This window comes from Amia ocellicauda, chromosome 11, assembly GCF_036373705.1.
Source record: "Amia ocellicauda isolate fAmiCal2 chromosome 11, fAmiCal2.hap1, whole genome shotgun sequence".
NCBI classification, from domain to species: domain Eukaryota; kingdom Metazoa; phylum Chordata; class Actinopteri; order Amiiformes; family Amiidae; genus Amia; species Amia ocellicauda.
In genome coordinates, this window is record NC_089860.1 from 14,655,122 (window position 1) to 14,713,004 (window position 57,883).

A 57,883-nucleotide genomic window follows, 5' to 3' on the forward strand; every position below is an offset into this window, starting at 1 on the left:
CCCTGCTTAAAATAAATAGGTTCCTAGTATTCAAGGTGCATGGGCCTTGGAATGTCTCCCTTTTCTCAATGCCTTGTTTATTGTTCTGCTATGTATTTGTGCTTACAACTACACTTACAGCACAGTTTATAACAACTGTTGAACACCTTGCATGTTTGCTGTTAGTTTGATCCTGATCCTTTTTAATCATGGCTCAAAGGATGTGATAATTGGCTATTGATTTAATTAATGTTTAAAGTATTCAATATGAATAAAATTGTTACACAATATCAAATCACAAATCTGAAGTATTTATTTATGAAATTGATTACAGGAGAAAATTAAACTTAAAACGAAAACAAAAAAACATCCACCACCAAATAAAAAATTGGAAATAATAAAAACGGTCCTAAAAAAACAAAACAAAAAACACTTATATAGGTTTTCTACTGGGACGATCTCAAGAGCTCTTCTGGATTTTCCATTTTAATAATCATCTATTGACTGTGTAGCCTCCCCAAATAGTTACACACACAAGAGGATTATGCCAAAGGTCACAGTAATACAAAGATACAGCACATGCAAAAGTAGTACGGCCTTCAGAAAACAAGGTTTAAAACTGTAGCTTTACTCAAGAATGAAACTGAATACTTTGCTTTCTAGTGTGATGAATTCTTGCATGGATTTTTAAAATATGATTTTACAGGCAGAATTCAGGATCAGGTTAAAATGACATTTTAATTTTGAAAAATAGATCTTTGTTCTTCAAACTCTCACTGAGAAGAACTGGCTCTCTCCTTTTCCAGGTGTTTCTGAAACAAAAAGCAAAGACACGGATACATTAATAGGTTCAGATACAAGAAAATGTATGACAATCCATCACATTGTTAAAACTGATTACGAGCCTCGTCTCTTCTTTCATGTTCACAGCCCTGTTTTAACAGCCACACACATGACCCTAGAACTGTGATGCATTGGAAATATAATGTTTTTTGAGGTTAACCAGTATATGATTCTATCAAAAGATGCACACAGTCAGATATGAAGAGATGACCGCCTGCTGGAATTGACACGTGTAGCAAAGACAAGTTCAACTAGACACTTCCAAAGATCTTAAAGCACTTGAACTGCAGGGGAAACACCAGAACCGTTCCCTTCCAGTGCAACTCCACCAAAGCCAGGGTTTTGAAGGTTAGTTTATTCCCCGAGTCTCAGACACACAAATAACTACCACCTTGATGCAAGTTACCTTCAGTTTCTGGTAATGAGTCAGGCTGCTGCAGTGAGCCTTTTTAGCTGTCTCTTCGTTGGAGTAGAACAGGAAGCAGACCCTGCAGTAATAACCCATCTTCACGTACTCCACGCCTGCAATGGAAGCAGAATACTCTAGAGTTAAACATTATATTAACAGAATTGTGAAGTGGTTTGTGTTCTCTTATCAGACCTGTCTGGAGGGGTAACCACAGCCCTAAGAAAGCTCAGGTTCTTCCGGTCACTGCAGGAAACTCCTCTTCAGCGTATCGCTACATCCTGTTCTTCAGTGGAATATTACTTCATTTAGAGAGAAGTTTGTGCAGTATTTATTACTTAACAGACTTAAGGGTCAATTAAGAAATTGAAAGTTCAGTTGGAAAAAAAGCCAGCAGAGTAGGGGCTCCTACAGTACCAGGGTTGGGAACTTCTAGACCATGAAAATCTAGACTACATTCTTTAGTGCTCAGCCTTGCAACTAACCCAGAAATATTGCCATCAACTTGAAATGTTCATCTCGGTCTCTTACCCACGGGGTTGTCGGGCTGGTACGGCCCTAGAGTGAAGGGTGCCTGCTCGGGCTTCTTCTCAGGCTGGGGTTTGGTCTTGGGGCTCTCTTCTTTCACACAGACTACATCACTGACTCCATTAGAGGAGACTGCTTCAGTTCCTTCACTACTACTGGGTTCCTGAAAGACACAAATATCACGCTTTCTGTAATTCACTCGGGGTTCACAGTCATCGACTCGGGGACTATTCTGAAACCCGGTCAGTGTGTATGGAAACAACGCACTGGACTGCGCACCTCTGCAGGGACACTCTTCTGGACTGCTGAAGTGTCAGGGGATTCGCTGGTCTTCTCCTTCTCAGGGTCGTCGCTCTGCACGGCCGCTGCCTGTCCCGGCTCGCTGCTCTTCAACGCCGACTCCCCCTGCTGCTCTTTGCTGTCCGTCTCCTCCGGGGAGCTATTCTCCTCTCGGACACAGAGTTTTTTCAACGAGGGCTGCTCGTCCTCCTTGCTCTTGCCTGCAGACGGCGAGTCCTCGGAGACGTCGTCCTCACTCTTGGTACTCTCCGTCCGCCCTCTTTTCGGCTTCCTCTCTTCTTCGGGTTCAGGAGGAGGGGGTTTACGCCTGTGACAAGACAGCCATCATTGGAGGAGCAAATCTCAAGCAATGCAAAACACACATCGTACTTTTACGAGAGCAAGAAGGTTAGAAAGTTCTTTGTTCCATCTGTGTTTCATAAAATGATACTGCCTGGAGGGGAGGCAACCAGCAGGCCTGGGCCTTAAGCCGTGTACCTTTATTTTCTCCTATAACAATCTGCCATCTTGTTTTCAAGTTCTTGTTTTTCTCTCCTCTGTGCCTGATGGTTTATTTTGTTTGTCCATTTATTTGTACAGCACTCTGTGGCTCCCCTGCAAAGGGTGCTATACTAAATCAAGTGACTGATTGATAATATCTTAAAAGGGTCAAATTATGCTAAAAAAAAATCAAGGCAACTATACTGAAGACATTCAAAATAAAGAGACACTGAACCTATGAGATGCGGATACCACATACTGAATATTCAAAATAAATTAGAATGACTCGGATAAAAAGGAGGATTTGATACATTTTCACCACGAAGTGTGATATTTATGGAAAAGCAACATGAGTTGAAGAAAGATTATTTATAGAACAGAGAGAAAAGAAAAACTGAAAACAAAATCATACCTACCCCTGTTTAAGCACTTTATACTTCTTGCTAACGTAAACTGTCAACCATTTGCCTCTGAATTTAGGTGGGTTCTCTTTGTAGGCTTTGGCCATTTTCTCTGCGTCTTCAGAATATTCCATTTCAATAAAGCACTGAGAGGAAAAAGGAAAAAAATTATAAAGCTGAAGACATTAAAATGACATACATGAGATGACCAACATACAGTTGCAGGGTTTCCCACAGCTATACTCAGGTGGGTGAAATATCAGTGCCGCCTGGTCAAAGAAATATGTATACATCCTCCCCCGTTCTCTACCACATCCACCCCTCCACTCTCGGGCCAGCCCAGCCCACGTTCTTTTCTTGTTTTTTTCTGGGGGAAACTCTGCAGTAGGTCATCGGCCTCAATCTGCATTTAAGTTCGGCACAGTTAACAAGCTGGCAGTGGGTTCATACCTCATTGCGATATCGATTGAGGAAATAACGCCTCACTCGTCCGTAAGGCTGAGCAATTTTTAAGAGCGAGGCATCTGTGTACCTGCAGAATGGAATCTGGCCAACATAGATGACTCTCCCACTCGCTTTAGCCCGAAACTAAGTTTGAAACAAAACACAAAGGATTTCATGAAGAACATATACATAATTGAGGTCATAGCTGACCCATATCCACCAATATTACGATGAGGATTACATTTCCCAGACATACCTGAATAGTCTTGTAGGTTTGCGACAGGTGGATATTCACAGGTTTGCCACAAACTGTCGCAGTCACATTGGTATTGTAGAAATCAACCATGGCTTTTGCTTCCTCATGTGTCGCAAGCTCCAAAAATGCCTATATTTCATAGGGGAACGGAAAAACATTAGCACCTGCTGCAAAGGGGAACACCCCCCAGCAAAGCGCATTAACAGGAATAAACACAATCACAACCACAATAACGCACATCAAGCAATCACTCGTTACCTCATGCCTTGTGTCCAGCACCAGGTGTTGAACCACTTTCCCAAAAGGCTTGGCAAGGGTCAGGATTTCCTCCAGAAAATTGTAACCTCTTTTAAAGCCCACGACATTAACTACCTTTCTTCCCTGAAAAGAGAAATCGTGAAATAATTTCATTCCACGTGCGATGAATCATTCAGAAGTCTGGGGTGCATTTTCTCAAAGCAGCTGCTATATTTTACAAAAGTATACTAACTTTAAAAGTATTTCCCCAATACAGAAAATAAACGAGCTGTTAAATCTACGGTTTTAAAAAGGTAGGAAAAACAAAAAAAGTGTACACACCAGGGCTTCTCTCTTGGAATCTCCTAGAAAAGAAAGAGGAACAAAATGAAATTCAATGGGGTGAACGTCTGATATGCTTGGGAAAACCTGTTTAGACTGAACCCCGAGGGAACGGCAGCCTGCTGATCTTGCACACTGGGTTACTTACTCGAAGACGAACCGCTCAGCTCCGATTCCGGTACAAGTTGTGAGATTTCAGATGAATCCTCCTCTGGCAACTCGTCTAAAGTAACAAAATCCTCCATATTTTCAGGGAAATCCTCCTCCAGCATCGCCTCCTGTAAATACAAATATACACTAGCTCTGAGTGTCTGGCCGATTCGAATTTGGGACAATTTTATTAAACCTTTTAAGAATGCACCTAATCACACAGTAAGAGGATCCAATCAATAAAAATGCTCACCTCATCCTCCTCTCCCTCTCCTTCTCCTTCTTCTCCTCCTCCTCTTCTGTCTTCTCCTCCTTCTTCTTCTTCTTCTTCTTCTTCGTCTTTGACCTCTGGCTCCTCCATTGGCCCCTCGGCGCTCTCACTGGGCTCTTCTGCAGCCTGTGGGCTCTGTATGGGATTCTCCAAGGGCTCTCCTTTAATCTCAACCCCTGGAGATTGCTTCGTTTCTTCCAGCGTTTCTTCGGCTGCACTGTCCTGGACCGGTTCTTCCTCTGCTGATGCCTCCTCTCCTTTCACACCTGCACTCCCGACATCCAACTCCATTCCCTCCTCTTGGGGCTTGGATTTCAACTCGGGGTCAACCAGTGGCTCCGGGTCGTCCTCTCTTCCATCATCTGCTTCCTCCACCAAAACCCCTTCTCCGTTGCTTCCCCCCTCCATCTCGCCAGAACCCTCCTCTCCGGAGTCTTCCTCCAGTGCAGTTTTACCTTTTTCCACAGCAGCCTCCTCCTGCTTCGCATCTCTGGAGGCCTTGTCCTTCGTGGTGGTTTGGGACTTTCTAGACAGGCCTCCTACATTGGTGCTGCTGGCGCTGCTTCTCTCTGATTTTCCTGAAGAAGCCTTGTTGTTCACTCTGAAATACAAGTTTCAAGTCATAAGCAATACAGCAAAGTTATTTCTTTGAGCTATTTTCATCATGGTAAGTACCTATAAAGTATAATAATTGATAGCTTTTAAACTGATATGGACATACACCGATATGGGTTTAGATTGGGAAATGTATACATCCACACATAAGTGCTGGTTCTTTACTTTCATCTCTTTAAACCTGAGGGCTTGGACTCACGTTAAATTCCTGTATTTTGTGCAGATGTTTAATCTGACAGTTCGGCCTTTGAAGTGTAGTGGATTTATAGTGTAGTACTTCACCATCATCTTGGCATCATCAGCATTTTTCATCTGCACAAACGCCTAAGGAAAAGAAAAACAAGAGCACACCGAGAATAAGGGAAACTGGACATGAATAATGATATACATTTCAATTGATTAATTTGAAGTTTCAGGTACCTGCTCATTTAAAAATAAGTACTTCTCCACTTCCCCAAAGCGATACGCGGCAGACAACAATTCTGACTTCTTCCCTTTAGGCAGGTTGGAGAAATAGATCACTGGACTATCTTTGCCTTTCCCAGCTCGTCGTTTCTGCTGCAGAAACAGGACAAAAAATATATATATATAAACATTAACCTCTTGACCATGCAAACTTTAAACATGCATTACAAGCATAAGGTAGAAAAGAGAATTATTTGTATCAATTGGCAATTACTTAAAGGGGAGATCCACTTTCAATTTTGTGTTCAATACAATATACAGAACTCACTTTTTAAATTGTACGTATTTCTGCGAATATGAAATGCAAGAAAATGAAAATCGGCACACTCCAACACCACCACCTAGCTCACCAGGTCAGGAAGAGTTCGTAGTCAAAGTAAGAATTATGAAATCTTCTGACCATAATCAATTTTAACCACGAAAGCTTCTTACCTCGTTCATGACCATTTCTGATGACAAATGGAAATTGATTATTTTTCCGTGAAATGTGGCTGGCTTATGTTGGTAGAAATTCACCAAAGACATCGCCTCCTCATGTGTCATCATCTCCAAGAAAGCCTAAAACAGACCATTTCAGTTACTTCTAATGTTGTGCTACTTACACAATGCACTTACAAATTGATAAATCATGTTTAAATAAAGAAAACCAAGCATAAAGGAATCTAATTTAATAACAAACTGATACAAAACTGGAACATTTACCTTATTCTGTAGCATCAGATGCTGACACACTGTGCCAAATGGCTGGGCCATCATTATAAGATTGTTCATGGAAACGGCATTTCTCTCAAATTTAGCAGCAATCACTCTGGTATCCGTCTGCTGCTGAGAGGAATCAAATTACCTTTCAGATCGTTCATTAAAATGTAAAAGTCCAGTGACCACTACATAGTAAAAGACTGGGTACTGCCCACATTCATTAATATACATTTTGAATACAGGCTTATTATATGATCTGTTTAGATTCAGCATGTTACCCGACTTAAGAAAAGCAAAGATGGTAGTATATAACACATAAATAAATCAAAAAGTCAAAAGATGTAATTTGCAGATAAGATTATAAAGTATTTACTGTAAAGAATACAAATTTCAATTTTAACTTGCCTCTTGCATTTAAAAAAAATACAACACAGAAATACAGAATAAGCTAAAAACAAAGAAAATCATTACCTTTGGTTTCACAGAAAGAGATGTATCAACCTGGTGTGAAATACCACCACCTTTATATATATATATAAAAAAAAAAGGAATTTAGTTAATCAAAAACAACAAAAAGTCAGACTGCTGATCTAAAACATATACCCTTTCTAAATGCACTGTTACCTGATCCCCAGCTGGAGCCCATCCCTCCTCTCTGAAGCCCCGGAACGAGGGGCACAGGACCCAGAATGCCATCGGCTCGATTGGTTGTCTCCAGTAAGAGGGAATCTGGCCTACAGGACAGAACCAACACAAATCAATCACAACACAATTTCAATCATGAGCAAGTCAGCTTTAGTCACATGTAAATATAGGAGCATCTATTGACTTTTGTCAATATTTTTGTACAAATTTGCTTAAAAATAATCCCTTCACGAGTGCACAGTACTCACACTCTGTTGCGTCGACCTTGTGGATCCCAATCCGGATACCTGTCAATACAGAGAGTCATTATATGAATTAGCTTCCTGTATGGAATGGACCATTAAAGAGAGGAAAGAGGTAGACAAAAAACAAAAGAACGTACATCTTGAGCAGCTGCCTGCGACTCTCTGCATGACGCAATCCATTGATGTGCTGAGTCCATTCCTGCAAGACAAGTCAAACATGCACACAAATAAAATAAAGCCTCATTACAGGGTTATGACATTCTTAAAAAGCTTAATTTGCTGTGCTTTTCACATAGAGAAGTAAAAAAACATTTCAAATTCCCAACGCAGTTATAAGTATGATGCAAAACTTTGAATTCATTCATAAAATTCCAGACTATTAATATTTACACTGTATAGAATAAATTATACTTTGCATCATGTTGTTTGTGATGCTATGTAAAATGTTTACCATAATGTTTATACCACCATTTTTATACATTCAAGAATTAAGTACCCTTGTGCGTTAAGAAATACCTCCTGAAGTTCAGAGAAGCCATGGCAGATATCAATGCAGGCCCATGCACTTCAGGGCAGATGTGGGTCATTTAGCAATAGGTTGACAAAATGCACATTAAATAAGATTCTCATTGAAGAACCAAGCAAATAATTGTCATTTGTCAATTTTCTGTTTGGGTTTGGTATGCAAATATGAATGTATGAATTACAGTAGGGCAGTGTATGCATCTTGCATGTAAACGACATACTCACCATGTTTGAATGCACATCGAAATCACAAAGAGAGCACACGTGGGGAAACATTACGGGCATTTCTCCATGGAAATCCCGAACCTTGCCAGGTGAGGGAGAGCCCACCCTCTTCTGCATTAACAAACTCTCAGACGCCCGCGGAGGACCCATCCGCAGACTGTCTAAGCCGTAGTTATCGTGAGAAAGATCAGAATAGCGGCGATCTCTGCCACCCCCCTCGGAATAGTCTAATCTGTCGAAACCTCTGGACTGGCTCTCCTGCACCTGACCGTAACTATAGTCAACTCCTTGACTGCGGCCAGATGATTCCCCCAGTGAACTGGTCGGCCTAACGTGCCTCATGTCATCCCAGTCATCCCTGGAAGCTCTGTACGGGGGATCTGGTAAGAGAGGTGGAAAGTCTCTGGTCTCATTCACACGGCGATTGCCTTGCCCCTTTCTCGTCTTAAGCTGCATGATAAGATGGGGCAAAGTTTCCACACTGATGTTATCCTCGGGAATCTGGGCCAGTGCGTCCAGGTCTTTGGGCGAGAGACCCAGACTAACAAAGAGTTTCATGGCGTTGTCAATGTTTCCAGGATGCTGGGAGGGATAACAGTCTTGGCCTTTGTTGTCACCCCCTAAAGGGGACATCATGCTATTACAGGGCCTTGAAGTTGAAGGGTAGAAACTGCGGGAACGCTGCTCGCTCATGCTGAAATTCAGAGACTCTGCAGCAGCAAGGAGCCCTCGTCCTGCAGTAAAGCCTTTGTGAGCACTGTCAGATGGGTTCTTCTGGGACATTGCCAGACAAAGTATTGTATTGTAGCACAACAGTAAAATGCTCAAGATTGAAACAAAGCTATGGACTATGAAGTCTCCAGGGAAAAAGTCAAGTAAGTGGAAGTCAACTGAAAGTGTTAAAAAGTCTAAATGAACTTAGCAACAGGAGGACTCCTCTTCTGTGATGGTATCAAAATGCTCTGCAGAAACACAATCAGTAAGGATTAGAAGCTAGTATCTTTTTCTGCTGAAATGTGCTTTGAACACCAACATGAATATTAAAAAAAAAAAAAAAAAAGATCAACAGAGGGCATTTACCTCAGGTATGCAGTTGTTTTACAAACTAAACTGTAAAGCTGCAAAGATGTTGTGGTCACATGGTTTTACATAAGAAATCATTAGCAGACATATTCAAAGATTTCAGCTTTTAAACAAAAGCCATTTGCAACCAATGCCAAGAGCAATGATATCAATGTATGAGGAAAAAGTGGCAGCTGGCAGTGTTTTGCTTATAAGTGTCAAGGCTCATAAAGGAGGTTGATCTTGTACAATAAAGAATCAGCATTAAGCTTTATGTCCAGAATGAAAGACTAAGTGACATTCAGAATAAAACTGTGTTTAGCCAAGATAAGGGCACAGATAATTTGATGGCAATCCTTAACAAAGGCTGATACCCAGGTAGTAGACTTAAAACATTCCTCATGGATACTGCGAGCCAAGGAAAAGGGTATAAAAGAAAAAGAGGGCTTTACCAAAGAAATCTGACAAACAAAAATGGCAAAGATGTCCTTGTATAGTTTAGATTTTGTATTTATAGATAATATTTAATGTGCCCAAAAAGTGTAGCTAAATACAGCTTTTCCAGATCCCTGGATGGAATGGACCACAGAATGCCACAGTAAAAGGGACAAAGAAAGTGCAGACCAATAGGTTAAAGTGTAGGCAGTACTGGACATTTAAAGAGCACACCACCACTATTTAACTGAAGCTTAAAGTGCACCCCTAGAAGAAAGGTTGAGAGATTTGTCGTTTCTCCAGAAAAAAAAAAAAGTCTAATCCCTCGGTGGTTTGGCTAAAACCACCACCTAATTTATACTGCTCAAACAAAGGTATTTCTGATGGAGACTCAATGTAGAGACTCGCAGTAGATCATCTCACATGTATCCATTAGCCGAACGATACATTACATGTGCGAATACTGGTAAGAAATATGCAAGAAAGCGCAATTCTGAATCTTAAAATCAAACTGTACAAAAAACCCAGCATTAGAAATACACACATTGCTATTCTGTCTAACGCTGTAGAGTTCAATGGTGTACAAAATTCCCCAACAAGACAAAAAAGACCTTTGAACATCTGCATTCAGACAGAGTTAAGCACTCCCAAAATACTGACTTCACATTAGCGCCCTGGTTGCAAAGGAAGTGATAGCAAGAATTGATTGCCTACGAATATATATATATATATACACACACACACACACACACACATTTTAAATACGGATTCAAAATATTTAAAGAAATAGGCCTAAACAAAAAGCATGATCTACAGTATTTACACAGGTTCCATGAGCAAACTTACACCTAAAACGACCCTATTTGTTCTAGCAAGAAAGGTACGTAATGTACTGAAAACTGTTGTTTTCGAAGGCATGGCTAATCGATAACTATCACTAGATTAAGGATAGCACAATATCAGCACGACAGACTGCGCGGAAAAAGGCAACCAGGAAAATGAGTAGATGCCAGCACCAGCAATTGCAGTTCGTCGTAACGTGGGATACATTGTTTACGCTTTGCTGCCTATTAAAAAACATCGAAATGTATTTATAAAAATGTATCCATTAATAACGGAAGCACTCGTAAAGAGGAAATGCCTCAGAATTCGTATTTCTATGTGCAATAATGAGCTGTAAACGTTATTAATACATGAAAACGCCCCTCCCCCCAAAAAAAAACAGGCCTCGTCTCGGTTTCTCTTATACAGTCTTAGATTTTTAAAAAACAAACCAAATATATATTTAAACAAAGATTTCGTCTTTATATGCAACATTTCTACAGTAGTACCTTCGGAATATATATTTTCAGATGCAGTAAATACATTAAAAAATGCAATCTTACAGCTCTATTGTGCGAGATTTCCCTGCTACTCCTCTTCCTCCACCTTCGCTGCAACACGAACGAGGCAGACCACAGTGTCGAGCACAGAGCCTCATAGCTGCTGCCAGGCGTACTATCCGATAGTCGAGCGAGTGAACAAGGTCGATTCTTTTTTTTAAGGTTTATTTTATTTTGTGCAACGTTTAATTGTTGAAATGAATTAAACAAATTGTTATATATAATATATTTTATTGCACAGACTGTCAAAATACACAAAACAAGATAAACAACAACTAATTCTTATCATTATCATTATTAGTGGTCACAGCATTCTCCTTATTTTTGTGTTGTATTTCACCTTTGTATTATCTTTATTTCTGAGCTCTGCTTTACTCTGTAGGTGAACTTTAGAGAGCTGTTTAGACTATAACTACAGCAGGCCTAAAGGGACATCACAAAATAAAATCCATAATAATAAATGCATACGAAAAGTCAGTATGATTTTTTGAAAACATGAATATACATTTACTCTTCATGAATGTGATTATACTATGTGCTCAGCTAAACGTCTTCTGTATCCTGGGAAATTAAATAAGGCCTGCAAACACATATTTATACACCATCATATAAAATACAACATTGTGAGGGGGAAGCAATTAACAAATATCTGGGAGGGGGAAAACAGCTTAAGTGTTTATTATTGTTGTGTACATGTCCCAGCATATCAAGAAAGTTTAATGGATGTGTTATTGCCACACTTGAAGGCTGGATACACTGGCTCACTGAATGTTGTTTTAAATGTATACAAGTGAATCAAGGTGTCAGTTAAATAGAAGAAAGACACTGTCCCAGATTCATAATCCAGCTGAACTCTGATGCAAGTTGGGTCATTAATCTGAGCCACATTTGTACAAATGTTTTGATGCCAAGCTTTTATGTCTCCTTTAATGTAACTAATGCACCAGGACACACTGTTGTGTCCCAAGAAGGAAGGCAGAAGTTTCTTCCTGTCCAGGCTGCAGTAAGCGATGCCAAGCTTGAAGGATTCGCCGTTCACCCAGACGTCCCATGAGTGGGTTCCAGAGCTAAAGACATTGGAGCACAGGACCTGAGAGTCAAAGTTGAATCTCTCCTCGTGTGGAAGATAAGGCTGTCTGGAGTCTGACCAGCTCACAGTTTTCCCATCCTCTGAGATGATTAAGTTAGGGTGGGCGGAGTTCACGTCAAAATTCAGACTTCGACTATCTAAGGAAAGGGCAACAACAACCTGTTAATGTAATTATTATGTACAGTTCTTGTGTTTCAGTCAAGTCAAATATGTTTCAGCTGGGCTTTAAAAGTATTTCACTCTTTCTGTTTTGTTCAGCCAAGTCAAAAAATAGTTTTTTGGGTTGAAACAAAGCCAGTGTACGACTAAGTGAAAAAGACAACAACAATAACAAACCAGTTATTTATATTTCAGATTATACATTTATTCTTCACCCTTGAGAAACAGCAGATAGTTATGGGACAATTGAACTGTGTTCTGCATACAAAGTGATCCATATACACTGAATTATAGTGAAATGTATTTACTCATAATGTTCCATATAGCCGAATGGTATATCTGTGTCTCGTCTAGCCTGTCCTTCACAATTTTTAACACTTCTTCTTTGTCCAAGGATAAATCCGCAATATGTGCTTCCAGGAAATCTTTTGTCTTTGTATCCCTATTAAAGAAAGACACAATCAGTTCTTCTACCCAGAGGAAATAAATATGAAGTAACTATTTGTTCGTGCAGTTACTTTCCAAGATGTTATATACTTATATATAAACTGAAAGGGATGTGTATTACTGTTCACTTGTTTATTAAGACAGTGAAGAGGTTATGGTGTGTAACATTATTTCATTATTTCAGTACTTTCTTGTGTATTTGTCCAACCAATTTTCAACAAAAAAAAACGTTTAGACTATTTATCTATTCAGTTATATTGGACCATGCTTAAGATTCAGCTTACCAGTTGATTGAGTGATCGGTGGACTAAAGAAAAAGAAAGACAAAACAATAACAATTCTTTGGTCATACAGTTGCGAGAGAATGTGTTTAGAAAATGAACAGTCAAATTGTATTATTTGGATCATCTGTGAAAACCTTCCAGTAGATTTAGATATGGACACATGCAGATCATCTGAACTCATCAGGTTAAAATGTTTGCTTTGAGGGCTGTATATGCCAGTGCCAGTTCATTTAAAAGCGTGTAGGCAATTTACAAGCTCTAAAGCTCTCTAAAGCAAAAACAAAAGGGACTTGCCTGTACCTGAATAAGAGAGAAAGGGTCTCTGTTCATCATGTCCTGAATGTTGCTCTCTCTGAGCTTTTTGTTTTCTGCAGCTCTGTCAATCTGTTTGCACTGCTCTTTAACCCTGGCCAACACGCTGTTCCTCTTGGAGGTAATCTCCCTCAGCATGTACTGCTCATCCTCCTGCAGCCTCTTCTGGAGCTCTCTGAAGTTCTGTGATGTGAGCTTGGTTAGACTGTCAACATACACCTACAGGGGTCAAGCAGAGCTCAGAAATCACAGTTGTAATGGCATGGGTGCAATACAAAGAAATACAAAACTAAGGAAAAGGCAACTTTATTATTATGATTTATGTTTTATGCTTCTTCTTAGTAGCTACTTTAGAACAAGTTAAAAAGCTTTTTCTCCTGCTCTCTTAACTTAAGAAGCAGAAATGGGATACCTTGTTCTTTGTTTTAAATGAATCAATAAGGAATGCCATATTTGCCCAGCAACTGCTTTGTGTAAATACAAAAGGCCAGCTTCTTTTGGAATACAGAAAAACCATTGATAATGCTGTGCCATGTTGCCATGGTGAAAAGAGGAATTACTGGTTGGGAGAGCTAGTGAAAGACAGGCGGATAATAGGAGTGGTTTGAAATAACAATAGATTTTGATTTATTGCATGTCATTAATAGGCTACTCAGCATAAAACATTTACACTGAATATTACACGAACATATTGCCATGGAATAGGTGATCATCAATGAGCAAACAGTACTTTTACCTTAAACTCAGCCTCTGCTTTTTTCAGGTCTAGTTTCATAATGCTGAAGCTGAACAGCTCCTTGTGAAGACCTGCTATCTCATCTTTCAGTGCCTCCTGTACAAAAACAAGTAAAGCAATCTGTTTTAAATGTAAGACATTGTGAAGTGCGCTGTATAATAACACATGAAACAAAATTGAACTTCAGTCAGTAGTCTTCTTAACTTCAGGGTAACATGACAATATTGAGCAGAAGGTTAACCCATTACAGCTGATACCTGTATCTTCTGAAACCTTAAGAGGAAGAGCAAGGATACATTTAGATTCAGCAGACAGATGCAGTAGATTGATGGGCACTGTCAGGGGTAATGAATGAGCGATAATGACTTACACTGGCAGCTTCTTCCAGGGAAGCTACAGCATGATTCCTGTGGCACCCGAGGACACTGCAGGACACACAGACACAGCATTGGTCTTCCCTGCAGTAGAATTCCAGCGCCTTGCCGTGCTCAGCACACTTCCTGTTGGAGAAGGTGGTCAGCGGGTCAACCAGCCTGTGCTCCCTTGGGTTGAGCTTAGTGAGGTGAGCCTGCAGGTGGAAAGCACAGAAGGAGGTCTCACACTTTAGGCAAGTCTTGGAGGCCTGAGAGGAGCCGTCCGCACAGAAATCGCACGTGACGCCAGTGAGCAGAGCAGTACGATGAGACTTGTGAGCCCACAGCTTCTCCACAATGTTGCACAAGGTAAAGTTCTTCTCTAGGCTTGGCTGCCTTGGAAAGCTGGACCGGCACTGAGGGCAGTCATATATCTCCAAATGACCCTTGTTAGCCCAGTAATCTCGGATACATCTCCGGCAGAAAGTGTGCTGGCAAGGTAAAACAACAGGTTCTCTGTAAAGGCCCAGGCAGATTGCACAAGTCAGTTCCTCTTCAAGACACTTAGGCTCCATATTTGCTCCCCAACTGCAAATCACAGAAAAAGGGTTTTCTGAAAAAGACAAGCTAGAAGAACTGGAGTTAATCTTGCCACGCCTATGGGTGGTAGTGTGTTTAAATAGGTATTTCAGCTCATGTTCTTTGCTATTCATGTTCTGTTTGTTTGTCTTTCAATATCCAGATATTTAGTATTGTTTCCAAATCATAATGACACAAATGACAGGGTAGTATTTCACAGAATGGCTTCTGTTTTCACTATACTACACAATGTAACATCTTCATTCAAATTGAAATTTGATCTAAATCTGGTTATAGCCACCTCTGACGCATTTTAGGGTGGGATCTTCTCAGATGTCCAATAACATTTTCCTACTACAATACAGTATCTCAGGGACTCCCATTGTTCATTTATTTGTACTCTTACCACTGTGAGCCAGTTTTACAATACAAGGTTTACCTTTCCAAAACACTGCAGGCTTTAAACCCAGGGTCAGTATCATGATCATGTGGTGGGTCACATTTGGAGATTCAAGCATAAGGCTGTTTTGCCTTCTGTGAAATCAGTTTGTCTTCACTTTCACATTTCCTCATTTCACCACGCCATGAAAACCTAAGTATCACCTCTAAGGCAGTGATTTTGGGGGCTGGGTCAGAAATTACATTTGTGTAAATAAATCAACCTTATCTTGTCTTTTGTTCCAACTGAACTCTCACTGACTTAATTGAACCTTTAACTTTTTCTTACATTTGACTTCTTACATGGTGTAGCTGATAAAAATGTGGCTTCTTAATAAGATATGTTCCTTACAGAATTTTATACTCAAAACCCCTACTATTTAAAATAATAAAAAATTGAAAATATTAGTTAAATTAAGGGTTCAATTAAGTAACTGAGAGCTCAGTTGGAATAAAAAACAGCAGGGTAGGGGTCCTCCATTACCAGGATTGGGGACCACTGACCAAGATCTACAACACATATTAATACAACATTTTATTACACTGCTACACCCGCCAGGTATTTTTCAAAACTTCAAAGGTAGTCAAAGTCCCACACCATTTTTGTGTTGATTGATTCAACTGTTGTATAGGTCCTAATGTATATTGAATAAAAAAGCATATTTATATTTCACTTGCTATTGCAGGCTTGGAATTGCGGCTAATGGTCACATTAGTAGTCTTTAAAATGCATGACAGAAATAAACTAGATTTTTATTGACAAAAGAAGACTGTGTTTGGGTTACAAATACCACCAGGATTTGATTTGCAGGTGTGATCTCTTTAAGCTAACAATATCACAGCTATAAAATACTACTTGGATATGTGGCAGAAACCTTTCTTTAAATACTGAAAATACTGGCGCTCAGGTCTTTATCATAGTGATATCATACTGGATTGGCAATTCCATTCCATCTAATTACCATCATTGAATGTATTGCTTGTGACGACATGGATTGGACCTATCCTAATACCAGGGAGGTTCACTTGATACATTAAGCATCATTTGACTCAAAAGTTACCAAGTGACACTTACAAACATTAAAACTGTAGTTAAACTTCAAAAGCTTCAGATTTTGTTTACATTGAAGGCTGTATTATAAGTGGACTGAATCCATTAATCAGAATGTGTTTGGAGTTGAATTGGGCTAAGCGTTGAGAGTGAAATAAGCTAGCCTATACAAATAATAGTGTTGGTCCATCACTGTTCTTCACTGTTCTTCACAAGAGAGGAGAGAAAAGAGTTCCTGTAAAGATCCGAATACAAATACATTAACTAAAGCTCTGCATTATTTGTATTGATATTAACAACTCTACTACAAATGCATTTTGTACAGTGCCACGATGCCTTTTTTTTTTTCTCTCACCTGGCTGTTGACTTTTTCCTCCTCTCTGCATATAATGTCGTATATCCTACGCAGATGGGAGAAACACCTGTGTAGGCTCTGCAAAAGCCTCCCCTGTCCCGCTTCCCACAGCTGGACGAGTGAGTGGCTGTGGCGACAAGCATGCACCTCGCACAGCCCAAAACTGAGACGCAGGCTTTGCCAGTTGCCAAGGCCTCGCCCCAGTGGTCCTAAAGGCTGCAGGCTAGTTGATCCTGTTATCGATGGATTTAAAAGAAAAAAGGTGTACAATTTTTAGCGGGGCTGGGAGAAAATCTAGGGGAATTGAGGCGCTTAATGCAGAGTGTGAGTAAAGCAGGGTGTGAGTAAAGCAATAGTACCGTGTCCGGCGTGCAGGCGAGCCTCGAGCGGAGTAACGGCTTTATTGCAGCGGCTCCAGGGCGAGTGTAATGGTTACACATATATTAGTCAAGTCTTGAGGTAATTACTCACATATTTATATATATTTCCGATATGTTTGAATAGCTTAAGTAGGACTTTAAATATATTTGTTTACTATGTATTCCTCAGTTAATGGCTATGAACTGTATCAAATGTGTTTTAATATTCAGTTGTTCTTCGGGCGTATGCGTTTTCCCCGGCACACTTTATCTGAGAAGTGACTGGCTGTATAGTAATGACAGCATTTAATATAAACAGTATGCCTATATTAAATATGAAACAATGTATATGAAAAGTTTTTTTTTCGTATTATAAACATACACCTTTCCCTTCAGTGGCAGTTGATTGACATACACGTTGTATGTGAAGGAAAAGGCCTGTGTTTTTATGTGTAAGGGTTGATTCAAATATGGTCAACAGTTGTATTGCATTTGCCCCTAGACTGAGCAATGCAAGCCCGTACATTCAGACGCTGGCACAATTGCAGCTATTCCACTTCCCCAGACCCCTCCTGCAGAAATGAAAGACCCCAGGCCTGGCAGCAAGCCCCCCAGCCCGGCCCACGACGAGGGGCTCAGTAATGGACAACCCCGCGATGAAGATGATGATGATGACAACCCGTTCGCAGAGTACATGTGGATGGCCGATGAAGAGTTCAATTGCCAGGTTAGAATCGGCCATGCTTTCTGGGGCTCTGAAGTAAACAGTGATTCTTTAAGTTTGCCATCTGCTTACACTGTGGATATATTATATTATATTATATTATATTATATTATATTATATTATATTGTAAAAGGACGTCCAGCCTTCAGCTTCCAGTGTGTTATAGGCCAGGACCAAATCAAAACTTGGACCTGTAATTTACTGCATTGCAATTCGATTTATTTCAGAAACACTTCTAATACTGTACGAATGAATAATAATAATAATAATAATAATAATAATAATAATAATAAAGGTGACATTTGAACAATCTACAGGCAGTTGTGTAAGAGCCTGCTGGCGTTCGTGTAGCGCAGATTTCCGCAGTTCTGTGCGGGTCTGCGCGGCTCCACCAATGGGATCGCTGGGCTCCTGCAGCTCTGCGCCGAACTGCGGACATCTGCGCAGCAGGAACGGGCCCCTGCTCGCCCGGTGAGCTCATAAAAGGGGAGGCGCGGTGACAGTGTGCGCAGCAGTGTTGTACCAAAACAAAGAAGCGGAGCGGCCATTAGCCCTGGAAATAGCAGCCAGCCGTCGAGCGAGGTCCGGGCGTCCTGCAGCCAGTCCACCACAGCATTCATTTGCTCGTCTCGGCACGTCCCCGTCGTCGGTAGGGCCCGTTCGTCGCCCTTTGTGCGCGGCTCGGTGTGTGAGGCCAGCGGCGCGGAAGCGCTCCGCACTTGACAGGAGACTCAAGATGGCAGGGCGCGTCGGTCGAGCTGGACGTGTCCTGGGGGATGAGCCCCGTCCTGAGCGGTGCCAGCGGGTTTCATGTGCCCTGGTTCCGTCGGTGTGTGTGAAATGCGTGGCGAGACCCGCTTTTCTGTTTTCGGTCGTTGTTTTTACGTGACGTTTGGGGAAGGGGTGGTATTGTGTTGGTCCGCTGTAAACATCCGGGAATCCGTCTACGCCCTGCTCGTTTCTGACTTGTGTTTGAAGCACACAATTGTGTATTTCGCCAAGCACCCTCATTGACACCTGCTCGTCCACAGGCGCTCAGCGCTGTTGTCCTTGCGCGCCCAGTCACCTGTCACAGGTAGATGGCGGTGTGATCCGGTCTGCTAAATCCATTTGTTCCGGCCAGGGGGGTCTAAATGTGTGCTGAGTTAATGAGGTTGTCATGTCCATCACACATCTGCAGGAAGGTGCACTTGGCGTGTGTCTGTTTAAATCGTGTGCAGTAGCCCGTGCACTTTTTCGCTTCTAGTTGATCTTGATTGTTAGGTGTTCATAATGCAGTTCTATTGCCAATCGCTTTTCATGGGTCACCTGCAGCGCTTTGCTTTGATCTTTCTAAGCCTCTTTGAAATGCATTTCACTTGGGCATACATTTAGTACTTATTTCTGTGCACAGACATGTACGTTCAGATTAATCCTACCTACTCCTTTACGTAAGCCTACGTTTGTAGAGTTGTCTCTGTCCTGGCAGTATTATCTCCTGTGTTAATTCTTGGCAAAAGTGCATTTCTTGCTAGATTAGGGTATTTGCCTTAACTGCATTTCTACTATGCATGTGTAGTATCGCTGCCCATGATTTGAGACCAAGGCACAACCCAAGGGTTTTAATTTTTGCTCAGTCTCCCCTCTCCTTGCTAGAGTCTATAATCTGAGGGAACGTGCTCCCTTGACTTCACAATCCTGATATTTGAGCTTTTGATTCCAGTCTTCTGCATATTGATGTCGGTTCATGTTGGCCTTGTACTGCTTTTGGCAATGTTCTTCCCTTTCCTTGAATGGTTTGACCTTTTAATGTTCTTGTTTGGTAGGATGTGTGCGATTTATAAGTTTTGCCTTACAGCTATGTCCAAATACCATGAATAAACTACCATGAAAAAAACTCATATTCTGTAAAACTTTGCTATCTTAGGAATGCATTTTAACAATAATTGCTTACTTTTCATGCAGGGAATATTAACATAATGACAACCGCTTAAAAATGGCAGCACTTATTTAGATGCACTTGACCTGTCGTATGTTGTCTCTTCCACACTGACATTTATTGAGCATCCTCTTGAATAATTGTATGTCATAATGTAACTTTTCTAAATTCAACTGAAACCTAAACCCATGTCTGCTGAAGAGTAATCTGGTTTCTCTCATTTGAAAAGGCAGAAATGAAAGACCCCAGCCGCAGCAGCAATACTCCCAGCATAATCAGCGATGACATGATCATCAATGGACAATCCCATGATGAGGATAACCCATTTGCAGAGTACATGTGGATGGAGAATGAAGAGGAGTTTAATAGACAGGTTAGAGTTGGCGATGCTTTCTGGGGCTCCAGTGTAAACCAAACTTACATTGTGAATACCAGAACTGCAACCTGCCGATTTTAAATTTAATTTGGTGGCTGTCCATTTCCATTTCGAACACTTATTCAGCTGTGAAGACCTTGATTCGTGTTAGTCTTGGACTAATTATTGGACTGATTAAGTAATGTGCAGATTTGTATTCATATTGCAGTGCTTTCAGATAGAGGGGGGGAAATGTATATTCAAAGAATTTCAAACTTGTCCTTTTTAGTTGTTTTTTTCCTATTATTATTATTATTATTATTATTATTGTAAAAGGACTCAACCTTCAACTTCAGTGTGTTATACCAAATCAAAACTGACCTGCAATTTGGTACAGCATTGCAATTCAATTTTTAGAAACCCCTTTCTACTACTGTAGAAAATTATAAATTATTGTAAATACAAATAAGGGATGGGGATATAGGATTGTACTTATTTGTAAGTCAAAGTTCTCTTTGTCTAGCCCTGTGGTTCTCGCTCCTGTCCTGGAGTACTTCCTACCCTGTTGGTTTTTGTTCCAACCGTTGTCTGAATTACTTAATTTAACCCTTCATTGAACAATTTCCTTAATCAGAGCATTTTAATTTTTAACAGTAGGGGTTTTAAGTTAAGTATAAAATTGTATAAGGAAATTATATTAAGGAACCAACTTTTTATCAGTTACACAATATAAAATGTAGTCCGATGTAATTGGTTCAATTAAGTAATTGAGCGCTTTGTTGGAACAAAAGCCAGCAGGGTAGGCGGTACTCCAGGACAGTTTTGAGAACCACTGGTCTAGCCCACAGTCTGCAATTTGACTTTATTTTTTCAACCCACACATAGATTGAGGAGGAACTCTGGGAAGAGGAGTTTATTGAGCGTTGTTTTCAAGAGATGCTGGAAGAAGAAGAGGAACATGAGTGGTTCATTCCTGCCCGAGATCTTCCACAAACCATTAACCAGCTGCAGGACCAGCTCAATGGATTGGTCATCGGCGATGGTGGTGTTCGAGAAGAACTGGTGGTTAGTACACTTTGAGTTGTGTGCATTTATTCAAAGGACTACTTTCAGATTCCTACATTTCCTGAAATCATTTGCAACCATTTACAATGTGTTTAAACCGTATTCCAATCTCACGAGTTCATGGTTTACACTAGATCAAATGGTTGTTCATTTAATATAAACCTGGTCCTGTAATTTAACTTGGTTCAGTACCATTACATGTGCTTTTAAGGAGTGCATTACAGATTTGTTTTACAGTTTATACATCTTGCATGTAATTCTACTATGTGAAATTAATTTATTTCCCTTATGTTTCAGGTCAACAGTAATTTGAACCCCAATGCAAAAGAATTTGTACCTGGTGTTAAGTACTGAATCGAGGCCTCTTGGTGGACGTAGCACAACCTCCACACTGTGAAGCCAGTATTAGATTAATTGTGGAAGCTTCTTTGTCACTGTGTTACACTTAATGCATTGCCAAAGTTTTCAGTTAGTCTTGCATGCTTAGTGCTGGGACTGTTATATCAACGAAAGTGTTTATGAGCTGAAAGTTCAGTTTTTTTGTTTTTTATGGGGGGTGGGGGGTATGTTGAGACTGGAGTAAGAGGCACCGTTCAAACTAAATGGTGGTACTTGTACAAACAATGGGAAATTTGTTTCCCCTCTTATCTTGTTGTTGCCTTAATGTAAACCATTTCTCTGTAAACCCTTTTGTTAGTCTTGTGAAATTGCTTTGACTGCTGTAACATTTGAGATGTCCACTGTGTTTGTGAAGGCATCTCCTTAACATGCTCTGCCCCCATATATAATTCCAAATGATAATCACAAAAGCTGCAATAGAGTGGATTTGACTTTTTGTTATTTTTAATGTCTAGTTTTGGGATTCTTTAAAAGGGAAAGTAAAAACCTTCATGTTTTACAGAGGCTGGGATTACAAAAGTTATCTTTGTGACCATTGTAAGCTTTAAGGGAAACTCAGCTATTTCTTTACTGCCAGTTTGAGTATTTGGAGAATTTAAAAACAAATTGCTTGAGTGAATATCATACCTGAAGTAAGTTTTTCAATACCTTGAAAATCATTACTTGATGTTCATTCTGTGATATTTGCTTCTCACTATTTTGTGTATTATGCGTTTTTTGGTTTTTAATTTTTGAAGCAATAAGAGATGCATTTTAATTTTTTTTTTTTTTTTTTATATATTGTTTTGCTCTGTTTGAATGCAGTACCTAATGGTGGGGGGGGGTGGGAAATCGGGCTGTTTCTGCTAAAAAGGTGGAATTGGCATGACTTTCATAGTTTCTAGAAGTGGGAAAGGTGCAATGGAGACATTGTTGCATTAACTTGAGTGGTGCCTCTAACTTTATTTTTGCTCTTTATTTTTCTCAATTTTTAAATAAAACTGCTCAAAAAATATTAAGGATAAATCCGATTGAATCGTACATCTTGTATCCCTGGCTTTATTTTTTGAGCAGTTTATAGGAAACACTACATTGGGAAGTCTACAGCACAGCATTTTCATTTTTTAATCCTTTCTCTCCCTCTTCCCTCCCCACCCATCTATCAGAACGTGGTAGTTTACACTGCCACATATGTTGAATGTGAATAGTGTTTAAAAAAACAAAACGCAAGAAAAAAAAAAAAAAAGAAAATGAAAAATATTGTAAAAAAAAAAAAAAGCATTATATTTTTTCAAAAATATTTAAAAAAAGAATAAAATCTTAGTGGAATGTATTTTCTGTGTCTGTGTTTCATTGAAATCTTGTCCTGTATTCCTTGTGTAGATGTGCATTGATGTCTTGGACTATTTTAAAGTAATTTCCTTAAGTTTCCATTGCACGGTGCATTTACTAGATCTTTCTAAAGTGGTATATTTCCAATTTCCAGAAATGTGGTGATAATCATTTGGATTTCACTCTCCTACAACTTAAAGGAGATCGGCAACATACTACAAAGGAAACTGTCCCATTCCCATTGTATGATGCAATCCTCTTTTGAAAAGTGGATGTTTCTCTCTTCCTTCCCAGATATATTTTTAGTACATGATTTGATCCACAAATGATTGTAAAGCAAATGCAAATTCAGTTTGGTGAGCAGTAATCATGGTAAAATGGTGTCTTATGTTCAATAAACAAGAAAATAGCATTTAGTGCAGGTTAATGTAACACTGAAAAATCTAAATTAAAAGAAGTGGTTTTATATTTAAACCAGTAGGGGGAGGTATTGTAAAGCTGGTATTATCTCTTTTTGGTTTGTCTTTTGACTAAAATGGTTTGTGTTTTCACTGTCAAACAAAACCTATAAAACTTTGGCTACAATTTTCTTCAGTACACGTGTATATGAACTGTGTTCTACTGAAGTGTCTATATATATATATATATATATATATATATACATATATATATATACACACACTATTGAGTGATTAAACATTCCACTAGATTGAATTAACTGCATTGATTTCTATGAACTATCAGTGTTCAAATATTGATACTTTATAAATATAGTTTAAGGAACAATATTTAAATGATTTATCAAACACTCTCAACTATAACTAGTGTAAGCTGTGTTAACTGGCAGATCTAATCTGTGCTTTTCTTGGCAGCAGATGACTCTCCGGTTCAAGCAATACAGCAGAGGTTACATCATTTTCAGTTACAACTTGCATCCCCTAAAAGAACATTGATTACTTACAAATATTTATGGAAGGAGTGCATGACTGGTCAATTTACTACTAAGCCTAGTCTTCTGTAAGCTGTACTAGCACTGTTTGAAAGGGTGTAGTTGCAAAGGTTTGAATTTATTATCAATAGCACACACATTTTTTGAATAATTTCAGCTTCATTAACGGTACAACACGATTCCTATTTGAAAAAGGTGTGGATCATAAAATGAATGCCCAAGCTGCTAAAATAACAAATTACATTATTTCTCTTTTGGGATGTTTCTGAGAAAGATATACATAAAAATAATGATAATAGTGACTCTAAATATATAACCTACATTGATAAAGATGTATAAATATATATATATATATATATATGCACTCTACCCTTCTGGACAGTATAATTACCATGGACTATGTAGTAAATCTGTGTGTTTAAGCAGGAGGACACAATGATTCGACAGCCTCGGGAAATGGTAATGCCGGAGAGAGCATGAGATCCAGCAGTCGGGAATTGTGTCTGAAAAGGCTCCTAACGCATACACTTTGAAGCCCGGTTTAGTGGCTGTTCCTTTGACTGCGGTATAAAAGCAGTAGCAGGAGCATGCGATGGATCAGACTGCCTCCCCATTGTTGCCTCTGCAGGTCAGATACCCCCAGACTGAGGCCTGCATGCTGATGAGTCAGGCAGATGTCCGTGTCCTGCCCCGGTATTGAAGGAATTCTGCCGAGAGACAGGCACAGAGGTCCTTGGGGACTCTGTTTTGGTGTCACATTCTGACAGAGAAACACACATTCATATCATTAACCCTTATATTAAAAAAGCATGCAGATGTCACCGCAGACTCGTGAGTGCATGGCCCCTGTGTATTGGAGACATTTTCTGGATACGACCATACTTTTGGCCCTGACATGACTGGGATGCCCCTTCTCAGCTGGTGCCAGTCCATTGTTGCATATGTATATGTTTTCCTATTTATATATCGTTATGCTTAGCCCCTAATTTAGTTTATTCATACCCAACAGCTGTGTAAAATCAACTGCCTAGCTGAACCTGTATGCCACTGATCTCATTTCTGTGCAGGAGCCACGCAATTTCTCAACAGAGCTAAGCTAAAGGTCCTTCTGGTTTAATATCCAAAAAAATCAGGCTGTACACGGAGTAAAACATATAAGGCTATAAGGAAGGGGTTCACATGTTCTCCTCTTGCTGGTAATCTACCTCATAACCACAACTAGTGGGAAACAAGCATACACTTTCACTGAGTTTTGGCCATGTACTTTTAGGACCGTACATCATTCTTTAAGAGAGAATCTCCAGCCAAAGCTTAATGTCTACAACCCAAATTAAATTAAACCAGGCTCTTCACTAGCACCCCACTCGCTCTGATTACTAGAACCCTCAAAAAGCAAGTCTTAATTTCTTTTTCCCAGTTCCCCAGGTTACCATTCTCTGGGATAAGCTGTTCTCAAGAGTTCCTACGTGCTCCTATAAAGGGTTCAACAGTTTGATAAGTCAGCACAGCATAAAGTGCTCCATAGTACAATTCTCCTACACCTGCTTCTGGTCCCAAGGAAGGATGATTAGATCCATGGTCTAGTGCCAGGACAGAACCATACATTTTAGGGAGTACGGGTGTAGTTCCACTATTGTTGCTATATAATTGCAGTTGTATAGTCAGTTAGTACCCTTTCATTACTGGTGGTCCAGCTCTTTTTGTGGCGACACCTAATGCAAGTACTGTGCCATTGTTTCTCTGTTCCCCTTTTGTCCCGTCGCATTCTTTCAAATGGTTTTTATTTTGGTAAGGGATTGTTTAACACTGGAGTAGGGCTCTTGTTTTAATGTGAGGAATGATCAACATTTTCCAACCCTTTCTTTTCTCTGGGTGTTGAATTGTGTGGGTAAGTGGGTAATAATCTACTACAGCAAATTATTATAATAGTAATTATTTTTGTATTTGCTGATTTTAGAAATAAAATAACACTTTTCCCGAGCTGGCTCTTTCCAAAATGAAATGTGAATTGGATGCTCATCACTGATGGTAATTGTGGTCTAGAGCTTGATCTGTGTTGAAGGAATATATCAGTTGGCACAACGTGTGGCATTTGGTTATAAGAACAAAACTGAAAGCTTCACACAGAGGGGTACATAACAGAGCTATTGAATGCATGATGACTTTATGGTATTCAAGTCATTCAGGTTATGAATGACATGAAAATTATTCAAGCTTGAAAAGCATAAAGTCTGTATGAGAATTAATTTTAAAAAGAAATGTGCATCTCTCCTTAAAAGCGTTTTTTTATAAGAACTGACTCAGGATAAGTGTTGCATTGTCCTTTAGCAAGTTACCTTGTCATACATTAGACACTTCACAGCGTCTAAAGGTATTACCAAACCCCTTGAGGCACTGTTTATTTCGGTATAGGTTTTTCCATTTAGTTTCTAACTGCAAACTATTAGTATTTTTTCCAGCCCTGTCGCTTACACTCTACACTCTAGTAAAAATGGAAAACTTAAGCTCACCACAGCCACAGTGCACACAATGTAACACAATAATTGCATTAACCATCTATTAAAATATGAAACTCTTACTAGTACATAACAAAACTTGAAAATATGAACTGTTTAGATCAATATGTAGTACATTTTGCACAAGGTTCAATTCACACATTCCTGTGTTTTCAATATTTATTCTGATTACCTCTTTTAAATCCAAAGATTCCTCTTAAACCACTAATAAAGCTCAACAGGTGAGATGCAAACTATGGGCAGTCTTTAAAACAGATGGCAGATTTCATGAATGCACCAAGAAAATAATTTTACTACAAAGTAATTCCATGTTACTCATGTATTTACAATTTAACAACTCAACAGAGCTGCAGAGATGATTTTTGTTTTTAACCTTTCAACATTCACCCACACCATTACCTTACTCACCTATCAGAACAACAGGTGACATTTTATCTCATCTATAACTAGAAAGATATATTGAATTTAATTAAAAATCTATTTTGGAGTACACCATTCTTGCTTTACTGCATATTTTCCAACTGCAGTAAAATGAAAAGTGTTTAAGCTAATACCTCCATTTCTAATTCCTTAAAATCATTAAGAAGAACTTTTTTCCTTCATAGTTTCTATCCAAATCTGACAAATTTCAATTATCTCCTTTTTCAACCGTTGTTAACAGTGGCAATTACGGTCTTTAAGACTTTATAATCTTTTCAGAAAGCTGTGAAACGCATCTCCTCATTTCAGCTCTCAAAATCCTTCATTTTGGAAACAAAAACTGAACAAAATGCATTTCTGATCCCCTAAAACAAACCCTCACACTCACTCCTTCGCTCCCCCCACCTCCCCCCCTGCTTTTAACCCATAGCTTTCAGATGCTAAACAAGTGGACATATGGGGAGGAGGTCTTTCTCCTGCCCTCCTAAAGATTCAGATTGTATGACAAATCACGTCCCAGCCCCCCTTCGCACACACTCACCTCTTCAGACAACAGCTTCATTAGAGTGAAAGAAGGAGTTTTTGCAGCCTCGTCGAGTCAAGCTCTGACCCCCTTCCCCTTCTCAATTTCCCTATTGTTTGCCCCGGATTCAAGTTATTGCACTCCAAACCATATGGCTCATTTGAGCTTCTATAAGCGATGCCATCTCTGAAACCTCAAACATTTTGATAGGTGGTGGTTAGGTACAGTACCAGTGGGGGCATTTAGACTGTAACCCACAGGAGCATAATCATAATCATAATCATAATCATAATCATCATAAAAGGCAATATAATGATGAAGATGGAAAGTAGACTCAACCACCTCATACTATTCAGCTTGGTGTTCTGGTCAGGTGTCTGCAATCATTTCTTCTATTGAGTCTTTTTAGCTCTGCTAGTTCAATACATTTGCTACTAATGTGACATGTATCACAAAGTGTGTACTGTAACAACTTTGATGATATTTTTACGGTTGCTGAATGTACCTTGGAGCAAATTAGCCACACTTGTTTCTAAACAAGGACATTAGACGAAATGACCAAAGGTGTACCATTTCATTTCGACATTCGATTAATAGAGACAGATCCATAACGAAGGTCAGCTCTCCAACACCATGAACATTAACGTTCAGACATCTTATAGTACGTATATGTCTGGAAATCAAAACTAAATGCACTTACATAACTGGTTCTACCCAGAAATATTTTAGATGCAGTCTCCCCTTCAGACTTATGCAGCAGAAGGCATTATTGTGTCTTTACTGTACCTTTTACATATTGGGCTTAGCTATTACGATAATTCCAAACAATGATAATAAATGATCATAATGATACTGATAATAATAAGAAAAAGAAGAAGTAGTAGTAGTAGTAGTAGTAGAAGAAGAAGAAGAAGAAGAAGAAGAAGAAGAAGAAGAAGAAGAAGAAGAAGAAGAAGAAAGAAATTGTGTGTTACATTGTCTTTCTTGTTAACGTGTACACATCCCTGAATGCAGAGGACTGGACTGGGAAGGGTATACTGTCCCCTGCAGAGTCCACTTGACCTGCATGACCTCCCTGATATGGGACTACCTTGTCCATCACACCTCTCCCAATGGATTTCTAGTTTACTCTTGTGTTTGGACACTACAATACTTTTATCTCGGCCTAATGCTTTCTTGCACGAACTGGAGTAATTGCTATACAGCAGTAATATCGCAAGTTCAGCACTTCGGACAGCTCTTAATAAAACCGGTCTACGGGAGCAGCTGTCAATCCATTTTCTTGGAGCAATGGGATGCAACATGGACCTCCGTCTCTTGAGGTTACAGGGAAGGTACATCGATAATATCGGTTTATGTGATGTGGACATTGTAATTGCTTTATCGGACATGGCATTGTGAACAGTCTTATGTAAAAATGTTATATCGATACACACGCCAGCTTGGTGGATGACTTTTTAGAGACTTGTTGGATGAAAACAAAACAAAAGACATTGAAAGGGTCAATAACAATAATAATAATAATAATAATAATAATAATAATAATAATAATAATAATAATAATAATAATATTTTTTAGAAAACGTGACTATGTGTAATATATATATATATATATATATATATATATATATATATATATATAATCGAACTAGTGAAACTGAGAATTAGATCCTGGAGACACACGTAGTTACCACAAAAGAGTTGGTTTCCATCCTTGTTGTAAGCATGGACTTTGTTTTCTTTTTCTCTTTCTAATGCCTTTACAAAGATGAAGGGCAGCTTTTAGATGGTGGAGAGCTGTATCCCGACACAATTGAGGCACTGGAGTAAGGAATTAATTACCATTCAGAAGTAATGGCCCTATTCTGCCCTGCTTGAGTTTTTTTAAAGCAAGAATAAATAAGGAGAAAAAAAGTATTGTGGTTGCAGCTCTTCTACAACACCAAGGGAAGGGATTATTCCAGGGATTAACATCTGAAAACTCCTATCAGACTTTCTGACTCAAAGATCTTTTGCGGACGGTAATCGCATTAAAACCCGAGGATTAATGCTGTGCAGAAAGCCAAATTGAATTTTAAATCAAATTAAATAAATAGATACGAAATAAACTGAGGAATCCACCGCCCAAGAATGGAGAAAGTGTATCCCCGCACTTTCTTTGCGCCAATTCAATAGGAGAATTACAATTCTGAAAATCCCCCCCTTTTTCTTCTTCCCGGGTATTTTGTTCTATACTTAATGTAGGCAAGAAGGACAGACGTGAATCAAGCACCTGCCATGCAAATCTATCCAGCTTTCTCCCCTTGCGTTAATCACCTTTGCAACAGGCTGCGTGGTCTATATATTTCAGAAAATATGTACATATGCAAACGCCTATAATTTATACAAAATGCAATATGCACGATACCGAAATAAGAAAGGTATACAAACACACAATAAAGGAAATATTAGAAGCAATTCACTTGTGTGCAATTTTAGACGCTTTGCAATGTCAAGAAAAACGCATAGCAAAGTTTGTTCTTGTTTTTTTTTAAGACGTCTAACAAGGATTAGACTTTTCTCAGAGTAAGTCGATGGTTTATTTTTCTCACGTGTTTCTATATTGAAATGCAATCACATCTCGTGCACTTGTGTCTAATCCCATCATTGCGTCTCCCAGGCAACCCCTCTCAAGTGTGCACTGCGAGTGTGCATTGCCAGCCCCTAGATTGCAAATTCGCCAACATGCACTATCACTAGCCCAGCCCCTAGCCCGTGTCATTGAACTCTAGCCATCTTGTAAAACTGTTACTTTTATCACTTTATAAGGCCAATAAGCATGCCTGGCGAGAAAGCCTCTAATGCTCAAACTAATAAGAAAATAAGCAATCAAGCTGCTGCTGGTCTTTGATGTTATTGCTAACACGTTGGTGTTGTAATAATAAAATTGATATCCGCATTTCGCCCAAATCCGATGTTTTTGTGTAAAGCCTTCCTTCCTAGTATACAGTATTTAAAGATTTATCCGGGGGGTCTTACATATATGCATTCTGCCTCCAACCCGTTTTCAAGAGGTGCTAGACGTTTCCTTCTCAAATAGCTCCAGATGTCCTATACTTCCATTTATATGGGCCACTACAAAACTGCCGAAAGAAAAAAACAAACAAACAAACAAAACTAATGGTAATTCTGCATCTATACATACAGCAAATAACCTTTTCTACAAGGGAATGGCAAATACCTTTCATACAGGAGTGTAATAACTTGTATTTGAATAATCTGAAACATTTATTTCCAACATGAACACTTTTTATTGATTTTTAAATGCCATGTTCTGTTAACAAAGTTTAAAAAGTCAGCTAGTAGACGAGAATAGATTTCTGCTTTAATTCGATAGTCACGTAACTATTTTCTTTCATTCTTTTCATTCTTTTCCTTTTTTTTCTAATAAACGATTATAAATATAAAACGAGTGAACACCCAAAGTACAAAAATGCGACAGAAGCGGCGTGTTTTGTTCACGCTGTGAGGATTTGAATGAGAATAATGCCATTGGACTGTAACAGAGAGAAAGACTGAGTGACAAAAGCACGGAGGAGCAGAGTTTGGACGAAGGACAAGGCGCATAGAAGTGAAAAGAAGTGAGGGGACACGTTTACAATGGAACAATTCACCTTCTAATCGCTTTGATATATTATACATGCCTGGAGACTCTAAACATTGTGTAATTATTTATAAATGACTGTCCCCCACTCTCACTATTATACCATAGGGAGAAAGGCGCTGCAGGTCTCTCTCCAAACTATTTCTAAATAGTGCTCCCACCCTTTTTTGTCAAAAGGAGAAGGAGATGCTGGAAATTGAATAAATGGAATAATTAATGGAGAATTGTATGGCTGTCTCATAAAAATGTCTTTAAATTAACTAAATAAAATTACTTAATGCAGGGGCTTAATGTGCTGGTTCCTGTGGTTTGAGATTTGATGGTGCTTGGCGAAATTGCATGACTTGATTTCCGAGAAGTTTCAAATTCAATTTTAAGGGGAAGAATTAATTTAGTGATCAGAATCCAGGAGTAGACTGTTTGCAATCCTATATACGGTTTCACACACTTTTCGTATAAAATTAAACAAAAATAGAAATGTTTAAGGTGTTAAAAATACATATTGGCAATCAACGGAAATGTAATTGCTTTATGGTAATAAAGCCCGTAATTGTGGTCCTGTCACATCTTTAAATATGTATTAAGTAAATGTACAATGCAACAATAAAAAGTTCATTATTCATGCATGCATAATTAGTATTATTTACTTGTATATTTGTTGTAATACAAATACATAACATTAATTATAAATATGTATAAATTATTTCGATATATCCTTTGCTGAGGTTGAAATTAAGAGTATTGAATTTAAAATTATTTACCGACAACGAAACCTTTTTTTTTTTTTGTAAATAGATTTAAGAGAGCAACAAAGAACAAAACAAACAAAAACTAAAAACTAATAATGCATAATTAACAGAAATTCTATGGATTGACTTCAACGTTAAATTCCCAGTTATGTGCATTTTGTCATTTTGTGGATTATAATGTTAGCACGATCCAGGTCCAGCAATATGGGCACAATGCCTGTGTACAAAGTGCCCGTCAGCAATGGGAAAGTGTGCATAGTATCTTACAACTTGTGAGAGGAGTTGCAGATGCGTTATTAGAAAGTCTTGCCAGCTGCACAAAGGTGTGTGGGATTTAAAGAAAGGACTCCCCCCGCTTCATCTGGAGTGTGCCTTTACCTCGGGGGCTAATCACTTCTGTCCTTCCGTCGTCTTATCTTTTCATTTTCCTCCTGAGGTTTAACTCTGGGTGGGCGTGGTCTCCGGCCCGCTGACAGCAGCAGCGCCGTTCGCGTGGCCGGCCGCGCTCCTCGGCGCCCATTGGCCGGCGCTGATTACAGGCACGCTTCGCGGGGTGAACAAACAACGGGCATAAATTATGCTAATGAGATGGTTGTGCGGCACGGGGCAGACCTGATGCGACTCATTCATCCATCCTTCACAAAAAATGCCAAAGAGAGGGGGGTATAGCCATTGTTTCACCAGGGTATATAAGGCATCTGACGCCAGTCGTGTGCCAAGCTCACTTGCTCACACGAGTTGACTGCAGCAGGATCAAGACCAGACGCGTGCCTTTCCTTCAAGATCCAAACTTTTTTTTTTCCTCCCACTTTGGCTCCTTGCAAGACACTTGCACTTCCACCTGCTACAAACTCTGACAAGGTAGGTTTTCTCTGAATCTGTGCCTGCGAATGCAATTGCTTCTGATAGACCTATATTCAACCACTGTCTTTTATAGGACGTTTTGCTCATTCTGTCTTTTTTGCTCTATTTTGCAGCTCAAAGAGAATGTCCACCACAATGGAAAACATGTACTCCGACTTGGATAACTCCAGTTGCGACCTGTCCTACACGCACACGGATGACGAAGACTCGGGCAGCAGTATGCTGTCCAGCTCCCCGTCCTCCTCCCTCGGACAGCCCTGTTCACCTGATGACGGCCCAGAACCGCCCACCTCAGGGCAGAAGAAGAGACGGCGGGGCCGGGGCAAGAACGACGGCACCGTGCCTGTGGTGAAGAAGAACCGGCGGATGAAGGCGAACGACCGGGAGAGAAACAGGATGCACAACCTCAACGACGCTTTGGACAAGCTGAGGAACGTCCTGCCAGCCTTCCCGGACGACACCAAGCTCACCAAGATCGAGACCCTGCGCTTCGCCCACAACTACATCTGGGCGCTATCCGAGACCATCAGAATAGCCGACCAGTGCCCAGATAAGACCCGAGACGCCTCGCTGTTGCTCCAAGGACTGGGCTGTGTGGCCGACACCCCGAGTCCCAGCAGCGATGCCTGTTCGTGGATGTCCAGCGAGTCCACCTCATCTTCGCCCTCATATTGCACTTCCACCCCCAGCAGCCCCGCGGCTTCGGACGACTATGGCTTTTTACAGGCAGAGCGCCTGTACAGCTATCACAACTTTGTTCCAAGCATCTATTGAGAACCCACAAGCCTGTGATGTTTCTCAAGCTAATGTGACCTCATGCAAAATGATTATTATGAATAACTGAACGAGTGACGTGGCTTTACAATAGATTATTGAAATTCACCCGTGGTGCATTTAATTACCTTAAAATATGGTTTCCGAGAACCATGTCTTCTACATACAGATATATTTTTATATACGAGGCACTATAGCTGACCCAAACTGTCTTCACTGTTTGCCTTAACTGCAAGTTGTTGTTGTTATTATTATTATTTTTATATACATGTTAGTGCCTGTTCTATCTGTACTTTGCAGACTACACTTCCCTGTGGGTCTTATAGATGGTTCAATATTTAATGCACAAATATTGCAGCACGAGAAATAATTTATATTGCGGGAGTTTTCCAATTGTAGCGTTTCATCTGTACTCTAGTTTTTTCTCCAACGCTATATTTTTGCACTTTTTAAACAAACAAAACAAAAACTCCACTACACACAGAGGGAGGAAAAAAAAACACATTCTTCAAATCTTGACCCAACCTCTATTAAAAGAAAATTAGAATTAAAAAGAAGAAAAGACAGATTTGCTTTTGCAGACCGAGGTGAAAAGTCAATTTTACAATTTGTAGGATGATAATGAAGAAAAACGAGCGTGGAAATTCGGTTTCAACGCCTTGACAATAGTCTGAAAAGCCGTCAAAAGACAAGGATGTGGCCTCATGCATTATGCATTTTGACCCCCCATTATGCATTTTGACCCCCCCAACACTGTGCTGTCTTGCTCTACAGAAAGACTCAATCCTGAAAACGAGGACTTCTTCAAAATTGGTTGCCTACTTCTTTTTTAATTTATTCAACGTGTTGTTTTCATATGAAAATGTATTTTTTATTGTATATAAAGAGATCTATTATATTATGTATTTACCTCAAAGTTTAATTGTGGTGTTAACATTTTGTTTTGTAAAAAAATAAAATTATAACTTTCTAAAAAAACAACAACTTGCTACATGGTCTTTTCATTGATGGTATATAACTGCAGACTGGGAAACGCATAGATTAAAATCAAAATAATACAATGTACCGCTTCACTAAGTTTATTTAAATGTGTAAATGTTAAACAGTTCTTACTATTCAAGTTTTTAATGTTTGGCATTTTAACATTTGTTTATAATTCAATATAATAATAATAATTATTATTAATAATAATAATAATAATTAGTGAGCAGACTACTCTATGGGTATCTGTGTTGGCGTGGCTGACAGAAACACAAAGAAGATTTGACGCATCAATACAATGACGGTTACAGAAAGCCAGGGCAGCAGCAGGTGGATACACTTGTTAATGATAAAATGACCCCCCCTCAAAATAGTGAAGCCTATATTAATGCTGTGCTACGCCATATTTGGGCGGTAAAGTTAAATGAGAGAATTCTACAATCATGCATAGACAAATACAATCTCAAATGCCCTAAGAGATACACACACATACATACATTACAGCCTAGATACACCTATCCATATATCTATCTATAGTTCCACTTCCAAAGCTGCATGCTTCGTTTTTGTAGCCTCTATTAAACAAAAGACTGCATCGTTTTCAGGAGATATGTTGTGTCCAACCATGAGCCAGGAAATGATTTGGAGTTTTCTTTTCCCCTCGCCCTAGCTTCATTAATTAAACGTCTTTCATTCCACAGGGGGGGGTTGCTAGCCGGTGGATTTATTTCATTGCGGCAAAGGGAAGTCAGTAATCCCGATCTCGTCCTTTCACTGCGATATGGCTTTGGAGAGGGTTTGATGCGGAGCTCTTTGTGATCATTGGATTTGGAAAGGGGCTCAGGTTAAATCCTCTATTTGTGAGTCCGGCATGAGGTCCGGCCGCGGCGCTTGTATCTGCACGTGTCGGGGATATGGGACGGGGGGGGATGCCAGCCCCCGGGACAGAGAGAAACACATGCTAACTCACATGCAAAAGAAAAGAAAGAAGAAAGAAGCCAGCCTGGCTAATCACAGGAATAGTGCCAAGTGTTAATCCAAAGATTAATCTCTTTTAGGATGGAAACTTTTCATAAAATAGCCTTTGCTGGCACTTGGTTGAACGATGGCTACTACTATGCTGCTTCTGCTACTACAGTTATAATGTTAACACTATATGGATACCACGTGTCTTATAGCTTCCGTTTGATCTGTATTTTTAATTTTTGGTAGAAGCTTAGTGACTGACAGCGACAGGTATATCCTGGACAGCCCAAGAAACTAATATTTTCTTTAATTCAGGACTGATGCTTGTGTTACTAGCTCCTTTACAATGCTTTTTATTCAATGGTTTGTTTCTTTTCTCCAAATGGGGTAAATTTAAGTTCAATATAACAGCCTTCATGTTCATATACAGGGAATTCGATTTTTATTTTTTAAGCAATAATGACACACAAACACACACACACACACACACACACACACACACACACACATATATATATATATATATATATATATATATATATATATATATATATATATATATATATACACACACATATCCTATACATATAGCCAAACCTGGCTGCTGTTATGGACACATTTCCAGTAGTCATTTTACCACTAATACTCAGAAAACAAATGCCACTCTGCTGACAAATATAGCTAAATGCGTCCATGGGGTTCATTCTGGGCTATTTGCCACCTGTTCGGGATTTAATCCGGAATGATAAAGCGAGTGCCGTTAAATGTACAGGACGCATCATAGCGCGCTTTTACGCTTTATGAATATGTCCCATTGTCCTTATGCATGGAGCCATAAACAATTAGCAACTAAACATGGAGATGGGCAGATTCAGACGCCACAGACAACAAGCTCGCACCTGCAAAGCAATTAACGCACTTCCATACCAATCTCATTGTTGGATATCATTGTATATGTTATAGTCGGCGATGCTGTTATCTTGGAAAATAGTTTTAAACACGTGCTATTACTGTACTGACATCCAGCCTTTGAAGAAATACCAGTAAAACAAAACAAACCAACAAAAGTTTGGGCATGCTTTTGTACATGTAACTTAAGTAAAATGGACTGTCACTGTATATGTAAGATGTGACTCAAGGCGGAGGCAGTCTGTAAGAGAAGCATTTAAAACATGCAAACAAACAAAATCAATTATTGCAACTATAATAATTATTCAGAGTGCATGACACTCATACTCGTGCTTTTTATTTTTAGATAAATTGTTAAAAGCAGAAAACAAGTTCAGTATTTATTTCAGTAAAATATTTAAGTTGAATCTGTGCGCCAGTAGTTGAACAGTATTCATTTATACCACGCAGTGATGTGATTGTCTTGGAAATAGCTCAACCATGTCTCTGAGGAATGTCTGCACACTGTACACGGGATTTTACATTGTTAAGAAAAGGACACAGGGCACTGTTTTGAGAGCCTCGATTTAGAGAAGAACAAATTGTTTGGAGGCTTGGCAATTAGTTGTACTATCGCGTGTCCTTAATTTGGCATGAATGGTGACAAAACTTGTCAGGGGGTGATTTATGGGGCTTTTCAGGTTTCAGGATTTTCGTTGCATCTGTTAGTTTGTCTCTGGTTTCAGCAGAGAACTCGGGCAAGACCATTCCATTGATATAATGGAAACATCCCTAGCTTGGCTGTGTTTGAGTGCAAAGCATTAACAAATGTAGAATTGTTATCTTTTTGTGCAACCTATTTAGACTACAGAACCTATTTAGACTATAGCACGAAATTTAAAACAGTTAAATAGATCAACATTAACAAACACTGGTGTTCTGTAATGAAAAGAAAACAAATATTATTCATTATTTTATATTTTTGGAGATTGAATACAAAAAAAAAGGAACATAACAATTAAATATATACACATACACAAACACTTGTTAAATCTCTCTCTATATATATTTATATATCTATTAATATAGAAATTATATTGTATAAGTGATCTTACACTTGAAAATGCACAGACGTGAAACACTATGCCTTAGCAGGAGACAAATCCATTTCTATGGATTTCTGATAAAGTTGCCTGCACCTGCCCTGAAGAATGAGGGTTTTTTGTGTGTGTTTGCCCCCCGGGGCTGAAACCCAGTCCTAGTGGTGGACACGGAAGGTCATCACGAACCGCTCGGGAGAGAGACCCCTGACCCCCCAGGAGAGGCAGCCTCTGAGTCAAGCCGTAACAAAAACATCAAAACAGCCTCCTCTCCCTCCCGCTCTGTGCCCTGCCATGTGCAGACATGATCCTGCAGAGACGTCAGGAGGGGGAATCAGTGCTAGGGAGAATGGCCCAAGGTTAGAGGTTGTGTCTGCAAATGTCTCAAACCCTTGACCTTTACATTGCAGCAAACCAATGACACACACAAAAGACAGTTCATGTCCAATACATACATGTATTGTGAGACATTCATGGAGGCAGGGAAACAGGAGACTGACTGTACGTATTACCACAGGAGTTGTTCCCTATCTCATTTCAATCTGTGTTTTCAGATTTACGATCAATCGTTTTTAAGTTGTGACACGATTCCTGGACTCAATATGTCTGCTTGTCTATGTGTCTAAGAGTTTACAGAGCCTTTAAGAGTTGTTATATAAATATAATGTTGAAGGAGGAAAAGTGCTCACTGCTCACACCCTGCATTTTTTTTTATGCAGTCATCAATTTGCAGCAACGTTATTTGACTCTACTAGAATAACTCTCATTCAGTTATGCTAGAAAAGGCTAGGAAGAAAGTATAGCATACAGAAACCCTAAGGGCATTTAAACAATTTTTTTATGCATTCAAATAAAATGGAAGAATAAACACACACACACACTCTCCCCCATCCTATAAATTTAGTTTTATCTAAGCCCTGACAAAACAACCAATCACAGGAAAAACATCAGAAACAATAAAAAAGAAACTGCCGATGTGTCTCGACTCACAGTTGTTTTCCAGTGTGTGTGTGGCAATTGGGCTTCCGTATTCATTTTAAATGGTAAGAGCCTGTTCTAATAGGCTTCTGCCTTTCTCAGTGGAAGCCCCAGATTTCCAGAGACCATTAAAAATTGATTGAGGCAACATGAAGGGGCAGCAGGTTGCAGCCTCCCCCATCTCTCATTAGCCTTCAGGGGATGTGACCACGCTAGGAGATGGAGGGATCAGCTGTACCAGAGTAGAGAAAGAGCACCTTTTTATCACGTCGTTGAAATCCCCACTGTCTATAAAACTTTAGTGCACTTTTAAAGAGTACTGAAGCAACACAACAGTGCAGTTTAGGCTTGGTAAATGATTGCAAAACTGTTGTTAAACCATGCCAAAGCGTGCCATGAAAAAACAAACAAACACAAGAAAAACATGAGTATGTAGCATTAAAAAAGAGCAAACTTTAAAAAGTAGAGTTTTAAACTGTCCTGATCCTTAAATAGCTTTTTAAAAAGAAAAACATTACCACCAGGCTACCATGTTAATATTCTTCTTTAAACAAAACAACATATACATCACAAAAGCCTTTCACAATACAGATTAAGGAGCCCCTGCAGGTACTTTAAATGTACCTTCATTTTAACATTCCTAAGATTAGGAGTTTATTAAATGTAATAGTAGAAAATACCATATCCTTAAAAATGTATTGATGTTTTTTCTACTAGTACTATTCAAATCAACTAATTAAGGTACAACAATAGAAAATGTCAGTTTTCAGCACTATCGTCACACCTAATATATAGGCTGCCATGAAAAATAAGAATAATTTGCATAATTTATATATATATATATACATACATATACATATTTAAAGAGGGCACAAATATAACTATTGGTGAAAAGATTCTGGCAACACGATGATGATGATGATGATTATTATTGTTGTTATACATGTGGGGAAATGTTCATCATCTTTAAAATTGATGTTGTTATGCTGCAGTGTTTACCTCCACTGGTAAAAACAAACACACACACAAATAATACCTCCCTTGGAAAATGACAGGCCCACTGGTGAGGGCTAGTTTTTCAGAAAAGCAGGAGGGAGGAAGTAACCATTACATCGATAGTTACTGTAATTACTTGGGCTAGTCCACTGCTTTCATCAGCTAATAAGTATGTTGATAGGTCAGCACTGTAGATCAGTGTTTTCTACCAGCCTGTCTGATTGCTTGTTTTGGGGGCAGTGTGGCATCTCCCTGAAGGCCACAGTTGTGTGCTGATGCTGTTTGCATACACATCCCAAATGAGGATTAGTGAGGTCCTGCTGTCAACTCCACAACCTGCCCACCTTTTCCTCTCTCTGCCCAGTCTGTTCTCAGCTTAGCACATTCCTCCCATTCCCTGTTCTTCAAACTGATGGATTCACACCTTGATCTCGCAAGTAGCTTCTTAGAGGCAACCTAACAGCAGTGGAGGGTTATTAAGGTTGCTAATGACTTGTTGCACAAATAGGGGATTATTTTCTATCTTTAGGAGCTAATTGGGTTTATTAGTATCACAAACTACTTAGTGCTGGTTCTAACATTATAGCCACCCAAGTCTGACAGATGTCCAAAAAATAAATGAAGACAAAAAACATCTCCATATCTCAATTTTGCCAGTTTTGATTATATTTTTAAAAGGCCTACTCAGAGAAATGTCTTAATCTACTTCTAAGCGTAGTAAGGTTTTTTAAACATACTTAACATATACCATTAAAGATATACAACTCTTAAATTCATGTAAAGTTACAGATGGTATATATTTTTGCATGTGAAATATAACACCATGTGAGGGTAATACTACTAATTCACAACCGAACATCTGAAAAAAACACTTCAGTCGAATGATCTCAATAATTACAGTATTTGGGTTCTTTAATGATGTAAAATCATTTCACAGATTTAGCAGTTTCAATTTTGGGGGGATAGAGGGATAGTAAAGAAATATGTGTTCACTTAAGCATGTTGGAAATGTGATACTAAGACCCATAAACAAAAAAGTAAGACCTACAGATAGATCAGAGTTTATCCAAAGACTAAAAATGTTGATATAAGTTCAGATAACATTAAAGCAATATCTATGTTTGTTAACACTGTACTGGTACAAGAATGTGGGTGAATTGTAAAAACTGTATTGGTTAATTCCTGTCCTACTGTATGTGATCATAAAGTAAGTGGTCAACCAACTTCAGATCTCTTTTCTTTACTTTAATGAGAAACTCAACTGAGTAAACAGATCAACAAATATACAACATTTGCATTGTTTTTGAATGTTTTGAATTGTGAATCTTCTCCACTTCCTTCCTTTGCGCAGGTGATAGCTTTCCACTTGCATGCTCCACCAATGGCCTTGAGCTTGTGGAAACATCAGTGTCATAGAAAACTCACAATCATGAATGCGGTCAGTTCATTGTCTTCCTTTGAGTTTTATTCAAGAGGAAATTAGTCAATTAGTAGTCACTCATGCCTCATTCCATGAAGTGGAAATGCCCAGCATGTTGCAGGTTTTAGCAGATATCATGTTTATTCTTCAGTTCGAAGATAATTCCAGAATGTTAGTATATCTTCATGAATCACAACTTCTCATTTACCTAGTTTTATAATATTCAAGCTAACATTTGTAGTATCACTTATTCCCAAACCACACAACATAAGTTTCACAAATTCTCCAACAACAGAAATCCTATTGTGAATCTTTATGTTTTTTAGGGGCTTCATGTAGATTTAATCTGTAAGTCGCCTTTCACATACTTCAACATAAATAGTCTTTCCTTCTTCATAAGCCCAAGAAAAAATAAATGCCACAGAAATTAGTGCAGAAACACAAGCATGCATACATAACCCTGTACCTGCACACTCATGTACCAGTAAAAGGGCAAACCTGTCTTCATCAATTTTTGCCAAAACAACATGTATCAAAAGACCCATGGCGAAAAAAAGAAAAGGAAATGAAGTATCTAAAACCAACAACAAGTGCAACCTAAGGAGTGGCCCAGCAATAGCGCTTTATCTCTCCCAGCAATTTAATCATGTTGAACGTTATCATAATAGTTCCATGGGGGCATTTGCGCTGCAGACACTCTATAAGCAGCGCTATTGAAGTACACACTGATGTTAGTACTGAATTACTGCAAGTGCAGATGTTTCTCTACGGTAGATTAAGCATATGTCCCATAACCTAAGGTAGAAGCTAACCTTAGATCTATGCGCCTCAACCATCCACTTTAAAACGATGGAAACAAAAGCACAGAGGACCCTAGCCTCGGGGCTCCCAGTTCCAAGCCGCTGCTTTCATTATGTAAAGATAGCTTGTCTTCATTTGAAATTGAAAGCCTCCAATACACACAGACACCCAATGTTTGTGCACTCAAAAAGTTTTCTTTTTTAGCATTAGTTATCATTAACAAGGTCCAAACTTATATTTTGATGCGTTTTAGGGACAGAAAGTCTAAAAATGAAATAAATAATAAATATATATATGAAATAAAACAAGCACCACATCTCCAAATCTAAAATAAAGTGGTTTGTTTTCTTAGATGTGCTTTCCCTGCAAAATATTATTTATGTTGCTGACCCAATTAGAACACCACACAGAGCTGTATTAAACACACACACACACACACACACACACACACATATATATATATATATATATATATATATATATATATATATATATATATATATAACATTAATTCCCAGATATAGTATAATTAAATAATTAAATTAATTTATGTTTTACATGACCAGTGCCGCATTTATAGAGCTGTTATATGAAAAAGGTTTTACGATTACAGTATTACTAAATCAAATGTTTTAGACAAATTGAAATAGGAGTATTTTCCTCTATAGAAATGAGAAAAACCTACCAAAACCTACCTCTATATACTCAATTTTGAGGTGACTGATTCTGTTACACGAACAAACACAGAGCCCTCCAAATAAAAGGATGTTGGGGTTGTGTATTGCAAGATGTTTGACAACGAGGTGCTCGTGTCAATAAAGACTGGTTTCAAAGTGCAAGGGGCTACTCTTCAGAGCCACTACAAGTTCAAAATACAACCTGTTTTGAAAGGATTTTTTTAGGAAATCGCTAGCAGCAGGTTAGAAGTGCTCTCAACCATGTTAAGTGCTGTCTAATTAGGCTGGAGTGGGGAGAGAAAAGGGGAGGAGATGGGGAGGGGGCCAACCTACCTGAGTGGACATGGACTGTCACCTACACTAACCCCTGCCCACTCTAGCCCCCTTCTGCCTTTCTCTCCAGCGCAGGGACAACCCGCCACTTGTACAGATGCTTAGATACCCACAGAAGCATAACAGAGTCACAGGAAAGTGTCAATCAAAGAGGCAGCCATGCAGCTGCACATATTCATACTGATCCTCTGCAAAATTGATGGCTTTTTTTTTTTTTTTTAAGAGGGGATCCTAAGAGAGCGAAGATAAAAATCAAGGAAACCCAATCCTGCCTGACGCTCTAGATAAACAGATGTGATTTTCGTCTCTCAATGCTCTACAAGATAACACCTATTCTCCTGCTTCTGCACCTGTATTAAAGCTTCACTGATTCCAAAACTATAAAGGGGTGCCCACCACATTCAAGGATATCGGAGTGGATCGCTCTGTGCTGGGTTAGCTTACATGCCCTATCTGAAGATTAATGTATAAAAAAAAAAAAAAACCTGTTTGGAATAACATTTACTGTGTAATATTTCAGTCCTAGTACAAACACAACAGAGGAATAAAAGTTATACAAAAATAACAATAAATAAATCAGCTTCTTGATAGTAGATCACACTGGGCTTACAGCTCCTAATATATTGTGCTTAGGCTGAATTACAAAGAAGAAAAACAATTACCTATTAAAAATGGTCATTCTTAGGAAGCCTGAGATTTCACAAACAGACGATAAGTTAGGTTCGGAAATCAGACTGAATGTGGGTATGATGTCTTCTGGAAGTTTACTAGGGTAAATCAGTAATTTCACAGTTTGCTAATACATATGGAATTTGCTTTAACTTGCCACAGTTGTACGTGGTTTGTCTGTACTGTTCGCCTGTGATTTTACTGTAGAATTAGAATTACTGCATTGTGAAGAGTTGTAAGAAGAAATGCAAGGATGCCTTAGAGGCCAGTAACCAAAGCAAAAAGCTAGATACAACTGGCTTTCCTCTGTAGTTTGGATTTGAATGAGAGGGTCTCGCACACAGTAGTGGGCAGATAATTGCAAAGTCAGAATAAGGCTAATCTTAAACAGGATTTTAAACAGTTCCCCTAAGCTCTGAGTCATCCTGAAGTACCAGCAACTGTTCTGCAATGTAACGCCAGTGCTGAAGAGCAGATGAGAAGACTGGACACAATTCCATTATCTGCAAGACAGGAATTATATTAGTGACGTTTTTAGAAGGAAGCCCTCACAAGAGGAAATGCAGTGTGGACAAATGTCAGTGAGCTCCTGGTTAACTGACAATAGAGGGTGACAAAAGCTGATAGGTTCCTATTGACAGAGACATAGAGATATCTTTCAGCAACTGTAGAAGGTAACCCATTGCTTAACCTCCATACATAGGCCTTCTCAGCATGAAAATGTTTGGATGCCACAGAGGGAAACCTAGGAGTGATCCTCAAGTATATCTATGTGTCATCTGTGACAATAATATTGTGATGAATGCTTTTTTTTTCATAGACGCATACAATATTCAAAACAAAACAAATACTACTTGAACTGGAATTCAATGGCCATTAAAGACTGCTTGAAAATACTTAAACTCCCATTACCATAGATGAAAATCTCACATTTATGTAAGGCCTTCATGTGCTGGGTGATGCTGCGATGGATCACACTAGCATTCCAAGTCTTGGGGTTTGGTGCACAGCGCTGAAAAGAGGGGCAATAAAAAAAGGGCAATCTTAGTTCACTAGTTCACAGATTTTGGGGAGCTGGCACAGTCCCCGGGTGGTGAAGTTATAGCAGTGATTCAAACAAGAAAGATTTAAGTTTGAGGAATGTGAGACCACAGACAGTTGTTCCCTAACATACTGAGTCTGTACCTAGGACTCAATGAGTTGCACATATGAAGCTTTTACGTTTACATTTTTTATATATATATATATATATATATATATATATATATATATATATATATATATATAATCTGAAATCACTCCCTATTGTTTTTGCAGGCTTCTGTACCTAAACAACAATATATTGTACTGCTTGAAACAGGGCCATAAACGCTCAGATAAACACAGTCTGAAGAGGTCAGCAAAGCAAAGCAAACTATATATGACTGAATTTGTTTTTCAAACAAAAGCAACTGTTTGTGAAAGCAAGGAAAAGATTTAAAGGTATACAATGAAAAACAAAACAGCAGTTTGTTTATACAGGGTACTCTTTACTTTCAATTTCAAATTGTTTAACAAAACAAGAATCGTCCCTTTACATAATTATAATAAATGTCATGGGTACTTCCAGGTCAAATGACTGTTTTACTACAGAAAGATACTTGAGTAAGCACTTTTTTTTGTTATCCATTGGAAGCAGTTTGCTTACCTTTTATATTATAAAAGTTTATGAAGTTTTACATTATTCATGGGTTAACTTTATAAAATACATGTATATTGTACATACCTTTATCTTTCTTTTATGTCAGGATTTTAATAGCACCAGTTAGAATGATCATTTTTTATCACAGGAGACAAATTGCAGCTAAAATACTAGCAGGGAAGTTCGGCACCTTGCACATAATATAGAGACGCACATGCATTTTAAATGTTTGCATTGGACGAGCTTGTGAAACTAGTGGAAACAGCACAACACTTGGCCCCATGTCGTTTACAAAGCCTTCCAATGCATTGAAACATGCCTGTCTTTGAACTCTGAAAACAGTATTTCATTTTTTTTTCTTTTACTGTTAGAAGCCATTACTGAGATGAGGCAGTGAGGTTTTTTATGAGAACTTAATCAGGGCAGCAGAGGTCAACCCCCCTGCTTGTCTTCAACAATTACCATGAAATTCTTAATGTCCACAAAGTGGACGGGACCTCAAATTTAAGTGTCATCCAAAGGGCGACTTTCCAGCACTATAGCCTATTCTCCCCTTTACACCCATCATCCTAGGGTACCGATAAATGGGGCAGTTTAAGTTATAGTCAGGCAGCAGCTGAACCTATGACCTTCAGAGAGAGAAGAGATGGGGCAATTTAGAGAGCCATAAACAGACTATGGTAAAATCAGTGTAGTTTCCTGGACTAAGGTGGATGATAATCTAAAATGCATTGTTGTCAGCACTTGAACCTTGAAAAAAATCAGGACCTTACATCTTGTTATACTATAGTACTACTGAACAAAACCATGGATCTCATGCCAATCTTTCTAATCACCAAAACATACAATTTAATATGTTTTTCCAATGCACATTATTTAACTCAAATTTTTCAGTTTCTTATTATTGCATGTTTCCATCCTTAATTTATCATGCAATAATTTAACTTTGCTAACAAATTCTGAAGCCTCTCTGATGCATATTCAGAAGCTTCTGGGTACAGCCTAGAAGCAGAGACCTTGGTCTTACATACCAAGTAGACACACAAGCCTGAATATGTATGTTTTAATTTAATTATTTTAACCGCTGCTAAGTATTGAAAATAACAAAAAACACAGAAAGGTGTGCTATTCAATAGTCCTACATTTAATATTGTATTGTGCAAATAAAATAAAAAAACTATAAATACTAAAACATACAACACTATGAAGCAGAAATCTGAGAAACACTTCAAAGCGTATATGTTATTTTAAATAGTACTCTAATTGTATATTGGGGGGAAAACAATTTCATAGATTTGCTACATATGCCTATAAATCATGTGTAATAAACTACATTACAAGAACTTTTGCAAGAAAAGGAAAATGTCTGCAGATATATTAATCTAATGAAAAGATGAAAGGAAAGATCAAACAAATTGTCAGAGAAATGTGCTTATATAGACCTTACAATTAAACCCCTGTATTTAAAAACAAAAAAAGTTCCACAAGGCAGTAACTTCTCCGCCGCACACTGCAAACGATAGCTCACAATAACCTTTTTTTTTTTTTTTTTTTGGTGTTGTTGTTCAAATAATGCAGCCCATTTTTCTACCTTACATAATAAAGCTGAATCCCACCCTTTGAATCGGGTTCCTATTTTTTTTTTGTTTTTTGTTTTAAGTCACCGTGAAGAAAAGTATAAATCAGACATTTAAGTTGGCCGAGCACACGGCTCGCAGACAATAAAAAAGAAGCAGGGTAACGCCATAATGTAAAATAGTTAAAAGCTTATTAGAGGCATTCAAAGGCAGCGTGATTTCCACTTTGTTTCGGAACACCCCGAGCTCAGTCTTTCAAGTAATTGTGAAGGGGGCAATTCAAATCTCTTTTGGTCCATATGAATGGAGGCCTCTTAAAGCTCTTTTATAAGCCAGCAAATTCCCCACAGGCGTATGCCCTTTAGCTCTATTACTGATTTACCCACAGCATTCATCTCTAGCCTTCTGCTTCTTCTTTGTCATTGTTCTTCCAGCCACCCCAGCACCTGACAACTCTAGCACCAGGCTCCTTTGCTTCTTAAAAACGGGTAGGCCCAAAGAAGCGAGATTATTGATATATATCTTTTTTTTTGCCCCGATTTCTTTTTCTTTTTTTTTTAAACGGCACAAAAAAAAAAAAAGTAAGTTGATTGATTTTCTTCACTCATGGGGTCTAGCAGTTGGTAATGTTAACATAAATGCCTGAATAAGGCAGACCCTTCTCTAGATCGAAAAGGGGAGGCTTGTTCCTTTTCATTCTTTCACTTCAGATAAAGGAGTGAAAAAATTCCAAGTGGGCCCATTGCCTCTGTACTTAGATTAATTAGGCCCCCTTTCAAGGGCTATTCATACAACCTCTAAAAAGGGCCCGAGTTACATTATGTAAAGTTTCCAGAGCTATTTGCATTTGTTTGTGTTGCTGAAGTTAGTGTTGAGGGGCACTTGGAGAGGAGAAAATACAAAAAACAAAAGAACAAATTTCGAATTTTTGAATGTTGTTGTCCAATACCATGTTAACAGCACTTAAAGAGACCACTGGTATTTTAAAAACAAAATAAAGGGAATAGCATATAAACAAAATGTCTAAATTTGGTCAGATCATATTCTTCAATTGGAGCATTCAGTCTCATTACTGGTTTCGGGTAAAATAATGAAAAAAGGAATAAGGTTATAACAAGAACAAAGATGATGACACTACAGCAAGTTTCCCTAATTTCTTATTATTATTATCTTCTGATAAAAGTTGGATTCTTTCTCTTTTTTTATCTTGAAAAATTAACTGTGAAACTCTCATCATCTAACACTAGCAGGTGTCTACGGGATATAGAAAGTAATATTCTAAATGTAAAATGACAGAATATTCAACAACAATAAAGTACACAGCATACAGAAAATATGTGCACTTTCTATATTCATAAAGCACTGAAATGTGTTTTTCTGGGCCTTGTTTGCTAACCATCCAAGCACAGGTACATCAAGGACTTTTACTGACAACGTGGTTATCGTTACCTCACGTCTATTGTTCTTCTGGATGACTTACCTACCATTGGTACTCATCCATATAATTCCTTCATCATTCACACCTCTCAGACACACTGTTATAATGGACTAATAAAATACTTACCTTTTTATTGCTGTGTCACTCGGCTGTGAACAGAGAATTGAGCTCAGATCAATAAACCAGAAATGGAAGAAGCCTGAGATTTTGCCAGTAAAAAGCTTATTTTTCTGAGGAGGTTGTGGGTGGGTTGCAAGGGTTCACTAGGCCAACTGAATGCATGTAGGCCTACATACACAGGATGCAATTAGAAGGATGTGCCTGTTTGCTTCATGGAGTTATGGTGGTTATTTCAGCACTGTTACATCTACTTCATTTGGACCATTTTATATCCATGTATTTCACCAACTACACTACTTTCATTAAAGTACTGCTTTAAGTTGAATTGTATGCATATGTAATGTAGTTACACCAGCTAGGATGACCAAATAAAGCAAAACATGACCAGATAGTAAAACAAGTCTCGGGAAGAGTGATGCACAGAGAGTGAAATTATAGCTGAGCTGTACTGCAATCACAGCGAGGTGGAAAGAGCTGACAGAGTCCAAAACAGAGTGTTATAAAGGGATTGGATGGCTTGGTCGCTTAATACCAAGAACTATTAGAACACAAAGACGTGTGAGTTGGAGTGAATGGTGGCTGTGTCTGGGACCGCATTAGAGCTGCGAGTCTTAGAGCAGGGCTGGATTAAGGATTTTCCAAATGAAAGTGTTGAAGATGCTTAGAATGAGAATACACTATTCTTAATTGCAAAGTAATGAAGGGCTTGAAAAGGCAGACCTGGTCTGTGCATAATTTAAAGATCCATCAGCTAACAGTCTCAGCCACGCCTGGGAAAATGGGACAGAGTCCCAGTATACCCTCCAATATTACTAAAATAACACAAGTGGGCTGTTGTTTTCTGTTTTTAAGAGGGTATGAGTGACCATATGATGTATTCAAATTCAGTTAAAAGTATCATATTCAGGAGAAAAAAATTAATTATGTGAGAAACACAAATGCCTGTTTTTACAAAGTAGCTAAAGAGACTTTCTACAAGCATTGCATAAATTCAAAATACTCGTTTAAAAATGAACCAAGATGTATCAACTGCAAAACCTAATAGTCTAGCATTTTTATCACTAGCATAATTCAATGCTTTTTTATACCTTGTAAATATTTTGTAAAATAGGATTTGTCTCAATCTGACTGGCTGTTTTGGGAGGCAGCCTAATTTCCACGAGTAACAATGCAAAGCTATGTGTAAGTTGTCATGTAGTGTTCTTGGAACAGTGTCAAATTGGAGCAGCGGCACTAGCTCAGAATTCAGTTCAGTGATTCAGCTACAGTTAAAACCCAGACATGTTTTAATCAGTGCATTCTGATTGTGTTGTGGCATCTTGGATGTAGCTGCTATTGCCCTTTAAGGACAACAGCATGCATAACTATGGCATTTTGCCACTGCCTCGGGACGAAATAGGAGCACTCTGTAGCTTTTTATTAGAAATAAAAGTTGAACAAAGAGCTTTAGAGGATGGAATGGTGTAGGACAGACTTGCACAACGAGAGGGTCGTCTGTATACATTGATCTTTTGCCTCTTTACCCTTTCAAAGGATCTACAAGTTCTTCTCTTGTTCACCTTTTGGCAGTGTTCTTACCCTCCCAATTCCTGTGGGAATACAGTCTGTCCTGTATGTGTCTGAACCCTCTCCCCATCACAATAAAACACACCAGAGCCCTCTCCATTTCCCCACAAGCCAAGCAGCTCACAGGGAGGTCAAAGAGGGCAGCCCAAAGTGGATAACAAAGCTTTGAAAGCACGGCCACTTGAAATTGCCTGACCAGGCTCCTCTGCTTTTCCAAAAAGCTTGCAGTGTTGACTTTACTGTCAGAGGTGCCCGAGATCATTTCAAGCCCTAGAGGGGTTTCCGTAGCTGTCATTAGCCAGGCTCTCAGGTTGGAAATAAATCCTCCTGCTGGCACTCTTTGCATGACGAGCAAATCCCTATCCCTAAAAAACCCTATCCCTGACTTTGCACTGAGCCAAAACAGCTTAGTTCTTCCTTTAAACAAAAAAGGATGACTTGGATATTTTTAATTACAAATCAGTTCTGTTCCTCCAGACATGGAGATTCTGTCTTTGACTTATACTTGCAATGCAGATCTAAGTGGATAGCCAAGTGAAGACACCTGCTCGTCCACTTTCATACTCATACACTGAAGGTCTGGACTGGCCGCACCTCTGTGAATTTCCTTTAGGGAAAACTCGATCATGTGCAGCTTTACAATATCACTGCCTGCAAAGTGTGGTGCTTTAACATACCGATAGACATTAATCCTTCACTGTAGGATTTTACAGTAAGACACCTGAAAAGCTGCCCTGTCTACTTCTAGGATAGTTATAACAGGCCTTGGCATTGAACCAGAAACGCTCCTTGTGAGTTCTGATCTGCCATTGATTTCATTGCATTTGATTTCATATTATTTATGTCCATTCAGTTCCCGCTGATTAAATTAACATTCATTTTCAGATGGTCGTTATATTTGAGGAATGTCTCCTCTGCAAACACTCTCTTGCTCAACCTCTTTGCCTTGTTCCTCTCCCAGCCTAAAGCATCCAAAAAGTGCTGACGTATTTTGTACACAACCCATATAACTGTATAACTGCAGAAAATGCAAATAATACTTGTTACTTTTGATTTATTTACTACATCATTACAGTGTGTGGGTATTGCATAGACACATATATTCACCAAGAGAGAACACCCCCCCATCCTGGCTGCCCCACATTAACCCTAACAACAACCCCCCCCTCAACTCATAGACTATGCCTCACCTGTAGTAATGACTTCTTAAGCACCCAGCCTGCTGCTGTGGGTCAATGGGGCCCCTACTGCAGGTGGGGGAGACGGGGGCCGAAGTGTGCCGCCCCAACTGTGAAAGACTGGAGCTTTGAATGAGCAAGCAGGAGATCAATCTGAGCCCCAGAAAATCCCATTACATCCCATTTGCAGGCTGCCTTGGCTTAGACCTTTGGCAGCCATCCTGCCCGAGGCAACATCTCTCTCTTTGTGTACCTTGTCTTTTTCTTAGATTTTATCACATTAGTTCCAGGGGAAGCTGGAAGTCTAGAATAATTACTTGCCTGTGATGGTAGTGACGGAGAGGGGGGGTGCAGGGCAAAGGTGGGAGGTGAGGGGGGAGGGGTGGCCAATGAGATGTGTCAATCCTTTATAAAAATACCAAAAAGAGATATTAAATACTATTGGAGCATGTTTCTCATACACAGTTGCAGAAGGCCTTTAATTACTTTGCTCTGAAGTGCAGTTAATGCAGGAATAGCAACAGAGGGTTTGCTGTATGTATTCTAGTTGCGTTAAAAATGAAAGGAAATGTGGAGTCTGCGATTTGCGCTGTGGATCCTGTGTAGTCAAGCTTTTCCTTGGGTTTTCAATAGAGAGCAAAGCATTTCACAGCCAAAAAACAATATCATGTAAATATGTTTTTTGGGTTCACCTTGCAGGTTCATTAAGAATCAATAATTGATACCTTTTTCTTTACTCTCCTTGCAATGAGTAAATTTGAATTAGTTCAAACTGAAAAATGCTGAAGTTAAATCCTTTACAAACAGATGTGCAGTATGGCTTCAGTCCTCATGGACAATGGCAGGGAGATAAGAAATAACGAGAGTGCAGTAAACAACATGGAGGCCAGTCCTGTAACAGGGTGGCACACATCCCAGTTTCTCTTTGTGTTATTCACACACTGCGCTAAGCTACAGGGAGCAGCGATCAATGAGCTGGCCGGTCTGCTGTACTCTGAAGGTGCTGCATTCACATTCGTGGGCGAGCAGCCCACTCTCGATTTGATGTAGTGTGGCGCTTCCATGCAATGGCTTCCTTTTCCATTATGCATGGAGCAGATGAGGTCATTCACTTCTAAATTGATCTTTCCTGGATGGTGTTGGGTAGAGCAGGCGTCCATCATCCAGAACTGTCAGTAAGTGGCATGGCTTGGCTTTGGCCCAGGCTTTCAGACTGAGAAATGGGAAAATGATTAACAAACCTGTCAATACCTTCAGAGCCGTGAAGCATGTTGCCTGTTCGCATGCTAATGGAAGAGGAGCAGGGGTGGGCATGCAGTGACTCCCTGGCCTTATAGATCTCAAAGCTCCATTGATCACATTACTCACTGCATTTCTGGTTGTTGTGAAGCTTTTCTTCTTAATAACACTATTTATTTAGTACATATATCCCAGTCTAAATCAATATCCATAAGGCGCTAGTAGAAATTGCCCAATAAAACAAAATAAGTATTTTCTAATTTGTTCTGTAGCGTCCTTGATGATGAAACACAGAAAGACGTCTACAGACTGAAAATAATTTGACTAACTTTCCCTGCACATCCCCACAAATCAAGGATTATGAAAGATGTTAAATTTGTATTTGTCTTCAGTGAAGAATACACCTGAACCCTGAAGCGAGGACACACTATTTTTATATATGATACTGAATGATTCTTAGATTTCATAATAGTTATCCAGGAAGTTCCTATTAAATGCAAATAATCATGAATATTGATTTTGTCTATTTATCTGTAGTTATCTACAGGCACAAACCTACTTGACTGAGAGATGACAGTCCTGCCACAAGGACGAGGTGGTTGGGACCCCACTGCACGGATGATGACAGAATTGCAGTAGGAATAAATTAATATGAAGAAGTATTAACCTGGATTTTACATTAGGCTAGCAAATGATTGGGGGTTGTCCCAAGCATTACCTTTACAACTCCACTATGTTAAAAAGTGGAATTTTGATACAGATTTTGAAATCTGTCTGTTCCCCATCCATGTTCCCATTGCTCCATCCTCCCTGATTAGTTGCGTAACCAGGGCTGTCCCTGAAACTCATCCCTAAGCCGTGTTTGACAATGCGAGAGCCTGTCTGAATCTGCGAGGTGAGCAGCCCTACCCACACATACATGTTTTCTCACGTGCAACCTGATATGTGCAAATTAGGCCATAAATGTGTTGCCCTTGTTATGGAGGGCCAATCTGGTGCCACCCTCAGACCATTTCATTGTTCGCATGCTGGAGAAAAGATAATGTGGTCGCAATTAAAAAAAAAGAAAAGGAAAAAAAGAAGAAGAAAAATCTCCTAATGGTCTTTATGCTACTGGATGTGGTTTTACGCATTAAAGCACACTTTGGTTAAACCCATCAGGTTCTGGAGTCACCTGGTGTCCTTGCCACCCAGCATGACATGCTTTCATCTTTTGTTGTAGAGTGGGAATGGGCGGCGGTTTTGCTATGCAGCTGGTTTAGACTGACTATTCCCAAACCACCCCTCAAATCCCCCCACCCCCAACTCCACCAACCCCCCACCACCCCGACACCAAGCAGCAATACTATGCCAACTTGATATTTTCCTCTTCTAGTTTGTAACCAATTGGAAAAAATACATAAAATAACAAAAAAACGAAATCTATTCCCTTCTCCCCATTAACCTTAAGTCAAGGTTTCCCCTGGGTACATTTAAATGGCAACTGTTTGGTTCCCTCTGTGACAATCACCTGTACACGAACAGCTCCCTTCAGCATCGACCCATGTAAGAACCGACCACCGACTGGGTATTTTGATGTGGCGATGCAGAGTTACCAGTGGTGTGTCTATCGGGCTTTCCTCCACTCCATGATAAGCTGATCACTTACTTTGCTGGCCGTCCATGTCTCGTGATGGGACGAGGGGAAGGAAGGCAGTGAATGAGCTGTTTATCTAGCCATCATTGTTCTCCATTGAGACTCAGGGAAGCAAGGTAAACAAGCTCCAAACAAAGGCGGTGCTTCACAGTGATAAATGCTCAGCAGGAGCCCAGTGTTCGTCCGCGCACTGTCAGCGGCAGGCCGCGCTTTGACTCAAACACAGATGCGTCACGCTCACCTATTCCCATTCACTCACGAGAGTCACACCACAACACGGGGAGCCCTGGAGTCCTGCTTCCTCAATGTCTCACTTTAACGCTGCCACACCAGTTTCTTAAGAACAAACAAAATTCAATGAAATAAAATAAAACATAAATCACAATTCTTCCATAACTGGAAGAATTTACAAAGGCTGACGGGAGTAGAACTCAAATTGTAAATTAGCAGGAAGGTTTCTAAAACTCCAGCGCTGGTATCCTGCTCAAAACTAAACTTATGGAAGCATTATGTGAGTTCAGCACCAACAATTTTGCTGAATTATATGTTTTATTGTTGTAGATTCCAGAGTTATGAAATATAGTAACAACATTATTAATTTCGAAAATCTGTATTTATTGTATGTATTCCCTCACTTAAGAAAAAAACATATTTAATTTACTATCGTTTGGGGGGTTTAACAGGGTTATTTATATCAGATTGTGTTAATACGTATACGCATATTGTAAGAATACTCGAATAGCTAATAAGAATCAAGGTGTCTTGGTTTCTTTGCAGATACTCCAGATCTCTAGTATAACACCCAAATTAAAGAGCGCCACCTGCTGTCTTGATCATATACAAGTAAACCTCTTGAAATGAAAGTGTTTGTGTATGTATATGTATATATATAAACACTCATACATAATGATATAAGTAAAACAATGACAAATAATAATATATATATATATAATTTACATATTTAGTGTATATGTTATTGTATAATTGTATATTTATTGCAAATATGTCTTTGAAAGGAATAAGAAAAAAACTTGAGTTTAGAGTATAAAAATCAGATTGTATTCAAATTAGTTTACTGCACTTTACTTTCACACTGTACTGTATTTTGGTTCATTTCTATTTGCTTTAACCTGAGAATCTTAGAAACAATTACACAACCCAAACATATTCAGTAAAGTAAACTTTGTGTTCTATATTTAAAAAAATCTGATTCAGACATCGAATTTTTCAGTTTAACCTCACAAATCAGATGTGGGTGAACTCCCACAGTTTGCACAGTGTAATCAAGCATTGGACTAGCATGGCAGGGTTTCTTTTCATATTATTTTCCAGGAAGCGTAACAAGTGAGAAAGAAGGGGAAAAAAGGTAACAAAAAGAAAAAAAGTGAAATAAGTGAAAAATGTGCCGTATACCGAGAATGCAATCTTTTATGCTTTTGACAGTCCTTCCCAGATGGCACAGAGGTATTTTCCAAAAAGTCATTCAGCGTATTACAAAGCAATCTAATTGAGAACAAACTGTTATTGAATTGTAAGAGACCATGACCATGGATTGTAAAGGGATGCAGTCGATTTTCTCCTCCGTTTCTCTGACTAGCACAACGATAACACATCCGTCCCTCCAGCAGCAGCCTCTTCTCTTGGTGACACACATTGAATATCTGTATTTCTAAATCAATTGAGGTATAGAAGCTGCTGCTTTGGTTAACAATGCGAAACGGTCTCAATAACAGCGCATATCACTTGGAGTTTCAGGCAGATGAAAAAACAAGCCCTATTTAAGAATTGTTTTTACAGTCTTTACTCCACAGCCTGATAAGTAAAAAGTCATAAAGTCTACATTTTCATTTTGGCAAGAAGTAAAAATGAAATCACTTACCATCAATTCATTCTTGAAGAGCATCAGCAAACAATTGTATAATGGGAAGTGATAGTAGTACACGCAGACTGCAAACTCTGAGAAAATGAAAACAAAAATAAAAATAAAGGGTCAACATTAAAATTGTGTCGATCAGGCGTCATGCAACTAAATTACATGGGGGCACAGTCGGTAAACAAATTACTATTCTTACAAATGGTTGGTATTTAATGCTTTTAACTACAACTATAGGGTATCCTATTTTAAATGTAAGTGTACTTTAATGTACTGCTCTACATACATATTCAATAGTATTGCTCCGCTGTTTTTGTTGTTTCTGACACCAGTTGCTGTTAAAGCATCTTCGCTTGGCTCCAAAGTGTAAAAGGGACCCATTCTTATATATTAATCTCCTGCCAGTTGATCTTTTGGCACAATTAAACCTGTCTGTTTCTGATTGGGGGAAAAAGTCCTTAAAAATGGTGTGCAATTAGGTCAATGTAATTGCAACTGAAGTTTCTTAAAAGGTTCCACTTTAATGTATTACTAAAGCGTTTATTTGGTCTTGTACTATTTCTGTTTTAACTGTGTCACCCTTGCTCAACATACTTTTTTTTTAGAAGAGGAAAGGGTCTAAATCCAACAATAATAAAGTTTAGTAAAGATCTGCATGCATTTCTGCACCTCCACACAGTTGCAGATCACATTGTACTAATTGTAAATCTACAGTGCCCAGTGTAAAAATGTTAGTTTTAGCAAAGAAAAGTGTACAGTGAATTTTTGTGGGGTTTTGGATAAATACATGCAATTATAAAACACTGAGACTGAAAGTACAGGGTATGAATCATTTGGAACCCAGTTTTTGATCAAATATGCAAGTATGTTGGACAGATATGCTATTTCTGTTACACAAAAACGTCACCTCATTTAGCCTTTTTGTCTTGTCACTGCCTTAAGCAATAGTACGAGATAAAACAACGCCTTCATGTTTCTGAAACCAGATTATACTGATTACAAAAGCAACATTACCACATACTTATGAAATGTCGGGTTGAAACAACAGTAGTTAAAGACGACTGGCACAATATAGGTTATATACGCTTCAAACTGCCACCGAATAAGTAAGATAAATTAAAATGCTTAGACAAAGGGAATTGTGAACAACTGTGAATAATAAAAGTGTGACGTGCAGTACCTGCAACAGCAACACCGGCGACGCCAGGCACACACTCGATGACGCGCATGCGCGGATTAGGGGGCTGTTGTGTAAACGTAAATCGTGTCCATTTTGGCCTAGAATTGCTTGACTAATGGACGGTGACATGGCCATGAGGAAGTGCACACCATGTGTTGCCCATGCTCGGAAAGGCAGAAGTCAGTTGCAGGATTGGGGGTGTCTTCCCCTCCAACATCAGTTTCCAAAATTAAACACACACACAGCAACTGACAGTTCAGCACCTCTGCTCAGTTGCATTTGTTGCCTGTTGTCAAATTTAACAGAAAGGTGTTAACAGAAAGGAGGGAGAGGGTTTGGGGAATGGTGTTACATTGTTCGACTTCATTATAAGTGCATTAAGAAGCACATTTGTGAAGTGATTTGTTTCTTGTACACAATGTGGCTGTGTTCATATTTCAAAATTAGGTCGATCTTATTTGTTTGGTCAGGATATGACAGGAAGGAAGACGACGGGTAAGCATTTAAGGCATACACTCGTTACATTACAAAGTCAATCAAATTCCACTGAAGTCAAGAGAAATTAATACGGTCACAGGATAGAATCAGAGACAATCTAACTTGTCACTTGAATATATGTAATTCTTCATATACATGCTTACATGTTATTATATAGGTGATATAAAAACTCACAGAAGCATAGCATTGTTGTAAAATGTTACCACCATGTCTTAATTTCATTTTAAACTTTTTAAAGGAAGATTGCCACCAGGGGGTAGTATTAAACACAGCACAGTTGATTGTAAAGGATTCTGGCCTTAAGTCAAGTCTACACATTTCACTGGAAATTATATTTATATATGGCATGGACACAGCAACGTGTATATGTATTCATATGTATATGATACAGAAACTGTGAACAACTCAAAGGAGCATGGAAAGATGTGTGCTAGGAATAGACAGAAGCGATGATGGATCCGGGAACAAACTGAATCAGTGATAATGTGGCAATGGGACGGACATATTGAAAGAAGAACAGATCAAAGATGGACAAAGGAAGTTACTGACTGGATCCCAAAGGGATGAGAAAAAAGCTAGAAGACGACCACATAGAAGATGGGAAGATGAAATCATACACTTTGCAGGCGTGACATGGAAAGAGAAGATTTAGATCGAAGCATGTGGAAACATGTTGGGGAGCCTTCATGCAGCACTGGATTGATATGGCCTGATGGTGATGATGATGATGATATATATTTTATATTTCTATATATTTATTTCCTGGCATAGACCTGAACC

At 39.0% G+C, this 57,883-nt stretch overlaps 4 protein-coding genes across 8 annotated transcripts; 2 read left to right on the forward strand and 2 right to left on the reverse strand.

The window, feature by feature from the left end:
• Positions 1 to 269: 269 nt before the first annotated feature.
• matr3l1.2 (matrin 3-like 1.2) lies at positions 270 to 11,016 on the reverse strand. Of its 3 annotated transcripts, none has more exons than XM_066716647.1 (21): positions 10,939 to 11,016; positions 8,057 to 9,018; positions 7,444 to 7,505; positions 7,310 to 7,348; positions 7,041 to 7,150; positions 6,888 to 6,937; positions 6,420 to 6,539; positions 6,150 to 6,275; positions 5,673 to 5,810; positions 5,452 to 5,576; positions 4,620 to 5,238; positions 4,365 to 4,494; positions 4,217 to 4,239; positions 3,896 to 4,018; positions 3,638 to 3,766; positions 3,388 to 3,525; positions 2,953 to 3,083; positions 2,036 to 2,363; positions 1,760 to 1,919; positions 1,229 to 1,344; positions 270 to 791 (listed from the first exon to the last, which is right to left on the reverse strand). In XM_066716647.1, exons 2-21 carry the CDS (start codon positions 8,837 to 8,839, stop codon positions 753 to 755), a joined length of 3,489 nt encoding a protein of 1,162 aa, XP_066572744.1. In that variant the 5' UTR covers positions 8,840 to 9,018; positions 10,939 to 11,016; the 3' UTR covers positions 270 to 752. The 3 variants fall into 3 exon arrangements, with proteins under 3 accessions (XP_066572744.1, XP_066572745.1, XP_066572743.1); XM_066716648.1 differs by having other exon boundaries at positions 5,673 to 5,807; positions 6,420 to 6,542; XM_066716646.1 differs by having other exon boundaries at positions 6,420 to 6,542.
• A 136-nt stretch (positions 11,017 to 11,152) lies between these two features.
• On the reverse strand, positions 11,153 to 18,459 carry LOC136762994 (E3 ubiquitin/ISG15 ligase TRIM25). Of its 2 annotated transcripts, none has more exons than XM_066716649.1 (8): positions 18,346 to 18,459; positions 16,740 to 16,972; positions 14,334 to 14,904; positions 13,964 to 14,059; positions 13,216 to 13,446; positions 12,916 to 12,938; positions 12,493 to 12,626; positions 11,153 to 12,162 (listed from the first exon to the last, which is right to left on the reverse strand). In XM_066716649.1, the coding sequence occupies exons 2-8, from the start codon at positions 16,880 to 16,882 to the stop codon at positions 11,642 to 11,644; spliced, it is 1,719 nt and encodes a 572-aa protein (XP_066572746.1). In that variant the 5' UTR covers positions 16,883 to 16,972; positions 18,346 to 18,459; the 3' UTR covers positions 11,153 to 11,641. The 2 variants fall into 2 exon arrangements, with proteins under 2 accessions (XP_066572746.1, XP_066572747.1); XM_066716650.1 differs by having other exon boundaries at positions 14,334 to 14,531; positions 18,346 to 18,453.
• LOC136762995 (polyadenylate-binding protein-interacting protein 2) lies at positions 18,341 to 22,871 on the forward strand. Of its 2 annotated transcripts, none has more exons than XM_066716652.1 (4): positions 18,341 to 18,471; positions 19,970 to 20,113; positions 20,981 to 21,160; positions 21,458 to 22,871. In XM_066716652.1, exons 2-4 carry the CDS (start codon positions 19,976 to 19,978, stop codon positions 21,512 to 21,514), a joined length of 375 nt encoding a protein of 124 aa, XP_066572749.1. In that variant the 5' UTR covers positions 18,341 to 18,471; positions 19,970 to 19,975; the 3' UTR covers positions 21,515 to 22,871. The 2 variants fall into 2 exon arrangements, with proteins under 2 accessions (XP_066572749.1, XP_066572750.1); XM_066716653.1 differs by having other exon boundaries at positions 18,351 to 18,471; positions 19,974 to 20,113.
• Positions 22,872 to 32,403: 9,532 nt separating this feature from the next.
• On the forward strand, positions 32,404 to 34,230 carry neurog1 (neurogenin 1). Its single transcript, XM_066716324.1, has 2 exons — positions 32,404 to 32,531; positions 32,648 to 34,230. The coding sequence occupies exon 2, from the start codon at positions 32,658 to 32,660 to the stop codon at positions 33,306 to 33,308; it is 651 nt and encodes a 216-aa protein (XP_066572421.1). The 5' UTR covers positions 32,404 to 32,531; positions 32,648 to 32,657; the 3' UTR covers positions 33,309 to 34,230.
• The last annotated feature ends 23,653 nt before the right edge of the window (positions 34,231 to 57,883 follow it).

What these genes read in the sequence shown, in the direction of transcription:
- matr3l1.2 (XM_066716646.1), bottom strand. Translation starts at nt 8,839, where the DNA reads ATGTCCCAGAAGAACCCATCTGACAGTGCTCACAAAGGCTTTACTGCA. An exon ending in GAGAGGGAGAGGAGGATGAG is followed by an intron (nt 4,495 to 4,619) that starts GTGAGCATTTTT and finishes TTGTATTTACAG; the next exon opens with GAGGCGATGCTGGAGGAGGA. An exon ending in TCAATCGATATCGCAATGAG is followed by an intron (nt 3,084 to 3,387) that starts GTATGAACCCAC and finishes TTTTCCTCTCAG; the next exon opens with TGCTTTATTGAAATGGAATA.
- LOC136762994 (XM_066716649.1), bottom strand. Translation starts at nt 16,882, where the DNA reads ATGCTTGTCGCCACAGCCACTCACTCGTCCAGCTGTGGGAAGCGGGAC. An exon ending in CCCTGGAAGAAGCTGCCAGT is followed by an intron (nt 14,060 to 14,333) that starts GTAAGTCATTAT and finishes GTTTTTGTACAG; the next exon opens with GAGGCACTGAAAGATGAGAT. An exon ending in ACCGATCACTCAATCAACTG is followed by an intron (nt 12,627 to 12,915) that starts GTAAGCTGAATC and finishes TTTCTTTAATAG; the next exon opens with GGATACAAAGACAAAAGATT.
- LOC136762995 (XM_066716652.1), top strand. Translation starts at nt 19,976, where the DNA reads ATGAAAGACCCCAGCCGCAGCAGCAATACTCCCAGCATAATCAGCGAT. An exon ending in AAGAGGAGTTTAATAGACAG is followed by an intron (nt 20,114 to 20,980) that starts GTTAGAGTTGGC and finishes ACCCACACATAG; the next exon opens with ATTGAGGAGGAACTCTGGGA. An exon ending in GTGTTCGAGAAGAACTGGTG is followed by an intron (nt 21,161 to 21,457) that starts GTTAGTACACTT and finishes CTTATGTTTCAG; the next exon opens with GTCAACAGTAATTTGAACCC.
- neurog1 (XM_066716324.1), top strand. Translation starts at nt 32,658, where the DNA reads ATGTCCACCACAATGGAAAACATGTACTCCGACTTGGATAACTCCAGT.